General features: G+C 40.0%; 1 protein-coding gene and 1 long non-coding RNA gene across 5 annotated transcripts; both read left to right on the forward strand.

Annotated features, from left to right (window-relative positions):
- The first annotated feature begins 18,396 nt into the window (after positions 1-18,396).
- On the forward strand, positions 18,397-60,013 carry PNPLA8 (patatin like domain 8, phospholipase A2). 4 transcript variants are annotated; one of them, XM_020799426.3, is made up of 10 exons: positions 18,397-18,568; positions 20,980-22,138; positions 23,699-23,848; positions 24,633-24,784; positions 28,534-28,628; positions 32,489-32,660; positions 34,431-34,488; positions 39,909-40,103; positions 53,765-53,960; positions 56,572-60,013. In XM_020799426.3, the coding sequence occupies exons 2-10, from the start codon at positions 21,062-21,064 to the stop codon at positions 56,844-56,846; spliced, it is 2,370 nt and encodes a 789-aa protein (XP_020655085.3). In that variant the 5' UTR covers positions 18,397-18,568; positions 20,980-21,061; the 3' UTR covers positions 56,847-60,013. The 4 variants fall into 4 exon arrangements, with proteins under 4 accessions (XP_020655085.3, XP_078232962.1, XP_072856601.2 ...); XM_073000500.2 differs by having other exon boundaries at positions 18,407-18,568; positions 21,301-22,138; XM_078376835.1 differs by lacking the exon at positions 18,397-18,568 and adding an exon at positions 19,195-19,259.
- On the forward strand, positions 35,773-39,226 carry LOC144583303 (uncharacterized). Its single transcript, XR_013537016.1, has 2 exons — positions 35,773-36,069; positions 37,277-39,226. It is a non-coding gene; the product is annotated as an uncharacterized LOC144583303 (long non-coding RNA).
- Positions 60,014-60,948: the final 935 nt, after the last annotated feature.

The following is a 60,948-nucleotide window of genomic DNA, read 5'->3' on the forward strand; positions in this document are numbered from 1 at the left end:
AAATGGCGTTCAGACTCAAGTTTGAAGTTTAAGTTTAAGACTCTACAGTCTTTTTTTCCCCCTTTAAATCAGGGACTGTGCTGATTTGTTGATGCAGGGTTTGTGTACTGTGGTGAGCTGAACCATAGTCATGGCTCCAAAGAAAGAACAGAGCAACACCCCCCCCCAAAAAATAATCTCTGTTGAAACCAAAAAGGAAATCATCAAAAAGCATGAACAGGGCATGCGTTTGACTGAACTGGCTGTTGAATACCAGATAGCAACGTCAACCATCGGTACCATACTAAAGAAGAAAAATGTCTTGAAGCACATTGATGTGGCAAAAGGGGTCACAATCATAACAAAGAACAGGCCACCCCTGATGGAAGAAGTGGAAAAACTTTTGCTGGTGCGGAACAACGAGAAACAACTGAAAGGGGACACTATCAGTGAAGCCATGATCTGTGGAAAAGCGAGGAAGCTGAACAGTGATTTAATGGAGAGAAACCCCTCCGGAAGTGCAGCGCAAGGAGAATTCAAAGCCAGCAAGGGGTGGTTCCAAAAGTTCCAAAGGAGAAGTGGCATCCACTGTATTACAAGACATGGGGAGGCTGCAAGTGCTGCTCATGATGCTGCAGAAGCCTTCAAGGTGGAGTTTGCTGAATTCATCAAGGAAGAAGACTACCTCCCTCAACAAGTCTTCAAGTGTGACGAGACAGGGCTGATCTGGATGCCCAGGAGAACCTACATCACCCAGGAGGAAGAGAAACTGTCAGGCAACAAACCCATGAAGGGCAGATTGACCCTTTTGTTCTGCGTCAATGCCATCAGCAATCTGAAGAGCAAGCCTCTGCTGGTCTACCACTCCCAGACACCTCGCCCATTCCAGTGAGAGAAAGTCAACAAGGCCACACTGCCTGTCACGTGGAGGGCCAACACAAGAGCTTGGATGTCAAGGCAGCTGTTTTTGGAATGGCTCTATGACGAGTTTGCACCCACTATCAGAAGATATCTTTCAGACAACCAGCTTCCTGAGAGGTGCCTTTTGCTGATGGACAACGCCCCAGCACACATACACCCATCCCTGGTGGATGACATCAATGATGATTTTATCAGGGTCAAGTTCCTCCCCTCCAACACAACACCTCTTCTGCAGCCCATGGACTAGCAAGTGATCAGCAACTTCAAGATGCTGTACACAAAGGCACTCTTCACCAGGTGGTTCAATATCATCGAGAAGTCTCTGACCCTGCAGTGAAACGCTGTTTCTTCTGTAACTGTCAGGTTTTTCTCAGCGGAAATCACGGAATTAGCAGAGTATATGGCGGTTCAGGCAGTCCAGCAATAAATCACACGCAGTCCAGCAGCATTTCTTTCAGCATAGTGCATTTACATCAGTATATACAGCAGTCTGGCAGCATGGCAGGCAGATGTGATCTTCAAGCAGGTGAAGATATTACTAACTGTACAGCTCTACATATATACATTCACACAACCAATGAGGTTACAGATTACATCATACCATTACTTCATCTCTAGGTTGCATCAGCCTGGGTTACATCATCCTTGCTGAGTCACCCTGACTCAGTTTCAACACACCTGACAGTTATGGCTTCTCATTACAACACTTTATTCTGGTCAGGCCTATAATTTTCCTTGACAAAAGAGTTCTGGAAGACACATTTCAATGTCCTCCTCAGCGTCAGACTCATCGACAAGGCCTGGCAGGATGTCACAACCAGGACCTTTAACTCAGCCTGGAAGAAACTGTGGCCAGAATGTGTCACAGACAGTGGCACTGAGGGGACTGATTCACAGGTGGTGAGGGACATCGTCGCCATGGGTGAAGGCATGGGTCTGGAATTCGACAAAGAGGATGCAGAGGAGCTGGTTGAAGAACACAAAGAGGAGCTGATGATGGAAGAACTTGCAGAACTGCAAAGCGAGCAGCAGAAGGCTCTTGTGGAGGAGCATTCCACTGAGGAAGAGGAAGAGGCACCGCAGGTTAGCAGCGAGGAGATCAAATCCATCTGCCAGAGGTGGACCAAGTGCCAGGACTTCTTTGAAAGGCACCACCCAAACAGGACTGTGACATGAAGAATTTTGGACATGATGAGTGGCAGTGTGGTCAGCCACTTCAGGAAGATTCTGAAGCGCAGGACAAAACAGACAACACTGGACAGATTTTTTCACCAGGATGGAGCCTGCAGTGAAGAGACAATGACAGGGACCCCCTACAGAAGATGACCCAGAGGAGGGGACCTCTAACTCGCAGCGATGACCATCTCACCATTCTCCAGCCAGAAGTCACCTTGATGCCCTCCAGAAGACACAGAAAGCTAAGTGACCTCTCTTTGGTTTTAAAAGGTGTTGGTGGGTGGGTTGGTATAAAAGTTGCCTTGTTCCTGTTAAAATGTGTTTTGTTTAAAAGTTGCTGGTTTTTAAAAATGTTGTTCTTAAAATGTGTTTTGTTTAAAATGTGTGTTTTAGCCTCCAAACTCTCTCTCCCCCCACTGTCTTCTCTCTCTCTGTCTTCTCTCTTTTTGTGCTTCAAAGCACAAACCTTTTTCTGAGGGGTCTATGTGCCCAAGTGATGACCTTCTTTCTTTCTTTCTTTCCTCTATTCTCCATTGTTCCCTCTCTCCCTCCTTTTCTGCCTTTTGGTTTGGCTTGGTTTGGTTGGAAAAGAGCTTTAAAATGGAGTGCAGAGTCATGTCTCTCTTTCCGATGACAAATTCTGTGCAGGAAGAATGCTTGCTTGCTGATGGTTGGTGCAAGCAGTTCACACTCATGTCTCTGGGTGCAAACAGGCTTAAAAATGCAGTTCAGAATCATGTCTCTCTTTGTGATGAGCTAATCTGTGCAGGAAGAATGCTATCTGATTGTTGAAACAGGCAGGCTTAAAAATGCAATTCTGACTCATGTCTCTGGGTGCAAACAGGCTTTAAGATGGAGTTCAGACTCATGTCTCCCTTGGCTTGGTTGAAAAAAAGATTTTAAAAGTGATTTTAAATTTGATTTGTATTCCTGCATTGAGAGGGGTTTGGGCTCTATGGCCTTATAAGCCCTTTCAACCTCATTATTCTATGATTATCTTCTATTATCTAAATTAATTTTATTTTCTATCCAAAATATTAACACTTTCAAACTGTGCAAAACAAATCTAGCAAATGGAACTGATTGTAGAAAAGGAATTTTAAAACACATTAACTTTATTTCATTGTTGTTGTTTAGTCGTTGTTTAGGCACTGGACTGCCGCTGAAGTGTGAGTGCGAATTGCTGGTAACCAGATAGACCTGAGCAAAAAATATAAATTCCCCATTATTCTGCATTGATATGTACAGTTTTATGAACAAATTAAGTTGCACAACTATGCCTGTAAACAGAGGAGGGCCATTATTTCCAATGGCAGTTGTTGGGAGTTTAAAGTTAATTTTAACCTCAAAAGCTAAAACTGTGCCCACTTTCTTGAGTGTAATTCCCATTAAATTTATTTATTTATTTATTGGACTTATATACCGCCCCATAGCGCTACAAGCACTCTCCGGGCGGTTTACAATTTTTTAATTATACAGGCTACACATTGCCCCCCCAGCAAGCTGGGTACTCATTTTACCGACCTCGGAAGGATGGAAGGCTGAGTCAACCTTGAGCCGGCTACCTGGGATTTGAACCCCAGGTCGTGAGCACAGTTTTAGCTGCAGTACAGCGTTTTAACCACTGCGCCACGAGGCAGTTTGTCTGAAAATGTCATATACAGGAAAACCAGTCTTTCAAAGCAGGACAGATTTCTTGCAGTTAATATCACACGTTTTATCCATTTTCAAGGAGTCCTAACTTGACACTGTGGGTGGTTTGATATAAAGTGAGCTCTACTCCATAGAGATTTATGACAAAATTATTTAGTCTTTCACGTTGCAGAAAGACTGCTATAACAAACAAGTCTCACTTTTACTTAGGGAATGCAACAATAACCAGAACGTTCTTTTAATGGCTACAGGGCCAGTCCTTCCATTAGGCAGAGTAAGGCATCTGCCTTAGAGTAATGCAACTGCCTCCTGCTGAGGGGACAATAATGGCAGTTCCTTGACTATTCCTTCTTAGCTCCCTGTGGCAGTTCCACTGCTAGTGTCCATTTGGCGGTTCTGCCAGTTTCTGAACGTGGATTGTGGGAAGAGGAGCCGTTTTACCTTTCCTTTCAGGACATTATTAGATTAGCTCCAAATGGCTGTGAATACTGTAGAAAAAGGTCATTCATTTGCAATTACAAGGTCTCATATTCTCTGTTAGTTGGGGAATTTTGCAAAAGATGGAACAGAGATATATGAAATTCTACATTGAGTTAGCAAGAACCTTTGTGCATAGGTTTTGGAGGAACTGCCTATGTGTTCTCTGGGAAACTGCTGATGTATACAAGTACATGCTGCTGTTTTAACTGTTTCTATTTTGCTTTTTTAAATAAAATGTAAACATATTACATTACAAAGACACAATAATGTTCCTTGCTGCCACTCTTGACACTGCTGGGAAGAGACGACTATGTAACTATGTTTTCCCCGAAGAGAAGTAACACATCCGGTTACTAACTATTGTTATTATTAGATGAAAAGGTGAAATGCCACTGCATTCTGATGAAAATGGGTAAACTATATCCTCTCTCTCCATTCACTTCACTGCTTAGAAATCAAGTTATGAAACTTGAACTTTAGTCTAATAAAGGAGTTATACCAGAATCACAGCAGGAGATCAGTACATCCTCTTTTTATCCCCTGGGAGATCCTAGCTCTAACAGTAATCTTTTAACCCACTTTCAATGAAACCTGCAGTGTTATTGTACACCAGGGGCATAGGTTAGCCTTGGATTCTTATTTATGTGTGAATGGATTTGGCCGACTACAAAAGCATCACTTACTTCAGGGGGATGCTCTGTTTGCCGACTGATTTTGACCCTGAGACTTGTAACTTGCCTGTTCAACTGAATTCCAACTACTGAATTTGTCCGCTATTATTTTGTGTATGCATGTATGTGTGCGTGATGACACGGACATGATCTTACTTGTTAAAGCAGTTAAAGAGGGAAAGACAAACTCTTGTTTTAAGCTAATAATAATCTTAAAACTGCAGAGCTAGAAGGGATCATCAGGTCCACCCCATCAAGAAGACACAGTGTAGAATTAATCTCAGGCTCCACAGCCAAATACCTGCACCACTAAGCTATCCAGAAGGTCATTGATTACAGAGCTGCTCATCTCCACCATTTCAGTTCACTGGTTACCCATTTTCATTCCGCTGATTCAACCTACTTCTGCTGGAATGAACATTCTTCCCCCCGCCCTCACCAAAGGGTGATTTGGGGCTTATGTAAGAAATCTTTACCTATCTAGATATAAATATAGCCATTTAAAGCGTCGTCTTTAATTTTGACATTTTCTATTTCTAAAGTGCTAGTTTTACAGGAGCTAGCCATGTTAGTCTGTGCTAGCATATCAGGCAAAAACAAAAAAAAATAAGACAAAAATGTTGTGGCACCTTAAAGACTACCTGCTATATTTTAATGTGAACTTTCATGAACAAGTCCACTTCCTCAGGCATACGAGTGGGACTACATGGCAAATATTTATAGATTTCTAGAGTAGAATCAGTTTATTAGTCATTCAGTCAGAGACTCATCAAAATTGAACAAAGAATAATCTATGAATGGTACATAGGCTTCTGTAGTTATGTTTTCCCATCTATCCCAAAGTCATTATCTGTCAGGGCTTGAGAAAATGAGAAAAAGTCAAGGGTCATGATAAGGACACCTGCAAGAATTTTTCAGAGATGGCAATACGGAAGTCAGCAAAGCTGCACTGGAGAATGAAGTCACGTCACCAAGTGAAGGGGAAATGAACAACATACTGTACAAGTTTTAACGGGCAGAGGAAGATATGGCGCTAGCACAGTAACAATTAAACCTAAAAGAACAGAGGTCAGACAGTTTTTGTAATTATTCATTTTCCATTAGGTAAGGGAAGATTATAGAGAAGGAGATTTGGACTACACCTTCTCACCCTTTAAGATCTTCCCACGCCAGGTGGTTGAGAGTTCTGACCCCAAGAAAGGCCCGAAAAACAATGAGGAGAAATCAGGCCTCCTTGGTGGTCGTCCTGCAACTTTGGAACAGTCTCCCACCCGAAATCTGCCCGGCCCCTTCATTAGGGACCTTTAAAAAACTTTTAAAAACTATTTAAAATGTGACTATTCAGACAGGCCTTCTCAGATTTTAAAACATCCTGATACAATAGTGCCTTTAATAACTAACATCCAATCTACCAGCATGTTTCAATTTTTGCTTTTATTATGTGATTTTAGTGTGATTTGTCTAATACCTTTTATATTTTAATTGGATGTTAAGTACCCTTCTTACTATATTATTGTTTATCCTGTTTGTCAACCACCCAGAGTGGCCTTGGCAACCAGATGGGTGTTACAGAATCAATGAATCAATAAAATGTTAGTAGGACGACTATAACCCAATGCATCTTTGTAATTCAAATTTTGGGTTCCAGGAAGGAACACCTGCCCCTGGGAAATCCGTGGACAGAGAAGCCTATTGAATGTAAAAAAAAAAAACAAAAAAAAAACCAAACCCTGAACTTTGAGTAGGTGTGAGCAAGGAGGCAAGATGGAGGCACCTTTTACTGCAGCGCTGTCAATTCCAGCAGAGGAAGGAAAGAGATAAAGCACCTCAGGAGTGACAGCTCTCCCAGAGACCACTTCTACAGGTTCCCTCAAGGGGGGCCCAGAAGGAAGAGCCATTGAGGGTCTGAGGGAGATGGGAAGAGTTGAAGGAGCAGTTAGAAAAGGTGGGAAAAGAGGGTGAAGAGAGGGACCAAACAAAGAAGGACGGAGGGGGGAAGGACAACTGAGAGGGAAGTAACAGTCATAGAGGCGGGAGAAAGTGAGAGTGAGAGAAGGAGAAAAACCCACCATCTGGACTCATTGGTGGGAGAGACTGATGGTGCTGAGAGAAGAAGCTGATCACAGGTAGAGAGCAACTATTTTCCCCGAAACCAACATGTTGAGGGGGAGGCAAAAAAAACGGGAGTGGAGGTAGAAACTGAGGAAAGGGGAGAGTACAAGGAGAGGAAGAGCAGAATGGCAAGTGCCAGAAATGAGGAGGCAGAGAGGGTCTTGGAAACCCGGGAAGAGAACGCGGTGGGAAGAATACGTGGGAGATGTGTCCGTGCCCCTCTTGTCCCTATCAATGGGGACAACAGTAAAAGACTGGCTGCTGGCAGAGCAACCAGGGCCTTGGAACCCTAGTTATGGGACCCCGTTTGTTAAAGAAGAATGGAAACCCTTTCTTGCCCCATTAAAAAGACAATGTCCAAATTGATAAAAGCAGTTTTATTGATGTTCCTAAAAGAAATATTAAAATATTGCAACTGGAATCTGTGTCTGAAGATGTGGGACCACAAGAGGAGGGGAAAACAGCCTGACTCCCAACACGAACCATCACAGTAGAGGATTCACCTTATCAAATCGATAAGCATATAAAGCCCTATAGTTTCTATATGTAGCTCTGCCAAAGTGAATACTGGTGGTGAAGAATGTACAGTACAGAGGCATACAGTCACAAGGAAACAATTTAATGTCTCTGTCCAATACTCATTCATAAGCACTGAATATGTTCAGATTTGGATATTTAAGCTGCCATCTAGTGTTTGAATTCAAACAAGTGTTTGAGAAATTTTGTATTCAATTTTTCTTTCAACTAGTTCTTGCTTTCTTAAAAATCAATAAGAGCAAATGTTTCTCCAAAACATTCCAGTGGGACAACAGCTTTATAAATCTTAGGGCTCATATATATGGTGTATTTATTTCCCTTATGTACCAGGTTTTGTACTGGTCTTAGCAGAGGCAGAGAGAGAGAGAGAGAGAGAGAGAGAGAGAGAGAGAGAGAGAGAGACATTCCCACACTTTCTAGTTCTTCCTAAAAACTTTGTTTTTTATACCAGAGGAGTTTTTATTTTATGCTGCAGAAATCTTCACAAACTGCAGAATCAGAAACCCTTCGCGTTAATGACCGTGCTGTATGCTAATAGGGGAGACAATTTAAATATATTGGTCTCCTCTCACCCTTGTTCAGGAGAAAGCAGTAAAACCTCTTTTATAAAACTTTTGCATTTGTATATCTGTATTCTATAGATGTTCGGTGTAGATGAAACGGTACAGATTTGTAAAGTCAACTTCAGACGCCATGGACTTACTCTAATTACTACACATTGCACAAAACAGTGGGATTTCAGCCACTGTACATAGGAAGTATTTGCTGTGAAGGGAAAGAAATGAAGGATCTTTAACCCATGCAGGTCAAGCATATAGTACAACCCTACAGTATTCATATTTACTCAGTGGACTATATACTATAGTTATTACGCACAGAAATGTAGCCTCGATAAAGTAGGGCATGCAATGAGGACAAAGATGTGTTTTCTAGATTATATTCTTTCTGAAAAAGATTTCATTACAATTGAAGAAGACATTCTTCTACTTTTTAAGTTTATCACATTTTCCCTTAATTGGACTGAATATAAAAACATCTAGACTTTAATGCCAGAGCAGAATCATGGTGCTCAAATAATAACCTTACTGCAATTTCTTAGTTGACATCTGACCTCTTATTGTTTTATTTTTGAACCTATATTCTGTTCTGAAATTAGTGAAAGTAATTAATGTTTTTGGAAACCTGTCTGGTTATCTGGTGAACTGGGAAAAATAAGAGGTGATGCTGTCAAGAAACAATGTGGGAATAAATAAACATGGAGAAAAATGTAGGAATTTCTCAGTTAATATAAACATACGTAATTCTCCAACGCAGAGGAAGAGAATACTTGAAAAATTACAAAAGGAAAAAGCTGAAATAACCTGCCTTCAAGAGACACATATTAAACAACATCATAAACTACCAGAATGTAAGAAATTGAGAAAACCTTCTCAGCTGACCAGGACAAGAAAAAAAGAGGGATAAGCCATATATATATGAAACCCAGTAGACAAGGCAAATTTGTCTATGTGGATAAACAAGGAAGAATATTAATGGTGGAAACCATAACAAACCAGAAAAAAACACTATTACGGCAATCTACACACCCAATAATAACCTGGAAAACTTTTATAAGAAACTAAAATAGCAGAAACCAAACAGCAGAAAAGGAACCCCTACTGGGTGATTTCAATGCAATAGCAGATGAAAGATTGGGCTATAAGGAAACAAGACATGACTAGAAGAAGGAAGTCACCAAAAATATTTTTTTCAGATGGTGGAAGAATTGGGGTTAAAAGATACATGGCGAGAATTGAATGGGGAAAAACAACAATTTATTTTTTACTAAAATACACACAAATCCTGGTCCAGAATAGACATGATATGGACCTCAACAGAATTGAAGCTAGAGATACAAGAAGTAGAAATAGATACTAATTTATGGGCAGACCATAACCCAAACAAAATTAAATGGAGATGTATCCAAAGGAAAAATAAGAGATGGACTTTAAATGCAGCAATTTTGAAAGAAAAAAGAATTCACTGAGAGGGCCAGAAAAGAAATTGAACTTTTTAAAAAAGAAAACACAAACACAAAAGGACAAAGAGAACACTTCAGAATATATGGGACATCATGAAAGCATTCTTTTGAGGAATAGTGATAACATACCAAGCAAGGGGGGGGGGTGAAAGATGAAAACGCAACAGTACCAGAAATTGAAAGAATACAGAAAACTAGAAGCAGAACTTCAAAAATACCCATAGAAAAAACAAATTCAAAATATGGCACTGATCAAACATAAATTAAACTTAATAGACAGAGAAGAAATAGCTCAACAAATTAAGAGAACAAAACAAAATTTCTTTGAAAATGCAAATAAGCCAGGAAGATAACTAGCCTATAAAATAAAAAAAAATAAAAAAAATTTAAAAATCGATAAGTTAAAAGATGAAACAGGGAAGATTCAACATAAAGAAAAAGAAATCCAAAGGATAATCAGAGTATGCTAGCAAAATCTTTATAAAGTGCAAAAGGTCTCTTCAGGAAACATCCAAGAATATTTAGAAAAGGCAAAGTTACCTAAAATTCCTAAAGCTCACAAGGAAATATTAAACACAAAAATTACAATGGAGGAAATAACAGAAGCAATCAAAAAAACAAAAACAGGAAAAATCACCAGGGCCAGATGGATTACAAGCAAAATACTCTAAAATATTTCAAGAGATCCCAAGTAACCCCATGAAGGATATTTGCTTACAAGAAGCAAAAGTACCAAAATCCTGGATGGAAACATATATTACTTTGATTCCTAAAGAGAAGAAACTAAAAGCGACAGAAAATTATAGGCCAATTTTTTAACCTGAAAATCCATTTTGATCTGGATGAAAACGGATCTGCCTCTGGACTGAGGCATAATTTGAGAACTATAACAGATATCTTGGAGTACTATGAAACACACCCAGATAACAATGGCCTTACTATTTCTGGACACACAGAAGGCTTTTGACAATGTAAATTGGAAATATATGTGGAAACAACTTGAAATAATGGACTTTGGTCAATACCAGATGAGCGTGCCTGCGTACAGAGGAAGCCAGAAACCATCTGCCGGCCACAGCCCACTGGGTGAGAGGCAGTGGGACTGTGGTGGGGCTTCTGCCAACTGCTAGCTCTTTTCTCAAGGGAGCTGGTTCAGCCTCCCTCTGTGCCTGCAGGACTAGGCCCTGCTGCTTCTGGCTGCCTCATCCCCTCCCAACACCAGCCACCTGGCCCTGAGGGAGAGAGAGCTTTTAGCCGGAACTGCCCTTGGGACCTGACCGGACGAGCGTGCCTGGGTGCAGAGGAAGCCAGAGACCATCTGCCGGCCACAGCCCACTGGATATTGAGTGGAAGGCCTGTCTGCCCAGCGAGAGGCCTTTTAACATCCCGGTGATCACGGGTAGAGAGAGATATGGCTTTGGCACAGTCCCCACTCATGTCAGAAGAACGATGAACAGATGTTTGACAGCTGTTCATTGTTCTGAGACTGTGAACAACCCTCAGTATCGAGGTAGCCAGCCCAGCCAATCCTCCACTCTAACCCTGGTATTGTTGAATGCCAGGTCTGTATCCAATAAAAGCCAGGTGATTCACGACCTTATCCTGGAAGAGGATGCAGACCTGGAATGCATAACCGAGACGTGGATTGGCGGAGAGGGGGGGGGTCCTCCCCTATCTCTTGTCTGTGTCTGCCTGGTTATGCTGTCCAGCACCAGGGTAGACTGGAGTGGCGGAGGGGGGGAGTAGCCATTGTTTATAAATCCAGCTTGTAGGTTACTACGCGCTCCTCGGTGGTAAAGGCAGGTCTAGAGGCACTCCACGTGTCGATAGTGGCTAGGGATGGTATTGGGATTTTGCTGGGTTACCGCGCTCCCCACAACCCAGCCACTTACCTACTGGAGCTGGGTCGCGGCATTGTTGGGATCCCCATGGCTTCTCGTCTTGGGTGATTTCAATGCACACGCAGGGGCAGGGTCTACAGGACCAGCTCTTGAGTTCTTGGAAACCATGGCTTCCTTGAACATGTCCCAACATGTCATCGGCCCCACCCACGTGGGTGGCCATACATTGGACCTGTTTTTTTCCACCAATTGGAGTGAGTGTGGTCTGGTGGTGACTGACCTCGTGTCAGTCCCCTTGTCATGGTCAGATCACTACCTAGTAAAATGTAACCTCTCAGTGGCACTCCCCCCTCGCAGGGAGCAGGGATCTATTTCTATGGTCCGCCCTCGAAGGCTACTGGATCCTGTCGGATTCCAGGAGGCCATGAGAGGTGTTTCAGCTGACCTGGCTGGCACTCCTGTTGAGGCTCTGGTTGACAGCTGGTCCATCACTGCCACTAGGGCTATAGACACGATTGCACCTAAACACCCTTTCCTGCTCAGAGCTCGGCCTGCGCCCTGGTTCAACCAGGAGCTTCAAGCGATGAAGCGATACAGGAGAAGGCTAGAGCGTAGGTGGAGGAAAAACCCGACGGATTACAATTGGATAGCTGTTAGGGTCGCAACTAACCTTTACCTGACTAAGGTAAAGGCTGCATGTAGATCATTCTTCGGTAACCGGATAAGTGAAGCATCCAACCAGAAGGCAGAGTTATTCCGTATAGTGCACAACTTATCCAGAACTGGGTCAGGTAACAGGCCTCCCCTTAGTTTTTCACCTGACCAATTTGAAGCCTTCTTTAAATCTAAAGTGGAGGCCATCCGCCGGGAGCTCTCTCCTTTTTTGAATACAGTGAGTCGAGCAGAGATGTCCAGCGCTCCCTCTTGCCCGGTGATTTTCGATTCCTTTCAGCCTGTAACGCCTGACACTGTGGACAAGGTGCTCTCAAGGAGACACTCATTAGGCCCATAAGAAAGAAACCGAGTTTGGCGGCGGGCAAAATTGGTAGTTATAGGCCCATCACCAATGTTTCTTTCATGAGCAAAGTGGTCGAGAGGTTGGTGGCCGATCAGCTCCAAGCCCACTTGGATGAGACAGATGCCCTGGATACGTTTCAGTCGGGCTTCAGGCTGCACCACGGTACAGAGACGGCATTGGTCGCCCTGTACGATGACCTGCTGAGGGAGGCTGACAGAGGCAAAATCTCTCTGCTGGTCCTCCTTGACATCTCGGCAGCCTTTGATACTGTCGACCACGGTATCCTCCTGGGGAGGCTCTCCGAGTTGGGAATTGGTGGCTCGGCACTTGCCTGGCTCCGTTCCTTCTTGGGGGATCGTCTCCAGAGAGTACAGCTTGGGGAGAGAGTCTCGTCCCCGTAGAGTCTCAATTGTGGGGTTCCACAGGGGTCGATCATCTCCCCAATGCTGTTTAACATCTATATGAGGCCGCTGGGTGGGGTCATCAGGGGATGTGGGGCTTCGTGTCATCAATATGCCAATGACACCTTTGGCAGATCGCCCGGCTGCGGCCCTATTTCGACATGGGGGCACTCACTACCTTGGTGCATGCGCTCGTAATCTCAGGATTAGATCACTGTAACACGCTCTACGTGGGGCTGCCTTTAAGGCTGATGCGGAAACTTCAGGTGGTGCAGAATGCGGCGGCCAGACTCCTTAGTGGAGTGAGAAAATACCAGCATATTTCTCCTATTCTGGCCATGCTGCACTGGCTGCCCATTCATTTCCGCATTGACTTCAAAGTTCTAATGCTTACTTATAAGGCCCTAAATGGTTTTAGGACCTCGATACTTGGCGGAATGCCTGCTCCCACGAAGATCTACCCAGATCACCCATGCGAGTCAGGAGGTGAGGCTGAGGAGCCTGACACCGAGGGAGGCCTGGAAGGAAAAGACACGAAATCGGGCCTTCTCGGCGATGGCTCCTCGCCTCTGGAACAACCTCCCTCCAGAGATTCACGCAGCCCCCATGGGTACCTTTAAAAGTCAACTAAAAACATGGATGTATATTCAGGCCTTCCCTCCTGTCAACACTTGACTTTCTTTTATTCTCTCTTTATTTACTATTTACTCTAATTTGTATTTGTCACTGATTGTCTTATGTAATACTTCTGTGTTATTTTATTGTATATATGTTATACTGGAAGCCGCCCAGAGTGATCGTATAAACCAGATGGGTGGGATATAAATCAAATAAATAAATAAATAATAAAATAATAATTAAAAAAGCTACCAACATGAATTTGACCTAACTCCGGGAGGCAGTGGAAGACAGGAGGGCCTGGCGTGCTCTGGTCCATGATTCCTAAAGAGGCCCTGACACATTCATCCCAAAACTACTGAAGTTCCATCCAGAATGGTGGGCTCCTCCTCTAGCTGCCCTATTTACCACGGTAAACAGCACTGGAATAATGCCCAAGACATGGACCAATGCCACTGTTGTTCCTATCTATAAAAAGGGCAATCCTTCATTTCCTGAGAACTATCGGCCGATTAGCCTTTTATCGGTTGTAGGCAAGCGAAACTGGAAGGGTGGCTGACAATGTCCAACATATTAGGTCCAGAACCAATAGCATTTTGCCATGGCAGGACCACCCTCGACCACTGTGTCGTATTATCACATTTAGTCTCTAAATACAGTGGGAAATCTGGAAACAAACTCTTCACTGCCTTTTTAGATCTCAAGGCGGCATTTGATTCAGTCTCGAGAGAGTTGCTTTGGGTTAAACTGGCCAAGATTAACATGGACCCCAGACTGCTCTCCTTGATTAAAAACCTGTACACACGCACCAGCTGCCAAGTACAATCTCCAGGGGAATTTAACTCCGGAAATTCCAATTTGTAAGGGTGTGAAACAGGGCTGTATCCTTGCCCCAGCACTTTTTAACCTATTCTTAAATGATTTAGCCCCAGCTTTATATGCAATCAACGGACGTTGCCCCTAAACTTGCCCACCGCCACGTTCCCATCCTATTATATGTGGATGACGCAGTTCTACTGTCATGTTCCCAAATCGGACTTGTGTTTATTATGACAAGCTACGACTTATCTCAATGCCAATGAGTTAACCCTGAACTACGGGAAAACAAAGATCTTAGTTTTCTCTAAATCTTGGAAACAATCATCATGGTCAATACAGGGAAACTCTATTGAGCAGGTCAAAACTGTCAAATACCTAGGGATTAATTTTTCCTATAATGGTAGCTGGGCAACTCATCGTAAATGTGCTATATCAGTGGCAAGAACTAGTGCCTTGGCCATTGCCCTTTTTATTTTATTTGAAAGGGAACTGATATGTCCCTATGGCCCAAAGAGCTTTTAACACGAAATCTAGCCCCCAGCTCTTATACAGTGCCCCTATATGGATCAACACCTTCGATCACACCACCAAAGGTTTACAATCCCTTTTCTTGAAGAAAATACTTGGATTACCCAACTGTGTCACCTATGCTGCAATATGCATGAGAACCGGATCATTACTGCTAGGAACCTGTGCCTGGTTCTCAACCTTTAAGTTTTGGCTTCGCCTTTTATTTAACTCTGACCAGAACTCCCTCACCTTTTCGATGCTAATGGATCATCATGCATCCAAATGGTTGACTGTGATCCAGAAGAAAATCATATCCCTAGGGATTTCTCTGGATGCATTCTATCTGTCCTCTGCCTTTGCAATATTTCAATCAATTAAATGCAGATTGGTAGATATCCAATTGCAACATCCGACCCAGGCAGCTTGGAAAACCTGTTCTCCTAGTCACCTGGGTCTATCCCAGAATTCTCGGCTTCTAGCTTCCTACTTCTTTTACTTAACTGATCCTCACCAAAGAAGAGCATTCATGCCAGATTTAATGCACTACCGTCGGCCATTCTATCTGGAAGATTCTGCAGAACCCCACACAATCTTAGACGATGCCCTTGCAGCCAAAGAGCCATCAAAACAGTCCCTCATGTTCTTCTGGACTGTCCTTTCTATAGCAGCTCCCGAGTAAGATTTCTTGATCCATTACTCTCTGACTCTTAAGATCTTTCTGATAAGGCCAAGGTTTGCTTTTTAGTCCATGGGGAAAACAATTATGTCACTACTCATGTTGCTTGCTTTTTACAATCTGCAATTCAAATTAAAGAGACTATCTCCCAGGTATAGACCATGTTTGTTTTAATTCCCCCCCCCTCCAATTTTAATCTGGTTTTAAAGGACTTATTATAACTTACAATTTTATTTCTGAGCTAAAGTATACTGTTCTTTTTTAGTGCCAATAAAGGTCTGTATGTACGTATGTGAGTCAGACACGACTTAACAACTAAACAACAAAATCAAATTCTTATCTTTAACAAACAAGACAGCTATATTATATTACATATATTGACAGCAGCTAGAATAATATGGGCTCAATAGTGGAAAAATGAGACATCTCGTTAGAATAATTGTACAAAAATCTAATATTGTGCAGAGGTGGATAGACTGACAATTAAAGGGATTCAGAATATTATCAAAACTGGAATAAAATGTATGAATGGCTAGAGCAAACAAATAAGGTATAGCCGCCCCGAGTAGACACTGTCTAGAGGGGTGGGGTAGAAATCTAATAAATAAAATAGAGACAAATGATACATGATATGAACAATTTGATGTATACCCAGTGAACATGATGAATGACAATGGAAATATTTTAATGTGTTATAAAATAAATCTTTTAAAATAAAAACAATGTGGGAATGTGTTCATTGACTGGCACTTCTGATGCTGTCTGAGTATTGTCTTCTTGACATATTTCACCTGTAACTGTGCCAAACTTTTAGAAATCACTGGCTCTGCATTTGAAGTAAATGAGTATCTTTAAATATGTGTCTCCTTGGTCTCTCTTCAGCTAATCACATGGGAAAGTTGATTCCAGTACAATGGGGGATAAAGAACAACTACATGACTATAGTAAAATTGTGCTCTAAGTTTATGTTAGGGACTATGATTGTTTTGCTGTGTTGGTTATCCAAAAAATGCCCAAGCTCCTTGTGCTACTTTTGTATTTTTGAAGACTGCACCCAAGGACATCTCTCATGTAATTCCATTGTCTTTTTGATTGGCTCCTGCACTGCAGAGTTCCCAAGCTAAGGAGGGGAGAGAAAGCCCCTTGTTTGCTTTCTTCTTTTGCAAGTTGTAGTTTCTTGACCCAAAGAAATGGGTCAACAGAATTTCTCCCACCTATTCTTAGATGGGCAAAGGGAGATGGTTGCAGTTACTTATTCAAAGTAATATGTCAGTAAGCTCTCCTGTCTGGTTGTCATAGAGGCTGGCTAAATAATAAACTTTTTATCTGTTTCTCTCAAGAAAGTTAAATGCTGTATAGATGGAATACTACACATTCATTCTTTTTATGCTCTTTGTACATTGCCCATTTATATCTCTAAGACCATTTCCCGTAAAAACTTCAGAAATTCATGTGGGATTTCTCACGGTTTTTTAAAAAATGAGAATGTGACTCATTTAATGAAGATGAATCTAGCTTTTCTGTTCTCACTTTATACCAACTACTAATGCTGTTCCCTTCAGATGAATTAGGTATCTTGGGTTCTTTTGGAAGTTTCGTGTATGCTCTCCCTTTTCAAGTAAATGACATTAGAATCTGCCTAAGTCAATAAAAATCTTAACAAATCTTGCAACTCTTATAGTCAATAATTTCAATCTGACCCCACTCCACGAGCAACCATTCTCCAGAAAAACAATAATGTTTAAGGATACAGTACTTCAAATGGTTGGATTGTCTATACTAATAAAAACCATTCCTTGTATTTTGTTAGCCACTAATGTTACTACTTTCAGTTCCAGAATGTTGGCAAATAAAAAACCTGACTCAAAAGATTACTTCCAGCTCTACACTGACATGCAAGTGACTGAGGGCTTGCAGTACTGATAACTAGTAGCTACTGCTACTATTCTGCAAAAATGTGAATAACACTTTTCTTACAAGGGTCCTTTTCCCAACTCTGCTCTCCAAACTAACCACCCTAAATTGTGATATAGGTTCCTTTTACGGCAGGGATGGAGAACTCATAGCCTTCCAGACCTAGCCAGCATAGCCTGTGAAAGTTGTTTGTATTCAGAGAGAACCCGGGGAGTAAGCTACTCACACCTCTTGGAAGAGGTGCAACTGAGGCATTTCTGTATTGTGCCTCTAAAGAAGCCAGCACTGCAGAGATAAAATTAAATGAAGAAAAAGATCCATTTTATTTGACAATTCAACAAGGACTTGAAGCTGGGTATTTTATTGCACTACCAACTATTTGGCTACTATAGTGCACTTGTAAACGTAATCAAGAGCAAATTCCGTGTGCACATAAAATAGAAAAATAAAAGACAAGACCATTGCAACACTTCGAAAATTTAACGAATTTGGTTCTATAACTGTTCACTTGCGAGATCCAGGACACCCTCATCTAAACAGCAGGAGCTAATACGGCTTTATTTATTTTTTTGAATATATACTTCTGCAAAGCTCCACTTTACTCTGAAGTAAGATGGCAGGGGGAAAACTCCAGGGAAGAAACAGGGCAATTTACAAAAACTGCCCCCTCCCAGAAAAATAACATGACCGGGTAGGGAAACAACAACCCGGCACGACAAGATTTTAAAAAAATCGGACGAGCAAAAGGGGGAAATGGCCCCCGCCCAGAAAAATGGCGAAACCGACCCAGGGCAACGTCCTCAAGACGGAAAATAAAATGAACAGCGGAGGAGGAGAAATTCCCAGCCACCAAGTCTCCAAGCCATCCCCATCGCAAAGCTTTCTCCCATTCCACGCCCCCGCTTTACTACACCAGAGACCGAGCAAACAACAACCCCTCCCACTAACTTGCACCTACATCGCGGAAAGCGCAAGCTCCCGGCTTTTATATTGGCCTTAAGTCTCGCGGTACGTGATCTTCCCAGGTTCGCGAGATTTGGACGACCCAAACTCCCGCGATAATTTAGGAGTCACCGGGGCGAGATGATAAGGGAAATTCTCAGCGGCCTTCTTATAACACTCCTCCTCCTTGGAGGACGGTTGTGAGGTTGGGATTTTGGCGCTGCCTTCTCGTCTTGTTTGACTTGTCCGGTGTGTGGTGCTTGTGGGCGGTCTGTCTCAGGTAAACTCGCTGTTTTCGTGGGTCCGCCTTTGGGCTCTGTGCTGTTGTGGGTCCCCCATGGTTACGGGGCTGGGGGGGGGGACTTTTATGTAATGCTTCGGAAGTTTGGGTGTTCTGGGTAGGACCTGTTAATGTCAGTGGACTGAGTTGCCCTGTTTTGAGCCAGGATTTGGTTCCCCCGGAGTTTATTTTTTACGGTAAAGGGTGTCCCTGGGATGCCTGAACCCTGTTTCCTTTACTGTGCAATGACGCCCATAGGTTGGCATTTGAGCACATGATGTCCTGGGCAAAGGTGTGGCCCTGTTTTCTTCAAAATTGCCCAGTGACTATGTGGTAGTTTGGTTTTTTTTGAACATTTCCATTTCTTTAAAAAATCATATGCACGGCATGGGTGTAGATCTCTCGCCACAAAACAACAACAGCCAACTGAGCAGGTAGACATGTGGCTCCGTGATTTGTGTCAACAGTTTCCAAGGAAGCAGCCCTGTTAATTTGTCGAGGCATTTGGGTAAAAGGAGAGGAAATAATATGGCATGAAAAACTAGCAGTTTTATCTCGGAGCTTTTGTGAGTCAAAGTCCTCTTGGAGTGCAAATCAATATATTTATATTTATTCTCCGTGACCAGGCAAGGACAGAGATAACTGGCAAAATGAGAATAGATTTGTTGTCACAGGAATGGACTATCAAGCTGTAAGTTGCTTAACTGAAACAATTAATAATTTATAATACTTTATTTTATCTGGTATTGCTGTTCCTGAAAAAGAATCATATGGACAGCCCTCTGAAGATCTCTCTCTATGTAGTTGGTATTATTCTTCCTTGCTAGTTATTTGAAGACAAAATGTGCAGTCTATGGGATCAACAGGACAGAAAGAGACATTCCACTATACTTTGTGTGGTATTCATATACTGTGTTTCAGTTTTCTGACTTGTTGAAAATATGTAACAGCTGCCAATTGCTTATAAAGATTGAGAACTTGAACTTGCAGTGTTTTTGACATACAATATCTCACTGAAATCTTTAAGTGAATGTAAAACCAGTCCTTTGTCAGTTATAAGCAATACTTGTAGATAGTAACCTTTGCTCTGAATGAGTTGTGAAGGCAGTCAGGTGCCCTATGTAAACTACAGTAGTTGGCATTCTGTTGATCTGTTTGTATTTCTCTTAAAAATAAACCAGTTTGATTGTGCACACAGCTAGTTGTTGTTTTGAAATACAATGACAACAGAATCTAACACATGTAATTTTTCATTGGGGAACTTTTACGTTCAAAAGGCAGTTTATTTACCCGGACATCTCTGTTCTTTCAAGAGGTATATTACTGAATGTGACCAGTTAGGTAGAGATGACTGGTGACAACATGCCTATTATAGCCACCTAGAGTGGTCGTTATTGACCAGATAGGCGGGGTACAAATTGAATGAATAAATAAATAAATAAATCTGATATGCTGGTGGAGGCAGGGAGGTGTTCAACAAAGAGCAATTGGTGAATCTGGGAGAACTGAAGCAATCTCTAATGTGGCTTCACTAAATGCAGGTGCCAGTGTTCGTACAAGGACATTTATTTTGGTTGTTGTGGGTTTTTCAGGCTGTTTGGCTGTGTTCTGGAGGTTTTTCTTCCTAACGTTTCACCAGTCTCGGTGGTCGGCATCTTCAGAGGACAGGAGTTAGAACTCTGTCTGTTCTAATGCCTGTCCTCTGAAGATGCCGGCCAGAGACTGGCAAAACGTTAGGAAGAAGAACCTCCAGAACACGGCCAAAGCCCCTGAAAAACCTACAGCCATTGGATCCCAGCCATGAAAGCCTTCGAGAAGACATATATTTTATTAAAAATATTTTACCCTCCTTTCTTTTGACCAAACTCCGGGAGGCAGTGGAAGACAGGAGGGCCTGGCGTGCTCTGGTCCATGGGGTCACAAAGAGTCAGACATGACTTAATGACTAAACAACAACAACAATCCTCCTTTCTCCTTAAAAGGTTCCAGGGTAGCTTTCTTGTTCCTACAACTACTAATGGCATTGTGCCTTTTGTCTTATTTCTTGTGCTTGGTGGTAATGTTTTTCCTTTGGTCTTCCTTAGCTGATAAGATTATGTTGAGTGTGCATATGCATATATTTCAGTTCATGACACTGGATTTGCAGATCTTTCATCACCTTCCTGCATGAGGTATCCTTCAGTGCTAATTACTGTATATGACATGCTCCAATGTTGACTTCTAATGTAGTCCTTTGAGAACTATTTTTATTTACATTTTTAAAACGTAGCTTATTTGCATAGCACAGTTCTAAATCTGATGAACTATCTTGCAGGATGAAAAAAAGTACAGTCTCCTTAGGAAAATATTTATTTGTATATATCAAGCATGTTTTGTTCAAGAAACTAATGCTTTTTCCTGTTCTATTCTAGATGGCATGAAGAGTGATGTTTCATTTTAAAACAAGTCTTCTCAAAGGAAAACGTTCACAGTTGACCTCTGTCTTTATAAGTAATGCCGGTTCGGTTGCCTTTGGAGACATATGTTTACTTAGTAATTAATGCAAAAAGTCTTTGGGGTAAACAGAGGACCAAGCAGCTGTACTATTTGTATAGTCCTAAGTTTTTTTGGAATATAGGTGATGGTGTTCCTTTTAGAGTTTTACACATAAGCAAACCATATTATAAATGGACCAGAGGCAGAACGCTGTGGTATAATAAGTACTTCTTTTATCACAACTTTTTGCATTACAGAGTTTCTAAATATAGTACTTCCAAGGAACTGACAAAAGCAAGCAGTCGCATGTCACGGTTTAAGAACACTTTGGAATCTGTCTCAAAAGCTGTGTCCGGAACTCATAGTGAACTGGTTTCACGGATAGCTCGACTTAAGCCTTATTCTGGTATATTGAACAGACCAGTTGAAAATAAAGAAAATAGTTTTTTTATGAATACAGAAAATGACGCACAAGCCACAGATCAAAGAAGTCAGGGAGACTTTGTTCATAGCTCAGGTGACAAAAAGCCTGTGTCAGCCTTTGGAAGAATAGATTCCAATCAAGATTCTGTGAAAGATCTCACAGATATTAAAAACAATCTTTTTCATGTTAGTTGCTTTGCTACAAGCTTTGGAGAAACATACAACTTTTTAGCAAATCACATCAATTGCTATTTTAGTACTAGTGGCATGGATCAAGAGAAGAATGAGAATTCTTCCCCATCTAAACCACAGAATCGGGGAGAGAAAAAGCAGAATTCACTAGAGGATGATACTTTGAGTAATGAAAACAGGACAGATGTTTCATCTGCTTTAATAGCTACAGCACATTCTCCAGATGCTGAAAAGGGTGATGATGTACCTGCCACTTCCAGCAAAAAGAGCATTGCAAGTTTTCTTTCCTACCCTAGCAACAGCATGCAGGCTTTTGTAGATAGTTACATTGGAGGCTTGGTGCCCAAGTTACGATCTGATCCCAAATCTGCCCTGCAAGAAAAAAACAAAATGCAGGAGCACGAGGAGACTTTGAAAGAGGATGAGGAGAGCAAACAGGCGGAAGAGAAAGAAAAGAGGTTGTCTCTTCAAAGGGAAAAGGCAAGCTTTCTTTTTTAACAATAACTTTATAAAGATGTTTTGTAAGGGTGTAGATGCTCTACCTGGAGTAATGATGTACAGATTCAGTGGCTGCAATGATACTTTTCTGCCCCCAAAAGATTTCTACCCATAGAAGTTCCAGATTTACTGGAAATTCTTGTAGTATAGTAAAGGAAGACCTGGTGGGTTATTTTTATATGAAACATTTCTCTGTTTGAATAGAGCAGTTTGATACAGCTTTGCAAATGTTTCCACAAAAGGTGTTACCCATGCATGCTTAACACATGACTTGTGCCATGTCAGTAGATTATAGTGATTCATTGTAATCTTTCCTATGCACCTGGATATGGTCTTAGTCACTATGATGAATGGTTGTTTACCAACCTACATAATGTTTCTAGAAGGTTATAAGGATTATTAAAATTTTTAAGATGTGTGTATAAGCAGACACATACAGACGTGTAGCTCCTTGTAAAACATTATTGCTCATCTTAATGTTTCCCTTCCTTTTTTTTTCTCTTGACAATTGGATAAATTATAAGTAGGTCCATGAAAGATGCTGCTCATGAGGATGTTTTATTATCCCCTGGCCTCCATACATATCTCTGCTAGTTGTTTATGGACTTCAAAGAGAGAAAAAACTATAATATTCTAATCTCCCATAGGAAAAAATTAGACTAGGCCTGGTCAAAAAAATAAATTATGAAAATACTGGTTGGTGTTAAAATATATGACCTTCCTATTTCCAGTGCAGTATTAATGTTAGTTTAATGAAGTAGAACAATAGTTTTCTGATGTATTAAAGATTATAACTAGAGATTGGGAGTTCGTCTTTGTCTTCCGGGAGAGACAAATACAAAGCCTGCATCACAGCTGATCGGCCTGATTAAACTATCCTGCCCCATAACTGGGCATCCACTTACAACACGGCATGCACTGCCATTGTTATTTTCTCCACGCCAATTGTAAAAGTATCCTGGTTGAGGCTTCCGTGCCTCCATGTGCTGCTGACCCATCTGGCGAGGGGGCAGTATGATAAGCCTCTCCATGCAGTTGCTGGTTGGTCAGCAGTATAGGGAGGTACAGAAGCCCCAGCCAGGCTACTTCCACAATTGGTGGAAGGAAAAGAACAACAGCAGCACGTACCACACTGTAAGCTGTCAGTGGACACCTGGTTGCGGGGTGTGGGGGGGGGCAGGAGGGTTTATTCAGGCTGGCCAACTGTGATGGTGGGCTTCATATTCATCTCCCCTGGGGGACAAATACAACCCCCCTTCTCTAATTGCAACAAAATTCTGTACACACTTATGTGGAAATAGGTTTATATGTCTTCCAAGTAGATATGTGTAACATTTTTGGGTAACGCTCATTGTGGCAAAAGCTTTTATAAGATACATGTTACTTCATTAGAAGATAAATTATGGTCTTGTGCATAGGACATATGTTTAACAAAGTGACCTGTGGCCCATGGTAGGATTATACCAAATTAAATGTGTTTCTTGAGATACTGCTTTAACTTATTTTTATGATAGATTTCCAATATTTTTCTTGTTTTTCTAGATTATTGCAAAGGTGAGTATAGATAACAGAACCCGGGCTTTAGCTCAGGCATTACGAAGATCATCTAACAGAAGAGTCTGTATCAACAGGGTTGAAGAGTTGACATACCATCTCTTGGAATTTCCAGACAGCAGAGGTGTTGCTATTAAGGTACAAAATAATTCAGTCTTCTGACTATGAATAGAGAGTGTAATCACAATTACAATGTTACATAAGTAATAATTGGTAATGTGTTTCATTTTGTTAACTTATATAGTATGCTAACATATTAAATCATAGATCCATAGAGATCACTGGCTTTAATACCCACTAAAGCAGGGCAAGGCAGCCTGCACCCCTAAGTGCGATTTGATCCTAGTTTTTCCCATGGTAATCTAGTGGGAGTGGCCCCAGGCACTCCTTATTACAGTGCCATAAACACTGGCTTTGACCTTGCCCTTTGCCTCCTTATGGTCTCCACTAAATAACACTAGAAGAAACTCATTCTTCTGTGAAAAAAGAAGCTTTCTCATGCCTATACTGAAGCTACGCCAGTAAATATCTGCATAAAGTCTCAAGAGTGCAAAGCTATGCTGCATACTTTCATGAGATAATATGTCGGATTTCTGTCTCATAGTAGAATCAGAAGTTAAATATATTCATTACATGCTAGTTTTGTGATTTGTTATTTAATTGCTGGTGTGCATTTTAATAAATTTATTGTAATTACATTTCAATAAGTAAAGGAATCTACCAGCATGATCCTGAGCATATTTACTGAATAGTTAATCAAAAATATATTCAAAATGTATTAGGCCATGTATAGTAAGAGTTATCCGTATTTTATTAAATCATCAATACTTTAATTTCAGGTCACACGTATTCTGTTTACTGTATTCAGATTTGTTTGTAAAGCTATTAGTTCATTAGGTTTTTTCCTTTTTTTATTTTATAGGAAAAAGTCATTCCGTGCTTATTGCAGCTAAGACAGTCCAATGATGAAGCTCTTCAGGCTGCTGTTAGAGAGGCTTTGGCTGTAATTGGATATACAGACCCTGTAAAAGGATGGGGCATTCGAATTCTCACAATCGATGGTGGAGGAACAAGGTATTGTATTTGTTGGAAGTAATTTAGTTAGTTCATCCTGAAAGGTTCTGAGTAGTTACGTGTTGTCAAGTTGCTTCTGACTTATGATGAACCTGACGGGGTTTTCTTAGTACAGTACTGTATGTGGTGACAGGCTGATTTACCATTGCTATTGCCTGTGAATTTCCATGGCTGAGTAGAGATTTGAATCCAGGTCACATGACTCCTAGTCATCCATTCTATCTAATACTCCATGCTGACTAAATATAACCGGACCTTAAAATCTGATTTGGGAAGGGGGGGGGGAATATTTACTATTGTTTTATCAGCTCAGTCTTATTTCGTTCTTTGAGTAAAATATTTCACAAGCTGGCTTGCGTTGGCAGTCATGGGCTTCTGAAACACATCGTGCCAGTTCCAAATGAGAAAAATATTGCAGTTCTCTTGGGTTCTACAAACAGAATTGTGCTTGAATACCCAGGGAGTATTCAAGTCTTTAAACTTGGGTTTACCACTCCTTATCCTGTGATCTGTCATTTTCACTGCATTACTTATTACATGTGACCCAACCATTGTTGAGAATTTATTCATAATCTTTGTAACTATAATGTTGTTACGTGTGACAAAATTGTACACCACAAATATATTTATGTATATTGACTAGAGAAGATTTTCTTACTCTTGGCTAAGGGTTTCTTTCTTTCATTCATTCTGAATGTAATCAACTGAAATTCCTACTCAAATATGGAGCACTTCAGGTAGTGTTTGAAACCTGCACTTGCCTAAGAAGAGTCTTTAGAGGCCAGTTAAAAGAAAGCTCTATATGCTTTAAAATAGGACACTGAACACCTATTACCAGCTCTTACAATTTCAGTTCAGTATCTGCTAGGGTAAACAAAAACATATAATATTTATACCTGCCTGTTTTAACTTATTTGTAGTTCTTTTTTGCATTGTGGGTTGTGGTTTGGCTTCCACTAATGCTTAGCTGCTGAAACCTATAGCACATTGGCAGTGAACCTTTTTGGCCTCGAGTGCCCAAACTGGGGGGGGGGGGGGTTTACCAGCAGGCGGTGGAACTGGAAGGTGGCGGTGGTGGAAATGAAAGTGGCAGCGGAATAGGGAATCCCAGGCACAGAGATGCCTTGAGACCCCATTCCGGATCTGCTTACAGCACCAGTTGGTCCGGATCCTGGGCCACCGTCTGTCGAAGCACCAGCACCACAGCTGCAGCCACCTCCTGAGGTTTGGTTGCATGGGGGAGTAGTGACCCAGCAACTTATGGTTCACGTGCCCGCAGAAAGGGCTCTGCATTTCAGCTGTGGCATGTGTGCCATAGGTTCGGCATTGCTGCTATAGCATGTCTGTATCTATGGGGAAACATCGCTATACAGATAGGAAAATGCCATAGGAACGCATTAAACTTAGTTTAATGCATTCCGATGGCTTCTAAACTCACCGTTAAGCGATGTTTCCCCATAACGCTGCCATTTTCGTGCCCTCGGTAAGCGAGGGCAGGGCGCGAAAATGGTTGTGGCGGCCATTTTGGGTCATCCGGCGGCCATTTTGGAACCGCCGAACAGCTGATTTCCTGACATCGCAATGCGAAGATCGGTAAGCGAAACGCTTACGGATCGTCGCAATGCATTTTTTGGCCATAGAGACCATCGGTATGCGATCGCATTAGCAATCTCAAAAAAGAGATCGCTATGCAAATTCGTTGTTATACGGTGCGCTCGTTAAGCGAGGCACCACTGTATAACCGTAATACCTTTTTTACATGGTACATTAACTGATGTATTTAATCTTGGCAAATTTATGGTGACCACACAAGTCTTTGGATGGGCCAGCTAAGCAAATTGGGAATGAAACTTCAACTAAGCAAGCAAATGCCCTATAAAATATGCTTTTATATTAACTGTCAGATGAAGAACTTTTTAGCTTTTTGAGTTCTCTAAAGAGAAAATGAAAGAAAATGAGCAGTGGACTTCAGCAATTTTGTTTCATTCAGTTAATGTTTGAAGACTTGCCAGGACAATATGCTGCTTTGGGAAAACTGAGAGTCAGATATAAACCATGCATAAAAGATGCTTGTAAGGATTCTAAATAAGATCAGAAAATTTGATTATATTATTTCCTTTGGCAAAAATGCCTACAGGCTTCTAGTTAATTTTTCTTGCTTCCTTTTTTATGTTTAGGACGTCCAGAAATAATAACATACAAATGAGCTAGAGAAACAGAAGCTCCGCTACTGTTTACCCAATAAATTTATAGTATACACTCAAAATAGTTATACAAGTTATTGGTAGTGCCTCAACTTGAAAGTATCAGTTTTTCAGCGCATTCACCAAGTGATTCATCTTAATATATGCACAGGCTTGACATTAATACATTTGCAAAAATTAATGGATTTTGTTCTAAGATTTCACTGCTCATATAAAGTTACCAAAATGCTGCTGCAGACTTCCATAGCTCATCCATTCATTTATTTTAAGTATTCTAAAAATTTTATAGAACTTAGAATATGTAATTACTGTTGTAGTTTTGTTTGTGTTTATATTATATCCCTTGTCTAGGTTTTGAAACAGGAAATATATATTAAAGTTTGTTTAAAACAAGAATTTTAATGCTGATTTCTAAAAATCTGACACTCTTGTCACAGTTAATGAATCATCTAAAATAATTCCGACTTTCAGAGCCTCGGCTTAGTTGGAGGGGATATTTGAACACACTCTTCTATAGCTCAGTGAAATAGGTGTCTAGGTACAGAGCCAGAGGCTGGGAGTTCAGTTCCCCACTGTGAATCCTGGAAGAGCAAGCTTGTGTGGTCTTGGGCAAGCTCTGCAGCCCCAGACTGCACCTGGAAGAAGCGAACAATAAACTCTCTACATAGAAAACCCTAAAAAGGATTACCATAAGTGAGAAGTGATTTGACAGCACACAATTATTATTATTATTCTATTCAGTAATTACTTGCTTCTGGTTTCCAGTGTAAAATACAGGGCTTCCTAATTTCTTTCGGTCCAGTGTAAGTTATAGTGATATTTTTGATTAATTTCACTAATTATCAACTATAACATAAATTTGGCACTAACCCATTAATTGCTCTTAAATTACAGAGCTGCTTGAAACATTAATTACTTGTAATCATTGCCATGTTGTCTTGTTTTGAATCAGTGAACTGTGAAGGTATATGGTAATGTATTCTCATTTCTAATTTCCAAAGCAATTACTTTCTTGCTTGATAGTTCTCTGTATAAGGGCTGTTCTGGCACATTGCATCTGTAGAAGAAGCACTTGTAAAAATGGGAGCATTAAAATGGTTTTGAATATATTGTTCTTAAATATGCCACATTTTCTGTGGCAGCACAAGGAAAGATGTGTAAGTGTCATTCTATTACTATAACCAGTGCTGGGTTTAGAACTACAGTGGTTCTGAACGGTGCACTAGTAGGAGAATACACTACTTGTGCACAGTTTCTAGTTGCACAAGTTTTTGGTCAAGTGGAAATGTGTTTAGTGCTTGGAAGAAGAAGAAAAAAATCACCTAATGACTGCAATTGGAAAAAGTAGAATTTAACTAGCATGCTCTTTTTCCTTGTTAGTATTATACAGCATTAAAACCATGATGTCTGCTCCATGTAAAAATTTATTTCAGTGTAACAAATTATAATGTACTGGTAACATAAAAAATAAATAAAACAAAAGACCATACTAGTTATTTGCTTTTACTTAAAAACAACCAGTATAGAATGCTTTTTACATTGCAGAGGTTTAGTGGCACTTCAGATTCTTCGTAAACTAGAAGAAATTACTGGAAAACCTGTTCATCATCTTTTTGACTACATTTGTGGAGTGAGTACAGGTAAATATTCCTGAAAATAATGTCATATATAAGATACAGAAAAGCATTTGTTTTTTTTCAGGCAGGAGTAGAACATCTGTGTGCTGAGCACTGATTTTGTGTCTTAAACAGTAATCTTTACACTGTAGCCTTTCTCCAGACACAGTTTAAGTCAATTTTTTTCAAAAATGTGTAGCTTAGGTTTTTTAGCTCTTTAGAAAAGCAAGACTAAAGCCTTTCCATATACATCGCTGTCCAGTTTCTTGCGTGGTATATATAGATTAATATTTATTTATTTTTAAACCACCACCCCCTTTTCCCTTCAGCTAATATTACAACTTTTGGAAACGTTTTAAGTTTCATGGGTGATCATCCTCCAGTACTTAATGGAATTGAAATGGGTTTTTATCCAGAGAGTTTTCTATGAAAATGAGTGCTTATTTTATCTCTCAAATCATATGAGTACTTATTTTACCTCACAAAAGATTAATGTATGACAGAAGTAAAATTGATTTCAGACACGAGATTCTTCATGGGAGCTGCTTGAGAATTAGTTTATACTGTACAGGTATTCTTAATTTGTGAGTGTTTGCCTAGCAAAACCCATGGCTATTTTCTATCTGTTCCTAGTTCAAACCTTAGCTTGTTAGGCACACATAGGAATACAGGTGGTGGCTGAAACAGTGTTATGCTCTTTGGAACAATCTTAGCCTATTATATTGTTTTCGGGGCTTGAGTGTCATATCTAAGAATTTATCCAGTCAGAATATTTGTTGTTGTTTTCTGTTTCTATGAGCTAATGGTTATCTTGGTGAAAAGAGAAATCCTTGCTTTCTTAAGTTTTTCTTGGACTGTTGAAGCATGAACTTTTAGTTCTGCAGTTTGTTGTTAGGAGGTAGGGTTTTGCATTTGAGTGCTTTCAGTGCTTGTTCTGTCTAAACGAAAGCTTGCCTGTTTTTCTTGTTTTTTGGAAGAGTGAGCTGTGTGCATGTTTCTAGTTTATCTTTTTCTTGGATGGGTGGATGTTTTCCTTGTTTCATTGGCTTTTTCTAATTATTATTTAGTTAATTTACTGTGTATTTATTAAAGGTGTATATTTTAATGGGGAGTTGGGAGATTCCCCCCTTCTATTGGTTTGTGTGGACGATGGATGAACTTTGTGACTGTTTCAGATTGCCACTGGCTATGTGAATGTGATAACATAAACTAGGGCAGACATAGGTGTGAGGATTTTTTTTCTTTCTCATCTGTACTGTTGCCTGATGATGGTGATATGATGTGATAATGTTGTACATAGTCTGATGATGATTTCTTTTTCTCATCTGTAGCTTGTTGTTGATGATAGTGGTGATTTGTACTGTATCAGCTCCTTATAGCTATAGTCTAGAATATAATCCCACGGGAGAATGGTCAGGAAAGGGAAAGCAGTTTTTGTAACTACAGTGGTGCCTCGCACAACGAGTGCCTCACACAACGATGAATTCACACAACGATGCCTTTTTCTGTTAAATTTGCTGCCTCACACAGCGATGTTTCCTATGGGGGATTTTCACACAACGATCTCCCTTTTCGCTCCTGTAAAAGTGTCTTAAGATGTTTGGACGCTGTTTTAAATGTTTGCAATGGTTAGTCCACCTCCTGAAACCTATGCAAACTGATTTTGGTGTTGTTCTGACACTTCGTTAATTTATGGTAATTTTTTGTTTTCTCCATTGAAAACAATTGAACGGTCTGTCTAATGGTTTCCAATGGAAAAAAGAAAAAATCATCATAAATCAACGAAGTGTCAGAACAGCACCAAAATCAGTTTGCATAGGTTTCAGGAGGTGGACTAACCATTGCAATCATTTAAAACAGCGTCCAAACATTGTAAGACATTTTTACAGGAGCGAAAAGGGAGGTCGGGAAGAACTTTAAAAGGCAAATGGAGATCAAAGAGCCTTTTCCCGACCTCCCTTTTCGCTCCTGTAAAAGTGTCTTAAGATGTTTGGACGCTGTTTTAAATGTTTGCAATGGTTAGTCCACCTCCTGAAACCTATGCAAACTGATTTTGGTGTTGTTCTGACACTTCCTTAATTTATGACGATTTTTTGTTTTTTCTCCATAGGAAACCATTGGACGGTCTGTCTAATGGTTTCCTATGGAGAAAAAACAAAAAATCGTCATAAATTAAGGAAGTGTCAGAACAACACCAAAATCAGTTTGCATAGGTTTCAGGAGGTGGACTAACCATTGCAATCATTTAAAACAGCGTCCAAACATCTTAAGACACTTTTACAGGAGCGAAAAGGGAGGTCGGGAAAAGGCTCTTTGATCTCCGTTTGCCTTTTAAAGTTCTTCCCGACCTCCCTTTTCGCTCCTGTAAAAATGTCTTACAATGTTTGGACGCTGTTTTAAATGATTGCAATGGTTAGTCCACCTCCTGAAACCTATGCAAACTGATTTTGGTGCTGTTCTGACACTTCGTTGATTTATGATGATTTTTTCTTTTTTCCATTGGAAACCATTAGACAGACCGTCCAATGGTTTCCTATGGAGAAAAAACAAAAAATCGTCATAAATTAAGGAAGTGTCAGAACAACACCAAAATCAGTTTGCATAGGTTTCAGGAGGTGGACTAACCATTGCAATCATTTAAAACAGCGTCCAAACATTGTAAGACACTTTTACAGGAGCGAAAAAGGACTTCGCAAAGGCATTGAAATGTACTGAGTCGGCTTCAATACATTCCAATATAGGAAACATTGTTTCACTCAACGATGTTTCCTATGGGGATTTTCACTGAACGATGGCAATCCGTTCCAATTAGAACGGATTAACCGGTTTTCAATGCATTCCTATGTGAAATGGTGTTTCACAGAACGATGTTTCACACAACGTTGATTTTTTTGGAACCAATTAACATCGTTGTGTGAGGCACCACTGTACAAGGAATAGTCAGTGCCAGATTGGCAAGATTTCTGTCCTTCCATGCTTATTTAAACAGGAAATAAAAATGGAGCATTTGGCAGCTCTTCAAACTAGTACCACTGTCAGTAGCAATATAGTATTGGAATAGATTCTGTAGATCTTAAAATTGCTGATTACATTTCTGATATTAATTTTGGAATATTTCACACAATTGATGAAACACTAGATGGTGCTGTAAATGAATGCTTAGCTATGAATCAATTGCATTGCCAAGTATTGCTTAAATTCCAACCCCCTTGGTTTTTTCAAAGTTCTTAAACACATGTTGGGGGGGCATATTAATCCTGTAACTTTGTTGGCACTGAAAATAGATTGCATTTCTCTGCCATTTTTCCCAGTAGTGGGACTACTAATAATATTAATCCTGAAATCAAAATTCTTCTGATGGTTTAAAAAAACTAAAACCAGTAAAAATATTTATCTAACCAGTACTAGCAGTATCTAAGGCCAAGAAGTGTATATTTTCCTTCATTGTCCTCAAGAGCCTTTGTAGGTGGTTATCACTGCCTTTTAGAGACTTCTATTAAGTGTTAAACATTTCCCTCTTATTGTCAGTTGCATATACAAAAGCTGGATATAAGCATTTTTATTACATGGATACTACAGTATAAAGTAACTTTATCCAGTCTGATAGCCTTTAGATGTGTTGGACAACACCACACATCACTCTAAGACTAGTTACTAGTCCCAGCTAGAGTAGAGTAGATCTATTGCATCAGTTACTGAATAGAGTCAACACTAATGTAAATTCCATTCATTTTGTGTGTGTGTTCTGGCTGGGTTCCTACCATAATGGGAACTATAGTATGAAACATTTTGAGTGTGTCATGTTGAAGAGGACAATGTAAGATGTGTTAGTTGTTGTGTGTACAAAAGTGTCATATTTTAAATGTATAAATCTTTTTTTCCAGGTGCTATATTAGCATTCATGTTAGGATTATTTCATATCCCTCTGGATGAATGTGAAGAACTTTATCGCAAATTAGGAACAGATGTGTTTAAGCAAAATGTCATCGTTGGGACAGTTAAAATGGGCTGGAACCATGCATTTTATGACAGTGAAATGTGGGAGAAGATTCTCAAGTAAGTTAACTTTATCTAAATATTTGCCATGTTGCTTCCTTCAGTGTGTATAACACAGAGGTCAGACAAGATCCCTCTTCCATGTAATGATGTTTTGGAGGATTTTTGTCAATTCCTATGTTAGTACATCTTCGCCAAATAACATTATACTTATGTTGCCATGACAGCAATTGCCTGTCTTCATTGTTGCACCTATTTTTAGAGCTGGCGTGTGGGTATGCTTTTCAGATCGTTCTCATAGTTATTGTGTTCAGATTACCCCAGTACTTAAAAGGCTTTGTTCAGGCTACTCATCTACTTAGAATTGTTTCAAAGTGTTTATTTTTCTGTTTCTCAGAAATAAATTGAGCAGGGTTGCTCTGAAGTCTGTTTTCTGGTTATATGCCCAATTGTTCCATGATGCTTGTTGTAATTCATTATTCTCCCCATAAATCCCTGGTGAATTGCCTGCAGAGCAGATCTATCTGCTGTCCAAAAACTGAAATGCCATGAGATGCACTAATTGTTACAGGTGGTGAATAAAAACCAGTTTGTGCCTTTGTTTTCCTCCAAAAGAGGTTAAAATGGTAAATATTATTATTATTTGTTTTATTTACATGCCACATTTCTCCCAACAAGGGACTCAAAGCAACTCACAACATTAAAATTCACCTAATTTAAAAATATAATAAGTTAAATATAAAAAGACAAATTAAACAAAATATGATTTAAAAAGAAATTAAAGGATTAAAACATTTAAAAATGGAAAAAGATTAAAATTATCTGCTAAAATGGGGTTCATGGATTCAGCTGTAATTGTTAAAAGCCTGCCTGAAGAGATGGGTCTTTAGCTTTTTTCAGGATAAAAGGGAAGGGGCCATCCTGATTTCCTGAGGGAGAGCATTCCATAGCCTGGGAGCTGCCACAGAGAAGGCCCTCTCCCGTGTCCCCATTGCTTGTGTTGGCAATGAGACTGAGAGGAGGGTCTCTTCTGCTGATCTTAATCTCCAAGAAGGTGCATATAGGGAGATACGGTCCTTCAGGTAGCCTGGACCCAAGCTGTATAGGGCTTTATACATAATGACCAGCACTTTGAATTGGGTCCGTAAACTGACTGGTAGCCAGTGTAGTTCTTGTAACAGGCACGTTATATGCTCCCTGTAGCTGGCCCCAGTCAGTAGTCTGGCTGCAGAGTTTTGCACCAGCTGAAGTTTCTGAACAGTCTTCAAAGACAGCCTCACATAGTGTGTGTTACAGTAATCCAAATGAGATGTAACTAAGGCATGTGTCACTGTAGCCAAATCTGACATCTCAAGGAATGGGTGCAGCTGGCGCACCAGCCTTAGCTGTGCAAATGCACTCTTGCCCACCGCTGAGATCTGGACATATACCATTAGGAATGAATCTAGGAGTACAAACAAGCTACAGAGCTGAGTTTTCAGGAGGAGTGTAACCCCAGCCAGCACAGGTAGTATTCCTATTCTGCCTTGGAAGAGGTTGTCATTTTACAGAAGTGGTTGTTTGTTTTAAAATTAAGTATTCCTTAAGATACCTATTTTGTCTTAAATTGTTGTTACACAGGATGATGACTTGTTTGTGTTTGGGGTGCTATCTATACAGCTAAGCTGCTGCTGAGTTGAACAGTCAGTAGGGTTACAGCTCATGTTTGGACATTTTGATACTCAACTAAACAGATGGGTGCTTTTGAATTAATAAAGGCAATTGGATGACTTCATCTGGGTGCACATAGCACGTTCAAAAATAACTTAAAGGGTTTTCTCACTGACCTAGGGAGAGAATGGGATCAGATGTGATGATTGAAACAGCAAGAAATGCTAGATGTCCTAAGGTAAGGACTACCTTTTGTTTTATTCGTTTTCATATTCATAAGTTCCATACAGGGATTATTCCTCTAATATTTTGGAATAGGCCCATTGAATCAGTGGAGTTCTGGTGAGTCAACTCCTCTCTAAGTCCCATTTATTCCAATGGGCCTATTCTAATTCTGACTTTAGCAATTAGAGGTTGTGAATCTGATCTTTCTGGAGGAGTACAGCTCCATTCCAAAATGGGTTCTATGTCTGGATGAGTGTATTTCCCCTGTCTTGTCTGGAGTGTGTTTCAGTTTTCACTAATTCATTCATAAACTACTTCTAGAAATTTGTTCATGGTTTTCTGAAGCTACCCCGGGACAGAATGATTACAGAGAACAAGCACGTGCAACTTTCAAACACATAACATTTCAGGACCAGTTAATTTGCAGAAGTCATAGAGCTGCATCATTTTCTTTGCTAAAAATGTAGCCAAAGGTGTCTAGGGGGGATTATCTGCCATTTTTCAACCTATCCAAGCTTGTTTTAGTCTCAAGGAGGCCTTATTCCGAAACTGGAAGATACATCCAATCATTTCTGATATTGAAAAAGCCACCTTGCCTAAAACTGCCCCACCTTCAATGGCCCATAATGGCTTCTGTGGTGCAACTACAGAACTACTGTGGTGCAACTACTTTTAAAAAAAGTCAAAAATCCAAAAAATTAAAAATTAAAAAAAAAAAAAACAGTCCGTACAGTACCAGAAGACTCTCTCCCTATCCACTCTCTAACCACTTGGACAAGTGATGTTGAAGACAAACAGCCTCTTCGCTGGCCAATGGTCAACTGAAGGTTGAAATTTTGCACTTTCCCCTGCCTCTCCCGCAGTTTTTTTTTCATATCTTGAAGCTTCATTCGCAAGTAGAAGCAACATTTTGTGAACGGAGCTGTTCGTAAGTTGGATTGTTCGTAGGTAGGAACATTCATAAGTAGAGGTTACACTGTACAGTGGTGCCTCGCTTAACGAGCGCACCGTTTAACGAAGAATCCGTATAGCGATCCCTTTTGGGGGATCGCTATACGGATTAGCCCCAATCGCCGCACTCGCTCCAAAATGGCCGCCGGATGACCCGAAATGGCCCCTATCAGTGTTTTCGCACCCTCCCCTTGCTTACTGGAGGGGTAAGTTTCGACGCTTATTGGAACGCATTAAACTAAGTTTAATGCGTTCCAATAGGCTTTCCTTACCCGCACAGCGATGTTTTCGTATAGCGAAGGTTAATCCGGAACGGATTAACCTCGCTATACGGGGCACCACTGTATATCTTTGTGCACACTGGCTGCATGAATGATCTCACACCCAGGGTGAGACTGGGAAAGCAAAGAAGAACATCACAGTGCATAAACTATTTCCATAGATTAAACACCCGATGACACAAAAGCAGCCACCGCTCATATTTTAACAGAAAATCTAGGACCTGTCTTCACACTGAGTTTGGGGTTATAAGAAAGTCAACTTTCACTACATAACCATGCATTTCCCCACAAAGTGTTGCTAGATAATTTTGAAACTCTTTCCTAATTAATTTTCTGTTACACATAGCAACATTGTAAGATAGGTGCTACATGTGTGTTTAGTCGTTTAGTCGTGTCCGACTCTTCGTGACCCCATGGACCAGAGCACGCCAGGCCCTCCTGTCTTCCACTGCCTCCCGGAGTTGTGTCAGGTTCATGTTGGTTGCTTCGCAGACACTGTCCAGCCATCTCATCCTCGGTCGTCCCCTTCTCCTCTTGCCATCACACCTTCCTAACATCAAGGTTTTTTCCAAGGACTCTTTTCTTCTCATGAGATGGCCAAAGTACTGGAGCCTCAGCTTCAGGATCTGTCCCTCAAGTGAGCATTCAGGGTTGATTTCCTTTAGAACTGATAGGTTTGTTCTCCTTGCAGTCCAGGGGACTCTCAAGAGCCTCCTCCAGCACCACAACTCAAAGGCATCAATTCTTTGGCGGTCTGCTTTCTTTATGGTCCAGCTCTCACTTCCATACATCATGACAGGAAAAACCATAGCTTTGACTATTCGGACTTTTGTTGGCAAGGTGATGTCTCTGCTTTTCAAGATGCTGTCAAGATTTGTCATCGCTTTCCTCCCAAGAAGAAGGCGCCTTTTAATTTCAGGGCTGCTGTCTCCATCTGCAGTGATCATGAAGCCCAGGAAGATAAAATTTGACACTGCCTCCATATCTTCCCCTTCTATTTCCCAGGAGGTGATGGGACCAGTGGCCGTGATCTTAGTTTTTTTGATGTTGAGTTTCAGACCGTTTTTTGCACTCTCCTCTTTCACTCTCATTACAAGGTTCTTTAATTCCTCCTCACTTTCTGCCATCAGAGTGGTATCATCTGCATATCGGAGGTTGTTGATATTTCTTCCGGCAATCTTAATTCCGGCTTGGGTTTCTTCCAGTCCAGCCTTCCGCATGATGTATTCTGCATATAAGTTAAATAAGCTGGGGGACAATATACAGCCTTGCCGTACTCCTTTCCCAATTTTGAACCACTCAGTTGTTCCATGACCAGTTCTAACTGTTGCTTCCTGTCCCACATATAGGTTTCTCAGGAGACAGATAAAGTGGTCAGGCACTCCCATTTCTTTAAGGACTTGCCATAGTTTGCTGTGGTCCACACAGTCAAAGGCTTTCGCATAGTCAATGAAGCAGAAGTAGATATTTTTCTGGAACTCTCTGGCTTTCTCCATAATCCAGCGCAAGTTAGCAATTTGGTCTCGAGTTCCTCTGCCTCTTCGGAATCCAGCTTGTACTACATGATAGGTGCTACATGATAAAGGGATAATTGGTCTGAGACTGTGTTATCCTTTATTGTCGTGCCTTTAATATACAGAAAGTTTTAAATATTGTGGAAACATTCTGTGTGGTACATTTCTATTCTATATCATTTCCTTCTCCAAAATGCAGATGATGCAGGTATCATGTTTATGTTGACTAACCCTAACAAATGACAAATGACACATTTTATTTCAAGTTGGTCACCAAGATTTTTTGCTTCTTTCATGTAGTGAACAACTGGGTTCAGGCTAAGTTATTAAATCGTTGAATCTTCTGTTAGTGGTAGATGCAGTTGGTGAGCTTGCTGATCATGCTTATAAGTTGAAGCAGTTTAGCTTGCCAGCCAAAAGAGAAGTCAGAGTCCTTCCAAATGAAGTGTTTATTATGCAGTACTTTTATGTCATTAAGTGAATCGTAAGGGGTGGGTAAGGGTAGCCCAATGTTATTTTTCTATCATACACAACCTCCTGGGCTTGCCTCATGGCTTCTTAGGGTGGTTTTTTTTTTTACTCCTAACAAAAAAGTCTATCAAGATAATGCAGAGTATTCCTTACCAGCAGTATTCAAGGATGGTGGCATGAGTTCTGTTGGTGATTCTCATTAGATTTTTGTAACTTGCCAAGGCTAACTATCAAGGGACCAAGGTACATGCCTGGTTGTACAACCAAGATGCACCACCAGCACCTTATTAGTTAGTCACAGTTATCTGCAGTAGATTACATGGACTCCACTAGGATTCTAGCCATCATATGGAAGTCTCTTTTTGAAATCACATACAGCTAAGGAAGTAACAGAGCAAACTGAACAACCAAAAAGGAAAAAAAACCCACATTATTGAGACTTTGATTTCATTCTCCTCTATTAATGTATGTATAGTGAAAAATACTTATTTTGAAAAGGATTGATTTAAAATTGAAAAATCTTCTAATGAGTGAAGACATTTAAATTTTGAAGACCGGCTGCCCATCAATTGGAGACAGTTTATTGAAATATTTGTTATTGATAATCAAGTCAATATTGTTGCTGTAATCTGAAGCAAATTTTCTGCTGGAAAGATGAATTTGATGGTAGTTTTCAGAGAGGTAGTCTTGTTAACCTGTTTTTGCAACAACAAAGACGAAAGGAGTGGGGGACCTTTGAAACTAAACACTTTTTCAGTCTGAGCTTTCATTGATTACAATGTTCAGACACATTCCTTTAATACAGATCATTTCTGATAGTGGAGAATCATACATTAATTGTTGGACTTCTACTTCAAATCTGGAAGAATATTAGGAGTGCCTTTGAGGAGTTAGCAACTCTTGCTTTTATGAGACTTTATAAGTTCCTTTGTAAACACTATTACCCTGTTTCCCTGAAAATAAGATCTAACCTGAAAATAAGCTCTAGTGTGATTTTTCAGGATGCACATAATATAATCCCCACCCTAAAAATAAGCCCTAATTAAGTGAAAGCCTGCCCTCCACCATTGTGCAGCAACCAGAAGAAGATGACATGACTGTATTTGAATGAATGTAGATTGTTGTACATGAGAAAAATAAAACATCCCCTGAAAATAAGCCCTAATGCATTTTTGGAGCAAAAATTAATATAAGACCCTGTCTTATTTTCAGGGAAACATTGTATCCTGTTTAGTCATGTGACAGGCTCCATACATTTGAACTGGTCTATTGTTTCCTGCTGTATACCATTGTAGTATTGATCAAAATGCTTTACTTAAAAAGTGCATATGACTTCTTTAAAAAGTGAGTAGAAAGCATGCCTCCCAAATGACTGCTAAAAGATTTAGAAAACTTATACTTGTTTATGTTCATACCATCCAAAAAGCAACAGAAACATTAACCTGCTGTCTTCCTGATAGTTATCAATACACTTCTCCCTTCAACAACACTAGGGTTAGAGGTTCGAGTCCCCATATAGTTTAAGTTCCATGTATAACTCTTATACCCTTCCAAAATGTAACTACTGAAAATACTACCTTGGACAGACCAGCTCCTCCTGGTGGATCCCTCTCTGCCAACTTCTTGCAAGTGAGGGTTGTCTTACTCAGAGTATCCTCTTCAAGCGTCAGCCCATAGAAGTGCCCAAGGACAGCATGGATGAGGAAAGAAGAAAAAAGGGAACAGCCTCATTCCAACTACTCCAAAGCCCACCAGCTGCTCCCCTCCCTTATCATTGTCTGTCAGGGTGCAAAAACAGCTGCCCACGTATTTCCCACAGCATCAGCTTTGCTTGCTGGCCACTGAATTGAGAGCTCACCATGATCACTTCTGCTGACCCTGTCTCAATGCCATGCTCCCATGGGCCCTCTTCACTCCCACTCCCAGTCCCACAAGAACAACAAAAATAATTTGGGGAGTGGGCCAGAAGGGTTGGGGAGACGTTTGCCATATTTGGACGCATCGTGCAGGATGATTTTTGGGGGGCACAGAAAGTCATGGAATTTATATAAAAACTTGTGTTTCCAATATTTTTTAGTTTTTCAAGTGAAGGAAGTACATGTAGCCTACAAAGGTGAATTATAAAAAATTAGTTTCTAACTACAGAAGATGTAAAAAAATAGTTCTATTATGAAATAAAACTCAATTTTCATTCTCCTTTTTTTTTTTTTTGTTAGGTGGCTGCAGTCAGCACCATTGTGAGCAGAGGAACACCACTGAAAGCTTTTGTATTTAGAAATTACAATCATCTTCCAGGAGTCAAATCTCACTATCTTGGCAGTTGCCAGTATAAATTATGGCAAGCTATCCGAGCATCATCTGCTGCACCAGGGTACTTCCAGGAATATGTTCTGGGACATGAGCTTCATCAGGTGTGTTACGATGCTTCCCTTTTTTAAATGATTTGATGCTGTATAGCAGGGGTCCCCAACCTTTTTCATCCCACGGACCAGCTGGAAAGGTGAGGCACCCCTGTGTCCGTGCACTTACAAGCACGCATGCGTGCGCAAGCAGCTGTGCTTGTGCGGGTGCTGCTGCGCAAACAGCGGAGCGGCGCTTGTGTGGGCACGCGCATGCGCAAACAGTGGCATGCTGGAGCATGTGCAAATCAGCTGTGCGGGGGTTAGTGCATGTGGGAGGTCTGTCTCTGCGGCCTGGTCCAGCTCAGGCCACAGACCGGGGGTTGGGGACCTCTGCTGTATAGAATCATAAACTAGAAAGAGGGATAAATTGAGAATGGAAATTAATCAAGGTTGTACACAGATACTAAATGGTAAATAATACACAAAATGCATGTGGATTGTTACACATGTTATGATGTTATGGTGTATACCTTAAAGTAGTAGAGGAATATGACATGGGTATGTTTTTCATTGTGTGGTGGTGATTAATTGTGTATATTAAGGAGCAAGGGACTATCACGATTACCTGCAGAGAGTCTGTGTCAGTTCTCTTTACTGCATACAGTTTCAGAATAGTTCAAAGAGCTTTATTTCAAGAATTGCTAATGTCATAATAAAGGTGTTGCAAAACTTGTGAAAGATCGTGTTAACCAACCTTAATGACAGGGAATCTGCTGTGAGGATTGTAAGCTGATGCTAATCATCATTCCTACTCTTTGATACACAGCATTAAATATTCATTGTCTTTAGCTCTTCTTCCTGCCTAATGAACCTGTTTATTAAATATACTGGTTCTTTGATGTGTGACAGCATTAAGAGTCATAGGACTGCTTCAGATGATACTAATTTGCCACAAGTAACGCACTTCTATGAGGAAAGGACATAAGAGATTTCTGTGTTCCCTTCCATATGGAAACAGAAGAAGCATATGTTGTATTAGGTTTCCCTTTATTTGTTATGTATATTCCTGTAGAGTTTCATATTGACAAATAACAGCTAGAACAGGGAAAGATGATAAGGCTAGGAGAGTGATATAAAAACAAGGACTTGTGCCAACTCATATTGATTTAAATTTTTTAATAAACTAGACTTGTGAGGTTTAGTATCCTGTTCTGTCTACGCAGATCGGACAAGTAATATAATGGAACTTTTGATAGGTTACATATTTGAATCTAAGGGGGTGGTATTCTCTGTTCAGTTGGTAAGGGATATTTATCCTTCCAGCATTGAAGTATGGCTTTTCAAAAGCATAAGATCTGCTTTCACTGACCAGGGCAATGCCCAGAGCACTGGGATGTAATTCAGAAGCACACACACATCCTTGAATTTCAATGATGTCTCTAAGACTCCATTAGTATGCAATATATTCTTCACTCAAAAAGGAAGCTACCATGAGACATGTTAGTGTATGAGCAACAGTGAGTCCAAGCTCATGCCAAAGAGGCAACAGAGTATCTTAATGGATCTAAATAAATCCCTTTTGAAAAGCATGAGTATCCCATATGTACAAAATAAATGCTATTGTATTACCTTTATATACTTTTCGCTCCATAAGACGCACCGGACGTTAAGACGCACTTAATTTTTAAATACTGAAAAATAAAATAAAATAAAAATATAGAAACAGAACAAGTCCCACACTGGGACTGCCAAAAAAAAAAATCACCAAAAAACAAAGGAACATAGAAACATGCCCCCCAGCCCAAATCTACCCTCCAAAACCCACCCAGAACATTTTTTAAAAAGTAAAAAGAAGCAACTAATTTTTAAATACCAAAAAATAAAGTAAAAATAAATAAACAGAGCAAGTCTCATGCTGGGACTGCAAAAAAAAATCACCAAAACACAAAGCAACATAGAAACATACCCCCAGCCCAAATCTACCCTCCAAAACCCACCCAGAACATTTTTCAAAAAGTAAAAAGCAGCAACTAATTTTTAAATACCAAAAAATAAAGTAAAAATAAATAAACAGAGCAAGTCCCATGCTGGGACTGCAAAAAAATCACCAAAACACAAAGCAACATAGAAACATACCCCCAGCCCAAATCTACCCCCCAAAACCCACCCAGAACATTTTCTAAAAAGTAAAAAGCAGCACCTTACCGGTCAAAAGCCTCCTGGAGGTCCTCAGAAGCCAGTGATGGTGGTGGTGGGGGACTCCCCACGGGGCCTGCTGAGGCCTCCGGAGGCCTGGGAAGCCAGCGATGGTGCCTGGGGGAGGCCCCCACGGGGCCTGCTGAGGCCTCCGGAGGCCTGGGAAGCCAGCGATGGTGCCTGGGGGAGGCCCCCACGGGGCCTGCTGAGGCCTCCGGAGGCCTGGGAAACCAGCGATGGTGGCATGGAGGGGACAGTATTCGCTCCATAAGATGCATGCACTTCCCCCCCCCCCAGTTTTTTTGGGAGAAAAAGTGCGTCTTATGGTGCAAAAAATACGGTACTTTATTTCAAGAGTAGGATGTTAAGGTAGCTTATGATTTAACAAAACAGGATACCTAAAACAAAAGGCCTTATAATGAGGCAATAAGGAACAGTTAAAGAAAAAAATAGCAACATTAGTATTTTAAATCATAGTCAGAGCCTTATTAAACTGATTAGCAATGAATAATGATTAATTTAGAAAACACATGGGGTGCAGTTTAGTTCTAATCCTAATCAAACTAGCCATAACGAAATACCTATGATAGTTTGGAATTTGTTAAACAGGTTGACTATCTAGAAGTTCAGAAAGAGAAGACAAAGTGGCTATGTGTAGTGGACTCTTGTCATAGTTGATAAAGACAAATGGGGCCAGAGAACATTAAGAGAATATGGTTTTCTGTAGCACATGAAGTTTGGTGCAAAAAAAGAGTAACAGATCCTGCTTATCTTTGGGAGAACTTACAATCATCAAACTGTCACAGCTCAGTCATTCATTAGACAGTACAAAGTGAACTACCACCCACAAAGAGGTTTGCATCACTATCAGGGCTCCTGGAATAGTTCATGGGATATGAAACAAGTAGATAAAAGAAAGAATGCCACACCTTCTTGCATAAGTCCTAGGTGGCAAGCAGGTACAATAGCTCTGTGCCAGGCAGATTTGAAATTGGCATTAATATTAGTGATAGCCTTTCTTCATAATATTCTTCATCCCCACTCCACAATATGCAGTGGTCTGATTTCAAGGAAAAAGTTCAGGAATGTTATCTTTCAGGTAAACAGAGTAGTATACCTGTGCTAATTTACTTATTTTGCCCTTGTGCTTGAAACTGTTTTATGGAACAGTGAGATGTGGCCACTTGAGAAGTAATTTTTAAAAAATCAGTCCATTCCCATCCAATCTGTTGTTCTAAACGTTTCCAGTATGGTACATAATACTGGATTTTTATGCTTAAATCTTTTATTTTTGCAGTTACAGCATTGCCACTGTTTTTTGTTTATACCTTTAAATCTGCCAGCAAGTTGGGAGACTATCTTTATTGAAAATTGTAGAAAGTTAAACTAGTAAACTAAAATTCTTGCTGATGTGTGTTCATTGTTTTGAAAGGAACCAATATGAGGTTATCAGATTCTGTCAGGAAACAGATTCTGTAAAGTAAATCTAGCGTATTGTCAGTCTAGTTTGCCTTTTTCTCAGCAATGTTGCATGCCTGACCATGCAGGAATAGAGGTCATTGTGTCCAAATAAGTTTCCCTCTTTGTTGAACAGAATCAACAAATAGGGAATCTTAGCCAATTTCTTCTAAGATGGCATGAAACCATCTAGTTTTGGGGAACACACTCCCAAGTTTGCTTTTATCTCCTATGGGTAGTTCTGTAAAACAAATTAATAATCATTTCACTAAGCTGGCACTGCTTAAGCACCTGCACAGTCTTACCTGGCTTCATTGACTGGCAGAAAAAGAGATGGTGCTATTATTGTACTCCCAAAAACAGTGGTTACATGTGAAAAAACATGGCGGGCAAAATAGAATCCTACTGTACCCCAAAGCTTTGTCATGTGGTCAAACAGAAATCCCCAGTTGGAACTCTTTGTAGCCAATACTGAAGGCAGGAGTGAGATGATGTTAAGTAGGATATATGATGATACCATTTCATGGACCCTTTCCAACAAAACAACATGGTTATTGGTCTCTGAGGCCTCTGAGAGACTTGGAGAATCAACAGAGTAACACTTCCTTGTTACACCTTTCTTCATTCCCAGTTGAGGAAAGAGAGCTGCCTAAATGACAAGGAAGTTTATTCATGAGGAATATCAATACAACTTTTGTACATGAGAGGATAGACACAGGTAGCAATTTCTGGCCTGGATATATTTATTTATTTATTATTTATTTAAAATATCTTTACCCTGCGTTTTTCCTTAAAAGGATCCAAGGCAGCTTACAACATTAAAGGTCTTTCCCTGCTTGCAAAAGGACAGCAAACATGAGGCCACTCTGGCCTTCTGTGGGAGGGGATTCCAGAGTCTGGGAGCAGCAACAGAGAAGTCCCTTGCCCCGATAAGTGCACCTGCGAGTGTGGTGGGACTGGGAGAAAAGTATCTCCTGATTATCTTAATGCCTAGGCAGGCTCATAAAGTGAGATGTAGTTTTTTAGATACTTGCAAGAGAGCAGGCAGCACTTTCTGATATAATGAAACATCTGCTCTCCGAGTCAGTCCTGCATTGTCAGCTCTTATCTGTCAAGATGGGAACACTTTGAGCTAACATCAATCTGCAGTAACTAAAATTAATTACAAAGGGTCTCATAGATGTTACACTGTATGTTACCTCATAATCATTCTGATATTTGAAGAGAAAAATGCAGCTCTGTGAATACACTGGAACATTGTACAAATGCATCAGGAAGCCTTTTCCATGTTACAAGCCTGCTGTATAGATAGATATGGTTGTGGTGGTTGTGGGTTTTCGGGCTCTTTGGCTGTGTTCTGAAGGTTGTTCTTCCTGACGTTTCTCCAGTCTCTGTGGCCAGCATCTTCAGAGGATAGGAGTAGCATTTTGTGCTCTCAGATATGGTTGTCTTTTTAAAATCATTATGGCAGCTTGCTAGGAAACATTCAGTGGACAATTAGCAATCTTCTCTTCAGAGAAAAGGGCATTTGACCTTGGATCACAGGAAAAATGTTTTTCCTTTTTTACTGGAACTAAAGAATGAGACAAGGAAGATGTAACTCTTATTGAGCCATTCTAAAATATATTCCATGAAGTCTCTTTGTAAAAACTGGGGAGTATTGTTTCCAGTTTATATACAGTTAAATATTTGTTCCCTAGCTGTTAAGTTTACGGTTATCTTCATACATAAGGGTTTTTTTAAAAAATGAACTCCTTGCATTGTTGGTTCTTATGCATCATTTTTACTTCCATCTCTGTCTCAGTTCTGGGAACATTGTCTCATACATAGAGTGAAGTTTAAAATATCTTTAGAATTTAGCAGAACACAAAAGACCTTCCTGTTATAACCTGGTCTTATGTGTTCAAAATTCAGAGAGCTGTGGACAGAGGGTGGGATGCCTCTACTATTTGTGGCATGGAGCTCAGGGTGCTGGATTTCATCTCTTCACCCATATGGAGATGAACAGAACTAAGGCTGGGTATGAATCCTGGAACTTGACAAGAGCGCTTTGTTCTAGGAATGTGTCCCATGCCTTGCTACCATGGTATTAAATTCCAACACTTGGATTCAGCAGGGAACAGAACTATACACTGAGGGCAGCTGCAACATTTGGTTGGGATAGTCAGCTGCCACCCCAGACATAGTATCAGTACCTCTAAGACACCATTCCTCTTCTTGGGTTTGCATTATGGTCCAGCCATACTTCTGCTCCCCACCCATCTCATTATTCAAGCTAGAATTGTGTTTCCCATTAACAATGAAGAAGCAAGCAAACAGGAATTCTAAAAACCTTAAAAGTGCCAGAACTGTGATTTGGTAATGGTCAAGAAAAGGAAACAATGCATATGTCTGTCACATAGATGAGACAGTTAAGTATGTGTTACAGTTTGAACAGTTTTAAGATGGCTATGAAAGATGCTCTTCATCCCAAAATGAATTGGTTTTCCTTTTAACTCTCTTCTGTTATTTAGTAGCCCAAATCCAGTGTTGTACTGCTACTACAGCCTCTCCCTCTTTCTTCCTCCCCTCCGTACACAGCTCAAAATCTGGCTCGAGAGGGTTTTCCGGCATTCTGGAAAAGGCTTTTGAGGTGTATGGGAATTAATATCAGAATGGGTTCAGTCTGATCCTGAAAGTTATTTTGGCATCATTTCCCCCCATTTTTCTGATAAAATAAATGTGTAAAAACATTTAAATATTATACTTTATTGTAACTTTACCACTGCCTAGTATTTATCAGACAAAGAAGTAAAGAACTAAATGTTGTCAGAAAATAATTGTTTTTTTAAATACCATGTCTGCATGTAATACAAGAAGAATATTTTAATGTTGAATTTAATTTGAAAAACAGGGCAACCTTTCTAAGGGAGAATGCCATTACAGATCTTACTTTCCTCTGATTCTCTTGTGCTAGTTTGAGTCTTCTTTTTCACAGATACAATGAAGGTAAACAAGAGAGCAAGTCTGTGAAAATGAACTAGAAATGCAAAGCATGTCTGCGCAGGCATTGGGGTGAAATGGTTGCTATGGAGGCAGCAAGCTCTAAGTATTGGAATTGGCTTTGCTAAAACACATCTTTCAGTACCATGGTACTTGGTTCACGCAACTTCACTGTGCTGAAATAAAAACTGTGCTTAGGACAAAGGAAGTAAAACATGTGCAGAATGACAGCTGTTGGAATTCTACTTCATTTGTTTTGCATTATCAAGAAATTTAACTGAACAGTACTAGAAATAATTAATACTGTTTTTCAAAATTGTAATTACTAGCCTCCTGTTAGGTTTTGGGATTAATGCATTTTTGCCTTAATTCTTGTTGACCTAAGTCACTTGTGCCACGCTAAGTATTTTAGTGGTTGCACATGATTCTTACAAGTACTATATTTGTTTTACACTTAAAATAAAATAATAAATTTAGCAAAACCATACACATTATTAATCTCCCATCACTTCAATAAATACTTGGGAGGTTTGGAGAATTTTGAGCAAGGAAATTGAGATAACTGTTAAAGGAAACATTCTTCACCAGAAATGCCTGTCATTCTCTTTAGTGGGTTGTCCTCAGTACAGCTCGTGTCTAAGACTTTCTTCTCCCTGGCCAACTTACTATCATATTCTGCTTTTTAGTAGAGCATGTAAAGTGTGACTTCTTTTAAAAGAAAAATAACTTGGGCTTAAACTTTGTAAGGAATAATCAGTGCTTACTTACTAGTGGCATCTTCTCCATAACTTGTCTCCATATTTTTAGAAATGGATTTTCTTGAAACAAATGAACAGATTTCTTTGCCAGTTGCTTATCTGACGTAAGCTCCAATATAAAATTTAATAGGCACTTAAATACTGTACAAGATAGGCCCTGGAGATCAAAGCTCTGCTTCTTTCATTGTCTTTTTTTGGTTGAAGCATCAGATTTGAATTTAGCTTACAGTCAATAATAGTATAGCAAAGATAAATCTTTTAAATATTCTCGGTGTGCTAATGGCAACAACAGGGCATGGGATCAGTGTAAGAATGCAGGATTACAAAGAGAAGCAGAGCTGGCCCGTGTATATTTGGGGAGCAGTGAAGAGAGAAACTTGCTGTTGGAATAAGAATAAACAGAGAGCAGAGAAGACAAAATAGAGGGCAAGGAAAGGCAACATGAGAAGTGAAGGGAGAATAAATGGAATGAAGTGCTTGTCACTTTTGGCCAGTTGCCCTGCAGTTCAATAAAATCCAAGGCTTGTGCATACATCTCATATGGATGTTTGTTAATAGATGACTCACTTTGAAGAGAAGAGTGCTCATTATAGTTTCTTTGTACATACTCAGATAGCTGAAGAAAGTGTATTTTCAAACTAAATGTGTTATATGGTTGGTTTTCTTATGAAACTGTAAATTCAGCTTTTTATATTTCAGCATTCCAAAATTTTGAAGAAATCTTTAATGTTTAAGTTAAATGGTTAATTTAAGAGCCTCGTGTGCTCAAGACCTGGGATTCAAATCCCAGGTAGCCGGCTCAAGGTTGACTCAGCCTTCCATCCTTCCAAGGTCGGTAAAATGAGTACCCAGCTTGCTGGGACAGGCAATGTGTAGCCTGTATAATTAAAAATTGTAAACCGCCCGGAGAGTGCTTGTAGTGCTATGGGGCGGTATATAAGTCAAATAAATAAATAAATAAATAAATAAATAAATAAATAAATAAATAAATAAATAAGGGTGCAGTCAACACTTTGGCAATCCTTTAATTTTTATTCCTACATTGAATAGGGGGTTGGACTTGATGGCCTCATAAGGCTCCTTCTAACTTCATTATTCCATGATAAAAGTAAATCAGTAATACTGCTAATACAGCATAGACAAAATTACCATATGTTAATAATATCCAGAGGTAAATCTTGTGACCTCATTTGTCCTTTTGGGCAGGGGTCCCCAACCTTTTCCGACCTTGAACCGGTTGGGTGTGTGGGGTCCATACATGCATGCATGGATGGTGGGGTGCACTCACAGGAACTGGGCGTGGATGGTGCAGGATGTGCTCGGGGGGTGGGGCGTGGATCACACAGGGTGTGCTCAAGGGGGTGGGGGTGCTCACGTGGGATGGGCCACCCCTGTGTGTAGGTGGGAGGGCCATGTGCATGTGCGGGTGTGTGCATGCGTCAGGGGGGGAATCTGTCTCCAAGGCCACAAAATGGGACCGGGCCGCAGACCAGGGGTTGGAGACCCCTGGTTTAGGGCACAAGATTATTTACTAAAAGTCAAGTTGCCTGTCCTTTGTTTATAGAAAATTCCCATGTAAAAATCTCAGTGAAAAGCTAATAACTATAATTTTGAACACTGTTTTCAAGTTAAGATGCCAGCTTGAGAAATGCTATTATACAGTAGATTACTAAAATACACTGCATATTATTTTGTTTCAATGCTGAAAATTCTATGCACTGCATAAAATCAACCAACCAACTGATGAACTAGACAGGTCTACTGCAATAACTCTCAGTTGTATAAAATGTAAAGATGCTGCACATAGAGATGTAACGTTTCCAGAAAATGTGAAGCTATAATAAAAATGGAAATTTGGAAAGAATTAAAATACATATAATACCTATTTTTGTATTAAACTTAAACGTATTTTACAGCTTTAGCAACAAAAAATGTTTCATTCAAAATTTATTTAACAAACAAAATTGTACTATTTGGCATATTTATGAAGTTTAACAACAACAATAATAAAAGCCTTCATTTTGTAAAGTAGAATTAGGAAAATACCCCATATTAAAGAGAGAGCTGCAAACAATTGCATCCTATGCTAGCTAAACACATTTTTGCCATATGAGAAATGGGGGGAAGGAGGAGAGCAGAAATCACAATTTTTAAATAAATGAAACAAATTATGTTATTTATGTAGATATGTCTTTGCCTTTGCTGTGGCTGCGTCCATCAAACTAGAACAGAGATCAGCCAAAAAAGGCAAGCTCAATTTTATAATAATGAATTGGCAAAAAGTGTGTTGGAAAAGAAAACCGATAACTATCTCTCTGTGCTTTTTAATGAGGGTGGTTGCAGAAGTGCATCCTGAATTTGAGTTTAGTGTTTGCCTACAGTATGCCCAAGTATTTCATATTATCTCATTCTGTAGATAGTCTTACATACAGATCTTCATACTATGCAGCTCTTGGGATTTGGGAATTTTGAGTGTGTGAAACTTTGTTGAAGGCAGCATAAAAAGACCACCAAATATGAGATAGACTGACTCTATAAAGTAAACCAGAGCCATGAGTTTTTAAGAGCTGACCAGAACTGTTGAGGAGAGGACATCTTAAAATTCACAAAATTGCCACAAGTTAGAGGTGACCTGATGGCACATAACAACAACAACCTTGTCTTAGAAAGTGTTTCACTTATTACAAAAGTGAACATAATTTATCAGAGATTGCCCTATGTTTCCCACAATGTCCTATTTTTTCTGAATTTTTCTGCCCTGCCTCCCCCAGTCCTTCACATCTTTGGCTGGAAGGAAGACGAAAACAACCACATCCAGAGTTCAGATGTCATCACAATTTCTAATATAAAGAAGAATCACTGCTTGTGAATGAGGTGTGATCTGAAAAAGAGTACACCCTTGTACTGAGACTGGAAGTTCTTCAGCTCTTCCAGCGCTGTTAGACTGCATCTCCCATCAGCCTTAATGAGCATAGTAAGGGATTGTTGGAGTCCAATAATATATGGAGGGCCACATGTTTCCTATCTCAACATAAAACTGATATTGTGAAACACATTTCATTGCTTCTCTTCTGTGTATGATTTATAATTAAGCCAATGTGCCTAAAGTTGAACATTCTAGACTCCATTTAGAATCCACTGGTGCGTAGTTCTTATAGCTTTAAAAAACTGAGTATTAAACTGCAGTCAGTGAAGTTATTCATAAAGCAGCACAATGTTTACTATGTGCTGTAAGGGGGTAATTCCAATTTTAGCCAAAAAAAAAAATTAATGTGCACTAAGACACCACTGTTATCCTAACTTCTGCTGAAGGCGCAATATATTAATTGGTCCAAGAAATGTTCAAAAAGCTTTTGTAGGTTATATTGAGGCCTTAGTCAAAGAACTGTCTCATCAGGCCAATGATGTGCATCTTTGTTTTATCTGCTGCAGCTGTGGAAAAAAGGGTTTCTAATAAAATCTCCTGTGTGTTTTGAATTATATATTAAGTATAGATGTAATTTGGATTTACTTGGGATTAGAGCTGTGATTGGTTTGGTTTTTGAAGATATGGTATAGGGACTGGTACATATGTACTAGCTGCATGTACACTGGAAATGTGTTAATTTTGCACTGAAAAGAGACAAGGATGACATGTTCCAAATATCATTGTAACTTATGAAAATGCAGTACAGTACTTGCAGTCTTTCACTGCAAATGCCAGTGGTTCTGTAGTGCAGATTATCTGTGTAATCAAGACAATTATTTTAATCACCATGCTTCAGAAAATACGTATGGGAGAGAGAATATGTTTGCTAATGTTAAATATTGCTGTTTACACTTCTTTTTAAGCAGAAGCTTCAAAAGGCATGATGAATTTTCTTTTTTCATATCTGGTGAAAGAGGCTTTCTGTACCAAGTGTAGCATATGTTTTAGGGTTTAATGCTTTCCTCAATTGCGTATGGGAATCTCCAATGCGTTAGTTATACTACAGTGGTTTCCAACAACAACTGTATCAAATAGGTTCTCTAGCCAGTGCCATGATAATTTTACTCAGATGCTCTCAGGTATGTATATGCAACCTTTAATTAATGTTTTATTGTGTTTGTCCCGTATACTCAGAGTTGGGCTATTTGTATCCGTATCCCTGGGGATACAAATAAGAATATTGGCACAAATGAGATTATCAGCACAGGTGCTGCAGAGATCCAGCCCCCCTCCCAAACTGGCTGGTCCACTCACTGGTTGCTGTGCAGCATGCAAAGCCATCATCCGTTTTGTCACACCAATTGCGGAAGCAGCCAAGCCAATGTTTACCTGCCTCCCCACACAACCGACCACTCTGGCAAGAAGACAGGATGAAGAGTCTCCCCCACTTAGCTATTGAGCCGTTGGCTACATGGGGAGGCAGGGAAGTACCAGGTGGGCTGCTTATGCAATTGATGCAGACGATGGCTGCATGTGCTGTGTAGCAACTGGTGAGTGGCCATTTCGGGGGGGGGGCTAGTTCTCCACGGCACAAGAGTATTTGTATCCCCAGGGATAGAAATACAAATAGTGCAACTCCACTCAGTGTAGAGATTTTGTGGTCCTGTTTCTTCACCAGCCATACACTTGCCTGGTTTGTCCCTGAGTCTCATGTGTTCATTTAGCAAACTACAGGTAGCTAATAATTTGTTGACATTTCATAGGAATAAAGGTCAGTCTGTGGCAAACTGTTGACATGATGAGTTAAAGCAACTGGGTGGGTGAGTGTAAATGCCTGGTACAATTTATATTACCTAGATTGCAGAGCTTAAAAATTGTAATGTTAACGCATTTATTATGAGAGATGTGGGAAATATGGCTTTGTTGCTAAAGCTCTTCTTTTGTACATCAGTGATATGGAACCTCCAGAGCGCCAGGTATCATAGTCCAACCTACCAAGGCTGAAGTAGGAACCTATTACTTCAGAAAGATGAGAGTTTGAAAGACCTTTTTTTCTGAAGCCATCACCTCAGAGTATTTTGAGCATCTGGAGTAAGCAGCTCTGAACAATTGCTCACCTATTTGCATATTAGTTTAGTAATCATGAGGAGAGGTTTTTAAGCCTTAAACTTAGCAAATAACAAACTAGCAGGCAATTAGTTCCTTCAAATACTGTGTGTAACTATGCAAATTAGTGCAACATGCAGATTATCCTAGTGTAGCAAGTCATTCTAGTGTAGAATGCAGCAATAAAATTACTATGTTGATGAGTCTGGCTGCTGCCACATAACACAGTATTTGAAGGAACTAATTGCCTGCTAGTTTGATATTTGCTAGGTTTAAGGTTTTGGTATTAACATGTAAGGCCTTAACAATTTGGGACTGGGATTTCTGAGTCAGCTGTTTCCCACTTGTCTGGCCATTGCTGTCTTCATCAGAGATCTTCCTGGTGTGTTGTGTGTTTCAAATGTACATCTGGTAACAACCCAAGAAGTCTTTTTCTGTAATAACTTCTAATCTGGGAAGTATAACTCATAGAAGTAAAACGTCAACAAACTTTGTCAGAGTTCAAACACATGCTAAAAATTGTATTAGTCCGAGCATTTTATAATTTAATATTTGTTATATTTTATGTCTACTATGTTTTAATTAACGAGAGATGTGGTGGCGCTGTGTGCTAAACCGCAGAAGCCTGTGCTGCAGGGTCAGAAGACCAGCAGTCGTAAGATCGAATCCACATGACAGAGTGAGCTCCCGTCACTTTGTCCCAGCTCCTCGCCAACCTAGCAGTATGAAAGCATGCAAATGCAAGTAGATAAATAGGTACCACCTCGGTGGGAAGATAAAACGCCGTTCCCTAGTCACGCTGGCCACGTGGCAACGGAAACTGTCTTCGGACAAGCGCTCTATGGCTTGAAAAATGGAATGAGCACTGCCCCCTTGAGTCGGACACAACTGGACTAAAAAATGTCAAAGGGAACCTTTACCTATGTTTTAATTAAATTGAGACCTAAAACAATACATGTTATTGTTTTAGGACTCAGCTTAATTGACTCAATAAAGGAAATGGAGTAAGTAGCGCTTGCAATTTTCTCACAGTCTGGTATGCACCTGAGCAACAGCTGAGAGTGTGACTTGGATATGTTTGAGGGTGTAAGAGACTGCCGGAACAGTTACACAGTTTTGGATTTATGCTGTATAAACCAATAGTACCCTGACAAATGTCTGTATGTATCTTAATACTGTATTATGATTTGTTTTACATTGTTTGGATATGGTTATGCATGACAGTGGACTATATTAAAAATAAATAGCATCTGGAAATATTTCAGTGACTTAACTATGAATGTTTATGGCTAAAATATATTGTCTTTTTGTTTGTTTCATAGGATGGAGGACTGCTTTTAAATAATCCTACAGCATTAGCAGTGCATGAGTGTAAGTGTCTTTGGCCAAATGTGCCTCTGCAATGTGTAGTGTCCCTGGGAACTGGCCGATATGAAAGCATAGGAAAAGCCAATGTCACCTATACAAGTCTGAAAACAAAATTGACGAATGTCATCAGCAGTGCCACTGATACTGAAGGTTGGTATTAAATGTTGTCTACTTTTTTAAAAAATCTAATCTTTTAGCACTTTTGAGTTCCCAGTATAAAGCTTTTTTGTGATTAGATGCAGACACTATACTGATATATGAATAAATTTGATTTATGAGCAATAATATAATCAAAGGATATTCTGCTTCCATCAAGGACATGTTTTGTAACATTTGTTCAAATTGGAATTATTTTGTCAGTCCCTCTTTCTGGTCCTCTATGTGAGGATTTGGGGTTTAGGTCATATATAATATTTGCATACAAAATATAATTAAAATGTATTTTTAAAAGTTAGTCTGTTTATAATACACAATGTAGCCTTTCTTCCTGACTTAAGTATTGTGTTATATATTTGATGAACAAGAATTGTTCTGGGAGCTGATGATAAAGCTTACCTGATAGGCACTTAAATTAACTTATTGAGATTGTACCTTGATTATACTGTTATTAAGGTCTCTTTTGATTGAGGAATACATCACATCTGAATATGTGGACATAATGCTGATGAGGTATTAGGGATACCAATCTCTATCCTCAGAAATGGTGCTAGCATTGAAATTCCAGAAGAATGCTGGAATGAACATTATAGTACAGACAAGGAGCTTTGGGGTTTTCGGCACTGGTAATTATGCAGAATGGACACAAATTCTGCTTTTGATATGTCAACAATCAAGTCTTGTGTTATTATTTAAGTCTTGCTTCCTTGATGGTTTGTTTGATTTACCTTAATAGGTCACACAAAATTAATACTGAACTCTTTGGGGAATGATGTATACACAGAAACTAAGTTCCATAGGCTATGTTGCTTTAAAGGGAGACATCTAAATCTTAACAATATGGACTTAATCTGCCATTTCAGTTGTAGAAAGTATTGGCCACTTGGTGAGGTGATTATGGTGAAAATCTCAGAATGACAACTGAAGGGGGGAGAACCTTATCCGGAATGTAGATTTGGCCCTTTGATGTCTTCTTGTCCCATGCCATTTAGTCAAGACCTATTTCTTGACCTAATACTGCTTCATTTTCCATTCCTGCTGTCCTCCCTGTTGTGAAGAAGACTGGGAGGCAAGCAAGCTGTGACACAAGTGTGTCCTAGCTTTTAACTGACAGGTTTTTAAGAAGGAAAAGTATAAAGAGCATAATGCAAGCAGGCTAGTAATAATTGGATAAGGTATAGAGAGGAAATACAGTGGTGCCCCGCATAGCAAGTTTAATCCATTCCGGATTAACCATCACTATTTGGAAACATCGCTAAACGGAATAGAAAAACCCATGCGAATTCGTCGTTAAACGGTGCGCTCTTTATGCAAGGCACCACTGTACTTATCTTTTCCTCCTCTGCTGCAACATGAAAGAAAATTTCCCCCTTTGAAGCTGCAGTTTATATTAGAAGAGAATCCTCCCCTTCATTGGTGTCAATAGGGGATTACCTCCCAATGCAAGTATTACAGCAGGCTGACTGCCACCATACCTACCTTCTTGACAATTAGCAGAAACCATTCCTCGTGTCACTGGCATTTTTAAGTTTTGAGTAGACATAAGAAATAGAAAATATGCAGAGGGAAAGAAATGAAGAATTGTAAATGGACAGGGAAGTGGGACATTGAGACATTAAGTAATTATAGATTTGCCATATCTTTTTTCCATGGTAGCAGCAATACTGTAAAATCTTCATTAAGCAAGGGAATAGCAGCAGAAACCAAAACATAAAAGCTTTAATGAGAAGGTGACAATTATATTCATGATATACACATTAGCCTTTTTAATGGACTCAGTAAGGTGTTTATGCTTCACCAGGTGCTTTTACTTCTGTGCCATATATCCCCCCAGTTAGCTGAGGTTCCTGCTAGGATGCCTGTTGTGATTTCTACTTGGATTCAAGACAAATTTCAGATTTTTTAAAATATTTCATATACTGTATACCGTATTTGCCGACGCACAAGGCGACCAGCCGTATAAGACGACCCCCCCAACAGGAGGAGGAGGAATAGGGGAAACGGGAGGATGGGTGAGCGAGTGCGCAGCTGGCTCAGCAGCGCAGGGCAGGGGGCAGCCCGGCAATGGCTCAGGCATGGCAGCGAGAGGGTGAGGAAGAGCAAGAGGCTGAGGAGGAGGAGGAAAAGGGAAACGGGCGGGGGACGGGCGAGTGAGCGCGCAACTGGCTCAGCGGCGCGGGGCGTCCGGCAGCGGGCTCTAGCCGCTCAGGCATGGCAGGCTGTGCTTCCCTCCCTCCATACAGACCGACTGACTCCCTGCCCGCCTGTTTTCCTCCCCGGCCAGCGCAGCCCCATGTCATTCAGTGCAACCGGCATGCAAGACGACCCCCCCACTTGGAGGCATGTTTTTTGGGCCCCAAAAGTCATCTTGTACGCCAGCAAATACGGTACACATTCCCTCCCCAGAAAAGGAGCAGTACATGGCATAATATCCAAATTATAGTATCAGCTGACAGACATAGAACAGTGAACTGGCAAAAGACACTAATGATCAGCAAGCCCCTTAGTTCTCCTTCACCTCAATTAAAGTAAACCTATGTTCACAAAGCTGCATATATGTGCTGAAATTAATGTTGTGTCTTTATTGTTTCTCTCTTAAAATTAGAAGTCCACACTATGCTGGATGCTCTTCTACCTCCAGACACCTACTTCAGATTTAATCCTTTGATGAGTGAAGATATAGCTTTGGATGAAAATCGTAAAGAAAAGCTTAATCAGTTGCAGACAGATGGCATCCGTTACTTAGAAAGAAATGAAGAAAAGCTGAAAAAAGCTGCCAAAATACTAACACAGGAAAAAAATCTTTTTCAGCGATTGAATGACTGGATGAGATTAAAAGCTGACATGTATGAAAGCTCTCCATTTTTTTCTAAATTGTGAATGTGTAAAAAATGAAGTCATAGGTGTGAACCTTGTTTCAGAAATTTATTCTGTACTGAAAGGGATCAGCATCAGTTACTATGTAATGTAATTACTTTTGAATATAATAAACAAAGTAGTTGGGGAAAATCACTTCAGTCAGCAGTGGCATACCACAAGCTGCTTTGGATGGATTCAAAGATCTTGCTATGAAAGGAGAAGAGACTTCCAGTCTCTTCCCTGCCCTTCTCCCCAGTCTGTAGCCCTGAGGAAGGGGGTGTTCTCTGGCTCTTTGAAGCCAGCTTTCATCAGGAGGATATAGATGCAGTATTGGTGACATACACTTTTTTACTCAAGCAGAAACTCATTCCTGTCATACAGTGGAATCCTGGGATTCATTACTTCCTTGAAATTTCCTGAAATAACAGTATATATGGTTAATTTTGGGGAGCTTTCAAAATCTCATGTTATTACTAATTAGCAAGTAGTAAAATTTGTTTTCCTACAATATTGTCATTTTGTCTAAAGTTCTGACAATTATGAGATGCAAATTTTGTTTTGGAAATACAGTACATACCAAAAATCATGTTGACAGTTTTGTATTTTGTGCACCTACTGTTGAACATTTTTTAAATGGGAGAGGAAGCAAATAAATTAGATTCCTCTACAAGAACATAAGCCAGAATTAATAAAAGTGGTTTTGTCTCATTGAAATTAATGAAGCCAAACACTCTTAGATTCACTGATGATAGTTCAGCTAGGTTGCAGATTGGATTATACATTATTAGAAACCTGTGATATGCCCCAGGTTTTTTGCACTGCCATAAAATGTGGTCTCTGCTGTTCAAGAGGCATTGTAAATTGCCTTATAAGAAAATGTGTGCACATAAACAAAAATCCAGTATTTAAAAATATTAACTGAATATGCGTACTTTACCCGCTTTACTTCATCCATTATGTGGCTGATCAAGATGAGATCTATCTTAGTTAATATTTGTTTAATTGCTCAATATTTAAATAATTTTTCAGAGATTCTACTCCAGAGGAATTCCTAATCTGAAAACAACCCTAAATTTAGGTCTTACAAAGAAGGAAATAAATTTGTAAAGTGGTATTTTATATTCCTGAACTGTGTTTTCCTTTGAAATGTGTATATTAAGCCAGTGTACTTACAAATTAAATTTAAAAACTTTATGTGCTCCATATTTCATGCATGAATTTCTCCAAAACATGATTTTTAAAATAAATATCTGCACTATGTGCTTGCTTTTTACATTACCAATGCTATTACAGTGCCAATACTTAAAATAGCATGATGGGTATGTTACAAAGGCAATGGTGTTGTTTCAAGCACTTTGTTTTCCTTATATACCACCTAAACCCATTGCTGTGCTTAGAACTTAAAAAGGGCCAAATTCAGTGGACATACCACAGTGACTGAGCCAATGCATTATGCAAGCCTTTTTTTCTCTCCCTCAGTTTTTTTGATTTTATTTGCCCCCTGGCTAAAGCATGAACATTTCCCCCAAAGCCTTTATTGCTCTTTGAAATTTAGATGTTCAGATCTTGATGATACTGTTTATGGAAAGCAGAGTTTTCCATATCCTGAATATTATGTGTATTTATATAGTTTCTTCCAACTCCTGTGGAATATTTTACCATGTTTCTGCCATGAACAGTTAAAAATGACCATTAAAATTTTGTTTCCTTCTCCCAAAGTGTTGTGTGTAAAGAAACCAAAGCAGACATGAGACAGCTTTGAAAAATCTAAATGTAATTTCATTAGCATTGAATGAAAGTGACCTAACATGACGTCTGTATTTCCTCAATGCATTAGATTTCTATAAGTTCTCTGCATTTCTTTTCAGAATTTTCCAAAACACTAAGATCCTTGCTTTGTCTTCATAAAAATTGTGATCACCTAGTACAACTGATAAACTGGTTTGATCATGGAAATAGCAAGTAATCTCTCAGGTTAAATATATATGTTAAAAGCAGATCATGGGTTACATGCAACCTGGCATTAATGGATTTAACATTTACACAACATACCACCTTGCATCTCCTCATGCTCCCAGATTTCCTCCTTCCGGGCTAGATTGGGGAAGATGCAGGGAGAAGGAGGTTTCACTTCTACCAGAGATGTCAATTTGTCTAGCAGACAAGCATCATGTGATAAAATCTACAGTGAGATGCTTACACTCTCTAAAAACTAGCTAGAATTGTACTGGGGATCTGCGGTGGCGTAAGTATAATAATGTAGATCATGACAGTAATAATTAACAAGTTACCACTCATATTCCTCTTTGAGTGGTTGCTGTGTGGCCAGGAATATGAACAGCAACTCATTAAGTTATGTCCATAATATATATTACTGCAATTACTCCAGTGTGAATCCCATCAGATTCTGGCCAGTATATCTGAAGTAATTGTTTTCATCATTTAGCTACTCATCCTTCGGTTACGCAGAAACATTTGCTATCTTCAGTGTATAGAAATAAACTGACTATTCTGTTATCAGTATGATTACATGCAGTTGCAGGTGCAAATAGCAAAATTTAGCATTGAGATTAGTTGTTAACTGAACGTCTAAGATGATAGCAAACATTGTTTTTCATATAGAAAGAGATTGACCTACATCTGAATTTAATTGGTATTTGGTGAATTAGTAAAATTGGAGCTTTAAGATTCTGTAGCAGGCATTTATAGATGTACTGCTGAAAATGATGTGCTTTTTTACATCGTTGTCCAAAGGATAAAAAAATGTATCATCTGAAATGAATATGGTATTTTAGTTTTCTTATCTCTAATGAACTGGCTGCTTATCCAGTCAGGCTTTGTTCAAAGTCTGATTGAATGCTGCACTTGGGCCTAGGCAATTAACCTTCCCAGTTACCCCATCAGACATGTGTAAGGTAGCTTGTTTGATTTCTAAAGTCATATGATAAAAATATGGCAGCAGACTGTAGTAAATTTAACTAGGTCATCTCAGTCTGAACATTTTCCTTATTTTATTAACTGTGAAGGAGTTGGATGATTAACCAATCTTCTATCCTGTTCTCTCAATACACTAGACTATTTTATAGGCAACCACTGTCCCTTTTATCTTTATTTTAATGTTTCCAATAATGACTAGATTGTTTCGTTATCCATTTTATATTGTAATAAAGTTAAATATTGGATTACAACTGAAGCAAGTATTACTTCATGTCAAAGCTGGTCAGTGATGTAAGGATTTCTCAGTATTCCATGTACTTTTATTGTCTTTGAATTCATGCCACAGTTATTCTCTGTGGATATAGCCATATCTTTATTGTTTTGACCACTTGGTCATCCAACTTCCACCAATTTAAAACATAAGTACAGTGGAGCCTCACAAGATGATTGCCTCGCCGGACGAAAAACTCACTAGATGAATGGGTCCGGTGAAGGTTTTGGTGCCTCAGAAGAATATTGTTCCTATGGGCCTGCTTTTCAAGATGGTCCACTCCTGCCCCCCGGCCCGCCTCACAGCTGATTGGCGCAGGGTGTCAGAGGTTTCTCCGGGCTTTCCCAGCAGATAAACAGGCAGTGGAAATGCACCCAGGGAAGCCTCTGAAAGTGGGGCTTTGCCACCGAGGGGAGGCAGGGGCAGGCCTGCCCCCCCGTGCCCCCCACCCCGGCAAAGCGCCACTTTCAGAAGCCTGGGTGCTTTTCCACTGCTGAACAAGCCCCAGAGGCTTCTGAAAGCAGCACTTTGCCGGGGGGGGGGCGGGCCTGCCCCTGCCATGCACCCCGTGGCAAAGCACCGCTTTCAGAGGCTTCTCCGGCTGCATTTCCACTGCCTGTTTACCTGCTGGAGAAGCTTCTAGGACCCAGCGCCAATCAGCTGTGAGGCAGGGCGGGGGGCGGGAGCAGAGAAGAGCACAAAATGGCTGCCGGCTCCCTGCTGGGTGCCAGCTCTGAGCTGTTTGCTGCTCTTTTTCCGGCTGTTCTGGGGCTACGAAGGCACTGTGAGGAGCCAGGCTCAGTCTACAGTACCTGGTAAGTGACTTTATTTTAATTTTTTTGTTTGTTTGTTTTGGACTTCCCCCCCCCATAGGAACACATTAATTAAATTTCAATGCATTCTTATGGGAAACCA

Source organism: Pogona vitticeps, chromosome 5, assembly GCF_051106095.1.
Source record: "Pogona vitticeps strain Pit_001003342236 chromosome 5, PviZW2.1, whole genome shotgun sequence".
Lineage (NCBI taxonomy): Eukaryota > Metazoa > Chordata > Lepidosauria > Squamata > Agamidae > Pogona > Pogona vitticeps.

Excerpts from the sequence above, each read along its gene's own strand:
- PNPLA8 (XM_020799426.3), top strand. The coding sequence starts at position 21,062 with ATGCCGGTTCGGTTGCCTTTGGAGACATATGTTTACTTAGTAATTAAT. Across the intron at positions 22,139-23,698 it reads TGTCTCTTCAAAGGGAAAAG|ATTATTGCAAAGGTGAGTAT; the intron begins GCAAGCTTTCTT and ends TTGTTTTTCTAG. Across the intron at positions 24,785-28,533 it reads ATCGATGGTGGAGGAACAAG|AGGTTTAGTGGCACTTCAGA; the intron begins GTATTGTATTTG and ends TTTACATTGCAG.